The sequence below is a fragment of the Lithobates pipiens genome, unplaced genomic scaffold (assembly GCF_037356315.1).
Source record: "Lithobates pipiens isolate NorthernLeopardFrog02 unplaced genomic scaffold, aLitPip1_a1.2 Scaffold_8, whole genome shotgun sequence".
NCBI classification, from domain to species: Eukaryota; Metazoa; Chordata; class Amphibia; order Anura; family Ranidae; genus Lithobates; species Lithobates pipiens.
The window spans coordinates 523,924,018-523,996,106 of record NW_027507903.1 but is presented as its reverse complement, the minus strand read 5'-3'; the positions used below and the strand labels follow the sequence as shown (position 1 = coordinate 523,996,106).

Genomic DNA, 72,089 nt, shown 5'->3' with positions numbered 1-72,089 from the left:
GATCATTTAATGCCTGTGCTTGGCTGGCTGAGCTCCAAAAGGAGTTGAACCTGCCCAAGAACCGCCTTATATGTGACATACCCACCAGGTGGAACTCAACATTGGCCATGCTGCAGCGGCTGCACATGCAGCAGAGGGCCATCAATGAGTACCTGTGCAACTACGGCACCAGGACAGGGTCAGGGGAGCTCGGTTTTTTCTCACCACACCAGTGGGGCATGATCAGGGATGCATGCACTGTCCTGTCACCATTTGAGGAGGCCACAAGTATGGTGAGCAGTGACAGTGCATGCATCAGTGACACTGTACCTCTTGTCCACCCATTGGAGCATACGCTGCGTGGGATAATGGACAAGGCACTTGAGGAAGAACAGAGGCAGGAAGAGGAGAACTTCCTTGCCTCTCAAGGCCCCCTTTATCCAGACATTGTTCCTGCTGTCCCACCTATCACACAGAAAGAGGACGAGGAGGAGGATGATTGTGTCAGCATGGAGGTGGAGGCTGGCACTCAGCATCAGCAGCAGCAGCAGTCTTGTAGGAATGATTTACAGTCCCAAGAAACCCGTGGACTTGTACGTGGCTGGGAGAAGGTAGCTGCGGATCATGTTGTCCTTAGCGACCCAGAGGACTCCGGACCGAATGCCTCAGCTAACCAGCTAACCTACGCTGCATGGCCTCCCTGATCCTGCAATGCCTGCGGAAGGATCCTCGTATTCTTCGGATCAAGGAGAGGGACCATTACTGGCTGGCCACTCTCCTTGATCCATGGTACAAGGGTAAGGTTGCCGACCTTATCTTGCCATCGCAGAGGGAGCAGAGGATGATACATCTCGAGGAGGCCTTGCAGAAAGGTCTGTGTAACGCGTTCCCAGAGACTGGGAGGTTACAAACTCCTGGTCCTGGACAACGTGTTGCTGAGGCATCGGTCAGAAGGTGGAGAAGGTGGAGAAGGTAGCCGTCTGACCGATGCGTTCAGACAATTTTTTTGGTCCGCAGCCCCAAAGTATGATCGGTTCCAGCAACCATCACCAGCGTCTGATTTACATGGTGCAGGAATACCTATGGGCAAGGTCAGACTTGGACACCTTTCCCACTGAAAATCCTCTGGCTTACTGGGTCTTGAGGATGGATCACTTTCCAGAGCTTGCACAGTATGAAATTGAGCTACTGGCCTGTCCTGCATTCAGCATTCTTTCGGGAACGCACCTTCAGTGCTGCTGGTGGCTTTGTTACCGATCACAGGGTGCGCCTGTCCACCGACTTGGTTGATCGACTGACCTTCATAAAGATGAATTAGTCTTGGATCACTACCAGCTACCAAGCACCTAAAGCTGATGTAACCGAATCATTTTTTTTTAAATATCACATCACTTCAAGACTGCCTATGCTGATGCTGAGTGACTGTCCTGTTATGTTGATTGTCTATCCTCTTCCTCCTCCAATGATATCTTGGAAGAACATTTTTTGGTTCTGGGTGATGCCACCAGCCTAATTTTTCTGCCTCAATTTTTCTGCCTTTTGCCACAACTAGGGTATATGGGAGAGGTTGCAGTGCCTAAGGCCCAATTTTTTAGCCCCTGTTTAACAGTGGCATGTAATTACAATTTTTGATGCAATGCTTTGCAGCAGGGCTCATTCCTGCACTACAGCTAGAGTATATGGGAGAGGTTGCAGTGTCGTGGCAACAGCACCAGTGCCTAAGGCCCAATTTTTCAGCCCCTGTTTAACAGGGGCATGTAATTACAATTCTTGATATAATATTTCACAGCAGGACCCATTCCTGTGCCCACCCAGAGTAACTGTGAGGACTAGTAGTGTTGTGGCACCAGCACCACCACCACCACCACAACCACCAAAGGCCCAATTTTTCTACCACTGTTCAACAATGGCATGTAATTACAATTCTTGATCTAATCGTATACAGCAGGGCGCTCCAGCGCCCACCAAGAGTCACATTGAGGGCTTACAATGTTGTGGCAACACCAACACCTTGTTCCGCCATTTCTGCAGAGCATACAGGGAAGGCCCCTACTTTCAAACATCCAACTTACAAACGTCTTCTACAACAGGAAGTGAGATGAAAAAAGACGAACGGCAAAAAAAGTTATACAGGGGTGATAACCCTTCCCTATGTTTTCCAAAAAGCTTAAAAATAGATTTTTTGACTGGAGCTACACTTTAAAAATGTACCAGTTCAAAATTACAAACAGATTCTACTTAACACAACAAACCTACACAGACCCTGTCTTGTTTGCACCACCTGTATACTGGTGTTCTGAGTATATAGGGCCTGGGGGCCGCACGTCTTTCCTTTTTTTAATATGGGTACGGGGTTCCCCTTAATATCCGTACAAGACCCAAAAGGGGCTGGTAATGGGCAGGGGGGGCTACCCATGCCATTTTTCTCAATGATTTTTATCCATATTGCCGGAACCAGATATTACATTAAAACCGCAAGCAGTTTTAAATGACTTTTTTTCCGTTAGATATCATTTTGTGCAGGGACTGTTCGAAACAGGGGAAACACATGGCACTTCACAGGCATACTATAGACACCCCCCAGGCATGATATTTAAAGGAATATTTCACTTTTTTTCACTTTAATCGTCATTAAAATCAGTGCTCCCGAAAAAATGTCCGCTTTTAAAAACATTTTAGGCATTGACCCATGACCCCTGGGGCAGGTGCCAGGGCCCAAACCCTTTTTAGGACAACATCTTGCATATTAGCCATTAAAATTAGCACTTTTTATTTCGAACGTTCGAGTCCCATAGTCTTCAATGGGGTTCTAAAGTTTGCACGAATTTGCGGTCCTTTCGAAAGTTCTGGTGCGAACCGAACCGGGGGGGTGTTCGGCTCATCCCTAGCCCCTGTTAATCAGGGGCAGAAAAATTGGGTCTTAGGCAGCGGTGGTGGTGGTGGTGGCACAGCACTGTAAAGCCTCACATATACTCTAGTTGAGTGCAGGAATGGGCCCTGCTGTGAAATATTAGAGCAAATATTGTAATTACATGCCCCTGTTAAACAGGAGCAGAAATATTGGGCCTTAGGCACTGGTGGTGGTGCCACAACACTGCAGCTCCTCACAGATACTTTAGTTGAGCACAAGAACGAGCCCTGCTGCGAAATATTACAGCGAAAATTATAATTATATCCCCCTGCTAAACAGGGGCAGAAAAATTGGGCCTTAGGCACTGGTGGTGCCCTGAAACAAACATTTTCTTAGAAGCCATCAACATGAACATTGAGGAGAAATAGGATAGTTACACAGCATAGGCAGTAGGCATGTGCACGCTGAAATATTTTGTTTCAGAATGTTGATTTCGTCCGAAAAATACATATATTTAGTTACTCCTGAAATTAATTTTTATTTATTTTGTTTTTCATTAAAAAAAATGCATTCGTCCAAAAATCCAAATTAATTAAGGTCGAATCTGTCATTGAAGGCTTATGGTGTCTGTCGAATCTTCTTAGAACTTTTGGCAGACACCATAAGCCAAAGATTCAACGTTTGTATGTTTTTCGCTGCTTTGTCGAATCTTTGTCGTTCATGTTGAATGTATATAGTTCAAACAGAAAATGGACTGGTGATAGTGATCACTGATCAGACAGGTAACAAGATATAGGTATATAGAATCTATATAGAATCTCAATCTATAATATAGAATCTATAATAATAAATCCCCCCCCCCCCCACAAACAACACAGGTAGCCGCTGAGGCTAACACAACACTAGTAACACTAGAATCAGTATCAAGTTCACAACACTAACACAATAGCAGCAGATTATTATGAAAAAGTTAAGTTGAACTGTAGCTTGTTTCACTATTGTTCTGCTGCTGTGCTTATACTTTTTATACTAATTGCTAAATAATTGCTAAATAATTCAGGTTATCTGACAAACAGACCAGCTAAGATTGACTGTCTTCTGAAATGATTCAGTGTGTGTCTCTCTCCCCCACTCAATTCCAGCAGCGATCTTTTCTATGTCAAATCTTTTCTCTCTATGTTAAATCATTTCTTTCTATGTACAATAATCCTGGACTAAAACCTAAGGTTAGGCACATTCGACCACAGGTTCGATAGACACAGATTGTTATTGTCAGCCTCATGTCGAATCTCCTATCTATATTGAACTGTTTTCACAACGAAAATGAAAATAAAGCATTTGTTTATGTTGGATCTTTCATTTTTCGGATTCTGCACTTACATACCTGAAATTCGGACGAAAATTTATTCGGACGAAAACGACTGCACATGTCTAATAGGCAGTCTTCAAAGGATTTCACATTCATAGAAAAAGTAATCGGTTACATCAGCATCAGGTGCTTGGTAGCTGGTGATCCAAGACTAATTCATTTTTATGAAGGTAAGCCGATCAACTGAGTCTGTGGACAGGCGCACTCTGTGGTCAGTTACAAAACCTCCAGCAGCACTGAATGTGCGTTAAGAAAGAATGCTGGATGTGGGACAGGCCAGTAGTTCAATTGTATAGTGATCAATCCTCAAGACCCACTAACCCATTTTCAGTTGGAAAGGTCTCCAAGTCTGATCTTGTCCCTAGGTATTCCTGCGCCATATATATATCAGATGCTGGCGATGGTTCCTGGAACCGATCAGACCTTGGGGCTGCAGACTAAAGAATTGTCTGAACCCATCGGTCAGACGGCCACCTTCTCCACCGCTCCTTCTGTGACTGACCGAAGCCTCAGCAACGCATTATCCAGGAGGACCAGGAAATTGTAACCTCCCAGGCTCTGGAAACGCATTGCACAAACCTTTCTGCAAGGCCTCCCGAAGATGTTTCATCCTCTGCTCCCTCTGCGATGGCAAGATAAGGTCTGCAACCTTACCCTTGTAATGTGGATCAAGGAGGGTTGCCAGCCAGTAATGATCCCTCTCTTTGATATCACAAATCTGAGGGTCCTTTCACAAGATTAGCAGGATCAGGTAGGCCATGCAGCGAAGGTTTGCTGAGGCAATTAATCCGGAGTCCTCTGGGTCACTAAGGATGACATGATCCACAGCCATCTCCTCCCAGCCACGTACAAGTCCATGGGTTTCTGGGGACTGAAAACGATCCCTTGAAGACTTCTGCTGAGGCTGAGTGCTAGGCTCCACCTCCATGCTGACACAATCCTTATCCTCCTCCTATTCCTGTGTGATTGGCGGGAATACTGACTGGATAAAGGGGGGCCTTGAGAGGTAAGGAAATCCTCCTCTTCCTCCCTCTGTTCTTCCTCAAGTGCCCTGTCCATTATTCCATGAAGACAAGAGGGACAGCATCACTGATGCATGTGCTGTCACTGCTCACTATCCTCATGGCTTCCTCAAATGGTGACAGGACAGTGCATGCATCCTTGATCAGTAGCCACAGGCATGGTGAAAAAAAACCAAGGTCCTCTGACCCTGTCCGGGTGCCATACTCCCACAGGTATTCATTTATGGCCCTCTGCTGCATGTGCAGCCACTGCAGCATTGCCAATATTGAGTTCCACCTGGTAGGCATGTCACAAATGAGGCGGTTCTTGGGCAGGTTGCATTCCTTTTGAAGGTCAGCCAGCCGAGCACTGGCATTATATGACCGGCAGAAATTCCCACAGACTTTCCTGGCCTGCCTCAGGAGATCCTGTAAGCCCTGGTAGCTGCACAAGAACCGCTGCACCACCAAATTAAGGATGGGAGCCAAACAGGGAACAGGGGTCAAGGGTCCCTTTTGGAGGGCAGAGAGGAGGTTGGTGCCATCGTCGCAAACCACCATTCCTGGCTGAAGCTGGTGTAGCGTCAATCACCTCTGAGTCTGCCCCTGCAGAGCTGACAGAATCTCTGTCTCAGTGTGGTTCCTGTCCCCTAAGCACATCAACTCAAGCACCGTATGGCATCTTTTTGCTTGAGTGCTTGCATAGCCCCTTGAATGCCTATGGAGCATCGCTGGTTCCGAGGAAAAATCTGCAGAGTAAGAGGCCATAGAGGAAGAAGAAGAGGAGGGGGTGGAGGAGAGAGATGGGGCAGAATCACCTCTACTAGCATTTTGGAGGTGTGGTGGCAGAACAAGCTCCAACAATACCCAGTGCACCATGAAAGAAAGGTAATGTCCCTGTCCATGCCTGCTGGACCATGAGTCAGCAGTAATATGCACCTTACCGCTGACCGCCCTGTCCATCAAGGCCCAGACATTGCCTTCCATATGCTGGTAGAGAGCTGGAATGGCCTTCCGTGAAAAGAAATGGCATTTGGGAACCTGCCACTGAGGTACCGCACATTCCACAAATTCACGAAAGGGGACAGAGTCTACCAGCTGAAAAGGCAACAGTTGGAGTGCTAGCAATTTAGCCAAGCTAGCATTCAGCCGCTGATCATGTGGGTGGCTAGGACCAAATTTCTTTTGACGGTTTAGCAACTGGGGTAGGGAAATTTGCCTGCTGCAATTGAATGTTGGTGTAGCAATAGCACATTGCCCGCAAGTACTTGGCACACCTAATTCTACACCTTCATTCCTCTCAGTGCAGGTTTTCCAACACAGGCATTACGCAAGTGACAGCCATGTAAGCTCCGCCTTCAGAGGCATTTCTTTTTCTCTAAACGGTGTTGCTGATGACATATCCATTGGAGCTCCATAGATTGGGATTTGGCCATTTACCTACATTGGGGCATCTGGATTCAGGAGTCTAGATTGAAGTTTCAATCTCTCTGCTTCAAATTAAACATCATTAAGGCCATAATCGTTTATTCATCTGGTAAGCACATCACTTATCTGGTGACGGGCACAGAATTTTCGGAGTTTGTGTGTGATCACGGTGGTGATATGCTGATCGCTTGGAATATCAGAACACCCTAATGGACTTTAATTTATAATTATTGTTTATGTCTATGCTAATTTTATTTGCTGTATGGTCCCTATCTCTCATAGATTAGTGATGCATATATCTTTCTGTGAACACTATGCGTATGTGTAGTGACCACTTTTGACAATAGACACCTATGCCATATGTTTTTATATATATATATATAGTCATTTATTTAGTGCTATTGGCGCAGTTCTTTCTATTTATCTTTAGGTTTCTGAGAGGTCTGAAGGTATAGTGAGGTTGGAGATCCCAACTGATGAGGAGCAAGGAGAGCTCCGCCTTGTTCTTTGGTGTTGGCCTTTCAAGTACTGTTGCCAAGGGACTGCAATGTTAGGTCGACATATGTCTGGTCAAGCATGTGATGCCCAAGCGGCTGCTGTTTTGGCCACACTTGATATGCTTCAGACATATGTTGCCAACAGCAATGTTCCAATTTGCTGCACATGTATAAAAAATGCCCACACCAAAGAACTTTTCAAAATACGTGGGGAGCCAGCAGTGCCCTGCACATGTGGAGCTCTGTGGTATGATGCAGTCGGGTGGCTGCCCTTAAGCTGGCCCCTGGAGAGCATCCTGCCTCGTTGGAGATGTGCCTCCTCCTCCTCTCTTCTATCAGGCACCCACATAGAGTCATAGACTTCATCATCCCCTCCCTCCTCGTCACTGGAGCAAACCTGGTAGTATGCTGCAGCTTAGGGAACATGACTGCCAGTTTCTTGTCTTTCTTGGGCACCACCTCTCTGTAGGCTCATGTTACTGCCTTCCTCAACCTGGTTACTATCATCAGAGCCTTCAAAATGCTGCACTTCCTCCTGCAGCATGTACCCGACAATGTGGTCAAACAGTTCCGGGGACTCCTCCATGCATGATGGTGGGGCTAGGGAAGGAGTGACTGATGACATTGAGCCAATAGAATAGGCTGATTTGACAGCTGCATTGGCAGGTAAACTACTCTGAGCCTGGGTGACAGAGGATGAGGAGGATGAGGAAGGCTTACTTATCCACTCTAGCAACTATTCTGCATGTTGTGGATCAACATGAGCAGCTGCAGAAAAAAAGGATAAGTGTGCCCACAGCCACATGCTGATGATACACCGTGTCCATGACCAGCACTGTTGGCTGTAGACATAGAGCCTGCTTGTCCTCTTTTAGTGGCCTGGGAGCATCTGCCTCTCCTTGGTGGCCTTCCAGACATGCTGTAAAATTTTATTAGCAAAAAACTCCTGAAATTTACTAGAAAAAGTAAACCAGGAATGGCCTGCAGTCAGATATAGGCTTGGCTAGTCTGGAATGCAGTGGATATAATATATATATATATATATATATATATATATATATATGCAATGCACTGCAGACCACTGAATCATCTGCCTACCTGTTTGAAAGTGTATTTGAAAACATATACCAGGAATGGCTTGCAGTCATATATAGGCTTGGCTAGACTAGAATGCAGTGGACATATTGTATAAATGTAGGAGACTGTATATATATTTAATGCACTGCAGATCACTGAATCGCCTGCCTGAAAGTGTATTTGAAAATGTACACCAGGAATGGCCTGCAGTCAGATATAGGCTTGGCTAGACTAGAATGCAATAGATATATATGTAGGAGACTGTGTATATATATATATATATATATATATATATATATATATATATATATATATATATATATATATATATATTATATATTATATATATATATATATATATATATATATATATATATAATTATGCACTGCAGATCACTGAATCACTTGCCTGCCTGAAAGTATATTTGAAAACGTACACCAAGAATTATCTATTTTCCTGGAAAAATAAGTGAGTATATTCCAACGTATGTTTCTTTCTGCTTTCTCACTTCTGCACCATGGTGAAACCCTTTCCTTTTGCACCTTTAGACAAATATCAATTCTAAACTTCACTGTAAATATCTACAGGTTAATTAGGGGTGAATCACACGTAGTGTTAAGATGCTTTGCCAATTTATTAGAAATTAGGTAGCCAACACAAAGCAGATGATAAAAATAACACATTACACTTTTTGCTCTACAAATAAAACATAAATTGCGGCGCTATGTAAACAATAATAAAATAGTGAAAACAAATTCAATATCAAACACGAGTCAATAAAGTGTTGTCCATATGTGGATAAGTGGTAAATGCAGTGTATGGAAACATTTCTTGGAAATGTGACCAAAAGAAAATGAATAAACATTCATCAGAGTGCGCCTTCATCGTGGTTGTATAAGATGTTCGCTTACCAGATCCCTAGATTCCACATTATAGGAGTCTAGATGAGCATGGAATTATGAATCATGGCAAATCCATCTATTTGAATAAGGTGGAGGAAGTGTCATGGCAGACTGTGCAGATTTACTTTTTAATCTATGTAGCACACCCACAACGCAGGATGTGTGTATTGTGTGCTGCTGCGCAACATACGTTGCACTCTACTGTGCAGAGTTTTCGGCTGCCATTCATAACAAATGTGCTGTGCTTTGTGAAAACATACAGTGATTCACACATTTTACCACACATTGCTGCAATGTACAAGCACAAAAAGAATCAATGTGAGAAGCCTCAGTTCAAACCTGCTATTCTGTGATGTCAGTAAGAAGGGTGCAAACACATCTTAAAGATGCAATGCATCACATTAACATGTTATTTATTGCAATGCTTAATTGTATTGTGCTTACATTCATTTTGAATGACACCCTAATGCACCAAAGCAATGTACCAGTGTACCACAATGCAGGGTACCGCACTGTTACTCGTTGTGGTGTAGTTCATTGGAAAAAATGCTGCATATCCTGTTTGTTGGTTAATTTATGTACATTGGCAGCCCATTCAAAATAAATGGGTTGCTTTAACGCTATGCACATTAACACATGACACTTTTTTTTTTTCCTAGTGTGTATTTTCAATGTATTTTTTTTATTCTGGCTTAAATATTATGTATTATTGATATTTTTCTTTTCCTGTTTTTGTCTTGCACCCTGTGTGGTGGCCTGTATTAACGGTGTAAATGTATAAAATTTTCTTTAAATAAAATTTGATTAAAAAAATAATACAACTCAAGGCAAATGAACACATATGCTTTAATGCAACACACGGGAGTGAAATTGGCTCTAGATGTTTTTTCTAAGGCCGCGTACACACGGGCGGACTGTTCGCCCAACTTTGTTCGCTGAACAGTGTTTCAGCGGACAGTCCGCTCGTGTGTGGGCTTCAGCGGACAGTTTCAGCGGACAGTCTGACGAACAAAGTTTTTCGGAATTTCCGTAAGACAGTCCGCTGAAACTTGGTTTCAGCGGACAGTCCGCTCGTGTGTAGGCTTGTTCGACAAACTAAGTTTCGCGCATGCTCAGAAAGGATTTACACGGCGAAGGTTGCATTGCAGTGTATTGGACGTCGTATTTCTCCTCCCGTCGTACGTGCCGTTCACGTCATCGTGCACGCTTTCAGTGGACTGTTCGTTCATCGTGTGTGGTCAAGTCCGCTCATGCAAATTTTGAGCGGACTGTTTGTCGGATTGTTTGACAAACTAAGTTGGGCGAACAGTCCACCCGTGTGTACGCGGCCTCAGACATAGAAATTGCTTGCTAAAAAGCTGAGTAGATTCAACGTACACTATATGTCTGGGCCAAAAAAAAACATATTCAGTACAGTTTTGATATGCATGAACCATTTCCTCTGTCATGTTCCTTTAAAGTGAAAGTAAAGTTGTTTTTTTAATCTAATGGCTGGCAGGCAGGGTATTTATGACAGAATAGGCCCAATTGGTCTCTTCTGCCATAAATGAATACTTCTGCCTGTCATCTGTCATGTTCATTGAGCCACGCATGCGCAGCGAATATTTACAGCCCTGACCGGCCCTGATCTGTGCTGCAGCAATGCGACTCCTGTGCGCATGCACAGGAGCAGTGTCATCACAGCCTATCCTATCAAGTGACCAAAGGGATGGGACCCAATAGAATTCCGGGCGAAGATGGAAGCACTGTGGGACTTTCCGGAATGGTCCCAGCGCTGTGCTGGGGGACACCATATGACAGGTAAGTATGCCATAATGTACTAATATGCTGTGCATACTAGTATATTATAGCATAACCCACCCGAGAGGCCATAAAACGTTTTTTTTCATGGCAGGCTTTATTTCAGCTTTAAAAAATGCTGCATGTAACAAAAAATACCTGCTGATCTGCCAGAAATTAAGTGATCTCCTTATTTTCTATTAGAGCTGACAATGTTGCTTTTACTCCACTGAAATACAAAGTAGTGTTGTCCACCTAGCCTAGTTCTCCCTGTTGAACTAGGCAAGTGTTTTCAGGTTCCTTTTCTGGGTATTTCAGAGATCTAAGTTAAGACTTTTTAATTTGTAAGTTCTGATGAAAAAAAAAAAGAGGGAATAGTTAAAACTGCCATCCACCAAATCGGAGCAGATAGCAATCTACCCTGCTAGGGGTGGATCAAAAGCATAAAATACCCCCCAACATTAAACAACGTTCTTTGGGACTCCAATGTGAGCAAGAGCCTTGCATCCCAATCAGCAACCCACAATCTATGTACTGTGGAGACGTGGAGGTTTATGTGGAGTGTCTCAGGGAAAAACTGCATAAGAAACCCAGTACCCAGTACCAAAACTACCTACTTTTTCCTTAGATTCGTGAATGAGATCACATTCTGCTGACTTTTATCATCTATTTATGTGTAAGTAAAAATACTGATTTAAAAAAAAATCCTGCACATTATTGAGTATTGTTTGCAAACTTAATGTTTCCCAAATGTACTAAACTAGTACACTAGTTGTGCACTGCAGAAAATTCCCTTGCAAAGAGAACAGCCTATATATCTTTAATTAACCCCAGTAGCACAAGCTGAATTTATGCTTACACGTGAATGACTCATCAGCAGCATCTCATTTCTCTTGACAATTTAGTCAGAAAGTTCCAGTCAAATTAGATAAAAGACAGGCAGCTACTACTGAGCTGTCTCTTTAGCTAACCCCTAGAGCACTGGGAATTATTTGTCAAATATGTAATGTTTATTTGTAAAACACAGGTTGTATATAAATCAAACAGATACAAATAATAATACAACCTATAAAATTGACAAAAGCAAATATTTATATTATAAATGTATTTTATTAAATACATTTTAATAAATAATTATAAATGTGCTTTATGGTTTGTAAGTGTACCAGTACATATTGCTACAAACAAACCCAAGGATTAACCGAGGACAAAAACATGCAGTAAGAAGCTTGGCAAATGTGTGCAGACTAAACCCCTGTTTTTAACGCATACTGTTAGACAGGTTATCTGGTTGTCTGTGGGCTGGTGGTAAGTAAAGCTTTGGTTTTTCCTTGGTTTATCCTTGGGTTTGTTTGTATCTGTTGTTAGCCTTCCAAGCTTCTTACTGCGATAGCCAGCTATAGGTGTGATCGGGTGGCGTCTTTTTATGTCACAGGTTGTGTTTTTTGGTCAGGCGTCCCACTGACACCTGTGTTGCCATTGTGCTGGGTGTTCAGTGTGCTCATGTACCTTTAAGAAGGGGTGGCTCCCCTTCAGTCCACCTGCTTTCACCTATCCATCAGAATGCATGTGCCTCCACTGTGGGGACACTTATAAGTTAGTGTTAGGTACCACAGATATTGGGGTGCCTTGGCGCGGCTCTGTGGCTTATGCATGCATTTGCAAATGTGTGCAGACTAAACCCCTGTTTTTAACGCATACTGCTAGACAGGTTATCTGGTTGTCTGTGGGCTGGTGGTAAGTAAAGCTTTGGTTTTTCCTTGGTTTATCCTTGGGTTTGTTTGTATCTGTTGTTAGCCTTCCAAGCTTCTTACTGCGATAGCCAGCTATAGGTGTGAGCGGGTGGCATCTTTTTGTGTCACAGTACATATTGCTCCCTGTTACTGTGGGACTTTAGGCCCGAATTAAAGATGGGAAACCAGGCAGGAATTATGATGCACAAGAGACAATACTTACCTTAGAACAAAGCCCTGCAGCGGCGCCCGCACACCGCTCACACGGCCAACCTCTTTTCTGGGTTTGCGGGTTTGTGATTGGCCTGAGCCACGATGACGCCTCCCCTGTGCAATCAATCACGGCACAGGCCCTGGAGAAAAGGCCCAGTCAGCCGTTTCTTCAGAACGCATGCGCCAATGATGTCTACGGGCTCGGTATACAGTAAATATCTCCTAAACGGTGCAAAAACACCAGGGCAGTTTACGTCCTCTGCTGGGCACTCATGGGCACTGATATGCGCCATTGATAGGCATTACTGATTCCACTGGCACTGGCAGGCATTGGGGATGGGCACTAATTGGCAACTGCCTGGACACTGATTGCAATTTTCCTGGTGGTCTAGGGAGGCATACCTGGTGGTCCAGTGTGGGGTGGGCTGCGCTGATAAACAATCAATACAGATTCCCCCCCATCAGGAGAGCAGCCGATCGGCTCTCCTCTATATTTACGTCTGTGAGGAAAAGCCAATCAATGGCTCTTCCTGTTTACATCGTGATCAGCCATGATTGGACACAGCTGATCATGTGGTAAAGAGTCTCCGTCGGAGACTCTTTACCGAGATCATAGTTGCGGGGTGTCAGACTCCCCGCAACAACGATCGCCGCGATGCGCGCCCTCGGAGGCGCGCATCGGCTTAATATCCTGAGGACGTCATATGACGTCCAGTCAGGATTTTGAAACCACTTTGCTGCCATCATTCAGCTATATGGCGGGCGGCAAGTGGTTAAAGGGAAACAATAAAAATCAAATATTCCCTGAAATAGGCCCTTCAGGTCTGGTATGGATATTAAGGGGAACCCTGTGCCAAATTTTAAATGGGAGGCTCTTTACTAAGATCAGTATAGCGGTGTGTTAGACTGACACACCGCACCACTGATCGCTGCGATGCATGCCCCCATGGGTGTGGGAGAGCGGTCGTTCTGGAGGGCCATCATATGATGTCCACCCAGAACAGGAACTACACCGCCCAGCCGTCATTTGACGGCCAGCGGGTGGGAAGCAGTTAAACTATCCTTATTTATGTATAATTTGTGCATTGCATAGTATGAGTCAAGTGATGTTTTTGTTAGCCACTGAAGTTTACTATAATAATGTGTCTATTAAGGTTTTTAAATAGCTGGTCTAGTTATTGTACTTATATACTGAAAGCAAGTTACAGAAAACATCTGCCTTGACATCATTTTAAATAATAAGCCTTGTTAACCTACAGCATTGCTCATTCAGCTTGCCATCATTTCATTACTATTGTCCTTATTTACTTACTTTCTGCTCTCGTAGTTTATAGTGAGTACATTACTTGGAACTGCATTAGCTCTGTTGTTATACCAAAATGAGTGCTACTTGACCTAAAGAATGTATGATTTCTTGAAAACATGTTCTGAAGGAACAGGAGTTTTTGAACATAAATTACTGCCAAGATAAAATAGGTAGAGATGAAAAAATTGAACACAAGAATACTCATTATGCTGGTCAGCCAATTATGGGCTAAAAATATTTACCATATTTCCTTTGACAATGTGTTAGCATTCACAGTAAAAACAGTTTAACTTTATTTACTGAGTGTATCCCACAAACGTCAGTAAACCCCTCACAGTTTTGTAAATATTTTATGTCTTTTCATGTGACAACACTGAAGAAATGACACTTTGCTACAATGTAAAGTAGTGAGTGTACAGCTTGTATAACAGTGTAAATTTGCTGTCCCCTCAAAATGACTCAACACACACCCATTAATATTTGAACCGCTGGCAACATAAGTGAGTACACCCCTAAGTAAAAATGTCCAAATTGGGCCCAAAGTGTCAATATTTTGTGTGGCCATCATTATTTCCCAGCACTACTTTAACCCTCTTGGACACGGAGTACACCAGAGCTTCTCAAGCTGCCACTGGAGTCCTCTTCCATGATGACATCACAAAGCTGGTGGATTTTAGAGACCTTGTGCTCCTCCTCCTTCTTCTGTTTAAGGATGCCCACAGATGCTCAATAGGGTTTAGGTATGGAGATATAATTGGCCAGTCCATCACCTTTACCCTCAGCTTCTTTAGCAGGGCAGTGCTTGTCTTGGAGGTGTGTTTGGGGTCATTATCATGTTGGAATACTGCCCTGCGACCCAGTCTCCGAAGGGAGGGGATCATGCTCTGCTTCCATATGTCATAGTACATGTTGGCATTGATGGTTCCCTCAATTAACTGTAGCTCTCCAGTGGTGGCAGCACTCATGCAGGCCCCGATTATGACACTCTTTATGTAGAGCTTTATGTAGAACTTCCAGTGACCAGTATGAGAGAGTGAGAGCGATAAGAGATCCTCAGAGAGTTCTTTGCCATGAGGTGCCATGTTGAACTTCCAGTGACCAGTATGAGAGAGTGAGAGCGATAACACCAAATTGAACACACCTGCTCTCTATTCACACCTGAGACCGTGTAACACTAACAAGTCACATGACACTAGGTAGGGAAAATGGGTAATTGGGCCCAATTTGGACAGTTTCACTCACTGTTATTGTCAATGATTTAGACATTAATGGCTGTGTATTGAGTTATTTTGAGGGGACAGCAAATTTACACTGTTCTACAAGCTGTACACTCACTACTTTTTGTAGCAAAATGTAATTTATTCAGTGTTGTCATATGAAAAGATATAAGACAATATTTACAAAAATGTGAGGGGTGTACTCACTTTTGTGAGATACTGTAATTGAATAGGGATGAGCTTTCTGTTCGGATCGAACATGAGTTTGACTCGAACCTTGGCTGTTCGCCGTTTGTCAAAAACCAAACATTATGGGCCGTTCACACCAAATTTGAGAGTATAACGACCCATAATGCACTGCGGAAGCGCATTGCATTGCTGTATGAACATTGGCCAAAGCATGCACCATGACCTGCATGCTTTGGCCAATCCCATCACCCTCAGCTAAGAGAGCCATAATTCATAATTGGCAAAAGGCAGGGTGCCTTTTGCCAATCATGGGTCAGGGGGACTAAGTCCACACCCTATACTAGGGATGAGCTGGGTGTTCGAGACGAAAGCATGTTCGACGTGAACACCTGCTGTTCGCCCATTTGGTGAAACCAGAACATTATGGGCTGTTCTCGCCAAATTCAAGTGGCGCTCACGGACCATAATGCACTAAGGTATCGCAGTGCATTGCTGGCTGATGATTGGCCAAGCATGCACTATGGCCGCCATGCTTGGCCAATCACAGCGCCGTCAGCAAGGAGAGCCATAATTGGCCACAGGCAGGATGCCTGTGGTCAATTATGGCTCACGGGGTTTAGTACATGCCTCACACTATATAAGGCCAACTGTGCGGCGGCCTTGCGTAGTCTGTTGGGGGCAGCTCATAGAGACAGATAGGCAGAGACAGTGTCTTCATTTCCTTTGAACCTAGTGCAATTACAGTTGGTGTATTGGGCCCCCTGCAAAGTGTACACCTGAAGTTACCCCAATTGCTGGTGTTGTTCTGGTCCTATACCACAGGCAGCTTCAGCAGTTACAGTCGGTGTATTGTGCCCCCTGCACAGTGTACACCTGAAGCTACCCCAATTGCTGGTGTTGTTCTGGTCCTATACCACAGGCAGCTGCAGCAGTTACAGTCGGTATATTGTGCCCCCTGCACCATGTACACCTGAAGCTACCCCAATTGCTGGTGTTGTTCTGGTCCTATACCACAGGCAGCTGTAGCAGTTACAGTCAGTGTATTGTGCCACATGCACAGTGTACACTGGAAGCTACCCCAATTGCTGGTGTTGTTCTGGTCCTATACCACAGGCAGCTGCAGTAGTTACACTTGGTGTATTGTGCCACCTGCACAGTGTACACCTGAAGCTATCCAAATTGCTAGTGTTGTTCTAGTCCTATACCACAGGCAGCTGTAGCAGTTACAGTCGGTGTATTGTGCCACCTGCACAGTGTACACCTGAAGCTACCCAAATTGCTGGTGTTGTTCTAGTCCTATACCACAGGCAGCTGTTGCAGTTACAGTGGGTGTATTGTGCCACCTGCACAGTGTACACCTGAAGCTACCCCAATTGCTGGTGTTGTTCTGGTCCTATACCATAGGCAGCTGCAGCAGTTACAGTCAGTGTATTGTGCCCCCTGCACAGTGTACACCTGAAGCTACCCAAATTGCTTGTGGTGTTCTAGTCCTATACCACAGGCAGCTGTAGCAGTTACAGTTGGTGTATTGTGCCACATGCACAGTGTACACTGGAAGCTACCCCAATTGCTTGTGTTGTTCTAGTCCTATACCACAGGCAGCTGCAGTAGTTACAGTCTGTGTATTGTGCCACCTACACAGTGTACACCTGAAGCTAACCCAATTGCTGGTGTTGCTCTGGTCCTATACCATAGGCAGCTGCTGCAGTTACAGTTGGTGTATTGTGCCACCTGCGCAGTGTACACTCGAAGCCACCCTCAATTGCTTGTGTTGTTCTAGTCCTATACCACAGGCAGCTGTAACAGTTACAGTCGGTGTATTGTGCCACCTGCACAGTGTACACCTGAAGCTACCCAAATTGCTGGTGTTGTTCTAGTCCTATACCACAGGCAGCTGTTGCAGTTACAGTGGGTGTATTGTGCCACCTGCACAGTGTACACCTGAAGCTACCCCAATTGCTGGTGTTGTTCTGGTCCTATACCACAGGCAGCTTCAGCAGTTACAGTCGGTGTATTGTGCCCCCTGCACAGTGTACACCTGAAGCTACCCCAATTTCTGGTGTTGTTCTGGTCCTATACCACAGGCAGCTGCAGCAGTTACAGTCGGTATATTGTGCCCCCTGCACCATGTACACCTGAAGCTACCCCAATTGCTGGTGTTGTTCTGGTCCTATACCACAGGCAGCTGTAGCAGTTACAGTCAGTGTATTGTGCCACATGCACAGTGTACACTGGAAGCTACCCCAATTGCTGGTGTTGTTCTGGTCCTATACCACAGGCAGCTGCAGTAGCTACACTTGGTGTATTGTGCCACCTGCACAGTGTACACCTGAAGCTACCCAAATTGCTAGTGTTGTTCTAGTCCTATACCACAGGCAGCTGTAGCAGTTACAGTCGGTGTATTGTGCCACCTGTGCAGTGTACACTCGAAGCCACCCTCAATTGCTTGTGTTGTTCTAGTCCTATACCACAGGCAGCTGTAACAGTTACAGTCGGTGTATTGTGCCACCTGCACAGTGTACACCTGAAGCTACCCAAATTGCTGGTGTTGTTCTAGTCCTATACCACAGGCAGCTGTTGCAGTTACAGTCGGTGTATTGTGCCACCTGCACAGTGTACACCTGAAGCTACCCCAATTGCTGGTGTTGTTCTGGTCCTATACAACAGGCAGCTTCAGCAGTTACAGTCGGTGTATTGTGCCCCCTGCACAGTGTACACCTGAAGCTACCCCAAATGCTGGTGTTGTTCTGGTCCTATACCATAGGCAGCTGCAGCAGTTACAGTCGGTGTATTGTGCCCCCTGCACAGTTTACACCTGAAGCTACCCAAATTGCTTGTGGTGTTCTAGTCCTATACCACAGGCAGCTGTAGCAGTTACAGTTGGTGTATTGTGCCACATGCACAGTGTACACTGGAAGCTACCCCAATTGCTTGTGTTGTTCTAGTCCTATACCACAGGCAGCTGCAGTAGTTACAGTCTGTGTATTGTGCCACCTACACAGTGTACACCTGAAGCTAACCCAATTGCTGGTGTTGCTCTAGTCCTATACCATAGGCAGCTGCTGCAGTTACAGTCGGTGTATTGTGCCATCTGCACAGTGTACACCTGAAGCTACCCCAATTGCTTATGTTGTTCTGTTCCTATACTACAGGCAGCGGCAGCAGTTACAGTTGGTGTATTGCTGTGCCACATGCACAGTGTACACCTGAAGCTAACCCAATTGCTGGTGTTGCTCTAGTCCTATACCATAGGCAGCTGCTGCAGTTACAGTCGGTGTATTGTGCCATCTGCACAGTGTACACCTGAAGCTACCCCAATTGCTTATGTTGTTCTGTTCCTATACTACAGGCAGCGGCAGCAGTTACAGTTGATGTATTGCTGTGCCACGTGCACAGTGTACACCTGAAGCTACCCCAATTGTTGGTGTTGTTCTGGTCCTATACCACAGGCATCTTCAGCAGTTACAGTTGGTGTATTGCTGTGCCACATGCACAGTGTACACCTGAAGCTACCCCAATTGCTCGTGTTGTTCTGGTCCTATACCATAGGCAGCTGCAGCAGTTACAGTCGGTGTATTGTGCCACATGCACAGTGTACACTGGAAGCTACCCCAATTGCTTGTGTTGTTCTAGTCCTATACCACAGGCAGCTGTAGCAGTTACAGTTGGTGTATTATGCCACCTGCACAGTGTACCACTGAAGCTAACCCAATTGCTGGTGTTGTTCTGGTCCTATACCACAGGCAGCTGCAGTAGTTACACTTGGTGTATTGTGCCACCTGCACAGTGTACACCTGAAGCTACCCAAATTTCTTGTGGTGTTCTAGTCCTATACCACAGGCAGCTGTAGCAGTTACAGTTGGTGTATTGTGCCACCTGCACAGTGTACACCTGAAGCTAACCCAATTGCTGGTGTTGTTCTGGTCCTATACCACAGGCAGCTGCAGTAGTTACACTTGGTGTATTGTGCCACCTGCACAGTGTACACCTGAAGCTACCCAAATTTCTTGTGTTGTTCTAGTCCTATACCACAGGCAGCTGTAGCAGTTACAGTCGGTGCATTGTGCAACCTGCGCAGTGTACACTGGAAGCCACCCTCAATTGCTTCTGTTGTTCAAGTCCTATACCGTAGGCAGCTGTAACAGTTACAGTTGGTGTATTGTGCCACATGCACAGTGTACACTGGAAGGTACCCCAATTGCTGGTGTTGTTCTAGTCTTATACCACAGGCAGCTGTTGCAGTTACAGTGGGTGTATTGTGCCACCTGCACAGTGTACACCCGAAGCTACCCCAATTGCTGGTGTTGTTCTGGTCCTATACCACAGGCAGCTGTAGCAGTTACAGTCGGTGTATTGCTGTGCCACGTGCACAGTGTACACCTGAAACTACCCCAATTGTTGGTGTTGTTCTAGTCCTATACCACAGGCATCTTCAGCAGTTACAGTTGGTGTATTGCTGTGCCACATGCACAGTGTACACCTGAAGCTACCCCAATTGTTGGTGTTGTTCTGGTCCTATACCACAGGCAGCTGCAGCAGTTACAGTCTGTGTATTGTGCCACCTACACAGTGTACACCTGAAGCTACCCCAATTGCTCATGTTGTTCTGGTCCTATACCACAGGCAGCTGCAGCAGTTACAGTCGGTGTATTGTGGCATCTGCACAGTGTACACCTGAAGCTACCCCAATTGCTTGTGTTGTTCTAGTCCTATACCACAGGCAGCTGTCACAGTTACTGTCTGTGTATTGTGCCACCTGCACAGTGTACACCTGAAGCTACCCCAATTGCTCATGTTGTTCTAGTCCTATACCACAGGCAGCTGTTGCAATTACAGTCGGTGTATTGTGCCACCTGCACAGTTTAAACCTTAAGCTACCCCAATTGCTGGTATTGTTCTGGTCCTATACCACAGGCAGCTGCAGCAGTTACAGTCTGTGTATTGTGCCACCTACACAGTGTACACCTGAAGCTAACCCAATTTCTGGTGTTGCTCTGGTCCTATACCATAGGCAGCTGCAGCAGTTACAGTCTGTGTATTGTGCCACCTACACAGTGTACACCTGAAGCTACCCCAATTGTTCGTGTTGCTCTGGTCCTATACCACAGGCAGCTGCAGCAGTTACAGTCGGTGTATTGTGGCACCTGCACAGTGTACACCTGAAGCTACCCCAATTGCTTGTGTTGTTCTAGTCCTACTCCACAGGCAGCTGTGGCAATTACTGTCGTTGTATTGTGACTCCTGCACAGTGTACACCTGAAGCTACCCCTATTGCTCGTGTTCTTCAGATCCTATACCACAGGCAGGCAACTGCAGTAATTACAGTCGGTGTACTGTGTCCTCTGCCCAGTGTGCACCTAAAGCTACCCCAATAACTGGTGTTCTCATCTCCCTGCAGGCCATTTGTATGTCTGGAAGACCAACAAGGAGACGCAGACAGTCACGAGCCAATAAAAGAGGGCAAGCAGGCCCTGTGTCTAGAGGCAACAGTGCTGGTTGTGGACACTGTGCATCATCATCGGCACGTGGTCATGGGACACGCATATCCTTATTTATGGCAGCTGGACGTGTTGAGCCGCAACATGCCGAAGACTTGGTAGAGTGGATGACCAAGCCCTCCTCATCTTCCTCATCCTCTCTCACCCAGGCTCAGGGTACTGGCAAAGCAGCTGCCAACGTGGCCTCTTCCCCCATTTCAATGGCATCAGTCACTCCTTCCCTAGACCCACCATGTCCTCCTGAGGAGTCCCCCGAACTTTTTGAGCACAGTGTTGGGTACATGCTCCAGGAGGATGCCCAGTGTTTTGAAGGCTCTGATGATGATAACCAGCTAGAGGAAGGCAGTAGCGTGAGCCCAGAGAGAGGGAATGCCCAGGAAGGACAACAATCTGGCAGTCATTATACACCAGCTGCAGCATACTGCCAGGTTTGCTCCAGTGATAAGAAGGGAGGGGATGATGAGGTCACTGACTCCACATGGGTCCCTGATAGGAGATAGGAGGAAGAGGAGGAGGCACATCTCCAATGAGGCAGGATGCTCTCCAGGGGCCAGCTTAAGGGCAGCACACTGATTGAATCACACCGAAGAGCTCCGCCTGTGCAGGGTGCTGCCTCTGCAGGTTATTCCAAAAGTTTTGGTGTGGGCCTTTTTTTGAGAAGAGTGCATCAGATTGCACCGCTGCTATTTGCAATATATTGCAGCTATATGTCTCAAGCCCATCTCGCGTGGCCAAAACATCAGCAGCTTGGGCACCGCATGCTTGACCAGACATATGTTGACCTGCCATGTAGTTCATTGGCAAGCGTACCTTAAAGACCCACACCAAAGAATAAAGTGGACCTCTCCTTGCAGGGACGTTACCTATCTTTCACGGCGCATTGGTGGACTCTCTAGGCAGCTGGGAAGGATGCAGGACAAGGTGCAGTATTGTTGGAGGTTGTTCTGCCACCGCGCCTCCAAAATGCTACTACTGGTTGTGACACACCTCTCTCCTCTTCTTCTTCCTCCATGGCCTCTTCCTGTGCTTTGTCCTCAGAAACAGTGGTGCTCCGTAGGCGTTCAAGGGGCTACGCAAGTACACAGGCAAAAAGATGCCACGCCATGCTTGCGCTGGTGTGCTTGGGGGACAGGAGCCACACTGGGGCAGATATTCTGTCAGCTCTGCAGGGGCAGGCTGAGAGATGGTTGACACCATGCCAGCTTAAGCCAGGAATGGTGGTTTGTGACAATGGCGCCAACATCCTTTCTGCCCTCCGACAGGGACAACTGACCCATGTGCCCTGTGTGGCTCATGTCCTTAACTTGGTGGTGCAGCGGTACTTGGGCAGGTACCCGGTGTTGCCTTATGAGGAGTTTATGAGTAATCTCCATTAGCAACTGGGAATATTTGTATTATAGATGTAGATATTAGTAGTAGTTTAGCTTAACCGGCACAGATGGTTTGATGTACAGGAACAGACGTCTGGTCAGCGTATATAATTCAATTAACAATACCTTTGTCTCACAGGTATGCCAAGTGTGGGTGTGAGGGAGATGTCCTGCTGTTTACCTAATGTAATAATCAAAACCCACGAACAGATACCATTTGGGGTGTGTAGTCGGTACGGAGCCGAATTCATTTGCTAGATAAAGGCTTGTGTATTCTTCCGTGCTAATCCACCATTTATCCATTTCAAAGGGTGGTTGATATGCTTAAAATATTTCTTTGATCTGTTCAGGAATGGACAATTTACCCCGGCTGGGACTATGCATAGTTAAGTGTCCTATTCAAGAGCAAACTTCCTCTTTAATTAAGTGGGCTTCAGACTAATTATCGCTAACCAATCAGTGTGGTCCTATGCAAGTCAATGAGAGAGGGCCCTTTTTAAGGGAACCCAACCCTAGGGTAATGGCAGATGAGAACTGACCAGAGCTATGGACCAATATTAGGTAACATATCAGATCATCTCCCAGCACTTACAAGGTATACCGAATTGTCATATGTCCTGTTTTGTATTGTAATGAATGTATTGTACTCTTGTTGTATTTTAAACTAATATTTTACTCCCTCACTTAGACTATAGATATTTTCTGTGTATTAGATAAACCTGTAACGTACTCTAATAAATGGTGTTATGTTAAACCTCCCTTTCCTTTGTCAATAAGAATTCTCTTTTCAACCCATATCATATCTTCTGATTAATAAATCAGAAATATAGATTTTGAAGATTAACAGTGGCGACCACGAAGTTGAGTACAGGACTGAAAGTATTTAATATAATACCACAATTTGTTTATTAGAGATTAAGGTTATTAGGGGGAATTTAAGCTGAGTCAGCTTATCCAATCTATACAGGGAAAAATATAGGTAAATGTTTTTTTTTTATTATATGTTTTTATTATTAAGTGAGTATTAGATTAACTCTAAGGAGAGAATATACACCACAAGTTATTATTATTGTTTTTTTTATGTTTTGGATTTTTTTTTTAATAATTTTTTTTATTATTATTTTTTTATTTTTTTTAATATCCCAAAATTATAATTGAAAAAGTTCTTTGGATGTACCCTTATATACCGGTCGATGTAAGGGGGAGGAAGTAACTTTGCGGGAAAAGTGTTATTAATTTTTTTTTTTTTATTGCATTCTTTGGTGCTCACCAAGCTTCATTGCTGTCTCTAACAATTGCTTGAGAGTCCTGCATGGTGAGTACATTTATTTTATTGAAAAGACGCCAATTGAGTGTGATCTTGGTTTTGTTGAAAAGGTTCAACAAATGTTTGTTTTAATTGAAATGGTCTATCCACTAAATGCATAACATAGCTTTAAGAAAGTAGTTTGTTTGTTTTTACGGTGGAATTTTATAAGCAGTAATATTCTCATTGTTGTCAGTTAAAGTACAGAGCTGTGGAAGTGTTGTTGCTGAATACTGAAGCTAATCTTTGAGAAAGATTATTAGTAGTGTATTAGTGTGAAATAAGGTGCACTGAGCATAGTATAATAGACCTTCCAAAAGTTTTTGTTGTTGGTTTTTGTTTGTATTACTGAATTGAGTTACAAATACTAGTGTAAACACGGCTGCGTTTACATTACTATTGTCAGCATATAGATCCTTGGGGGCTTACAGTACACATTCTCAAAGCTCTTGGTTCTATTGTCCCCTGGGTCAATTGTTGTATTGAAGGCTCAATGTTATGGTGAGCATAATTAGTGTTCCCCCACTAATATAAAAGAGGGTTTTATTGTGAGCTGAAATATTGTTTTATTTTTACTGTATTTTCTGCATTTTTATTTGAGTCTGTTTATGTTTTTTTTTTAATTATTATTTTTAAAGTGTTTTCCTTCCCTCCTTCTATACGGTAATCTCAAAGTGGCTGTATAGTACAGGGGAAGTTAACATAATTTAGCTTACAAATTTTGCATTGTATAGATTGGTAATGGCTACCATGTCCGGTCTAGAAAGTTTTGTAGCAACGTATACTCGTAAACATAAGAACAATGAATTTGCCTGTGATGCCAAGTTAAAAGTATCTCCTTGGACTTATGTCCAGGAGTTATTTGAGAAAGAAGTTAAAACAACCAAAAAAAATCAGCATAAAAGTCTAGCCTTAGCAGGTATGTATGCAGCTTGCATGGCTATGAATACTAAAATGCAGAAATTAGAAGATATAGTCTATAATAAAAATATTACAATTTCTGAGAAGGAAAAAGAGAATACAGCTTTACAGAACCAGGTACAAACATTAACTACCCTTAATCAATTAGTTAATGCCTCACAGGAGGAAAATGTTAAAAGTGTAAATTTGGCCCAGAAAGAAGTGGTACAATATAAAAGCATGCTAACTAAAGTTGAGACTGAGCTGGACCACATAACTACTGCATACAAAGTAGTCCAAAATCAGTTACATGAAGCTAAGAAAGGAACATTTATAGATCACACACACTGCACGCAAACCGAGTCACAGTTGCTACAAACAATTTCTATCCTTAAAGGACAGGCGGCTGTGGCCAACAGATGCGAACAAGGTAATGCTACGGCACCTACTTGTGCCTATGAAATTGGGGACACAGAGGAATATGAAGAGTATTGGGGAGAGGAAGATATGGGTTCCGATTCCACATTTCCTGTAGCGATGGGAGAAATCGCAGAGCCACAGGAAAATCGAGAATGCACCATTGTCATAGACCCAACAGACAACGGGGACCAGCTATCTACAAATGAGGAGCATGACAAGTTCCCCATCATGGGTAGGACCCAGATTTCCTCCTCTACTGAAGGAAATCAAACATTTTTGGGCTTTGATAGTGAAGGAAATGAGGTGATTTCCAATGTATATCCAATTCAACCTGTAAAAACCCTTATGAGTGTAGCGGATTTCATTGGCAAAATTAAAACGAATGAACACATTACTTCACATGCAACCAATGTACAACAGAGGTGTGAGCTCTTAGGTGTGCGAAATCCTAGTGACCAAGTTAAGGTGTTACAATTAACCCTTGACGCCCACACCTGGAATGCACTCCCAGATCAAATTAAGGAAGGCAAAGGGAGCTACAAAGTAACCGTGGCCGAATTGCAAAAAGTCATAAACCCCTCAGCTATAGGTTTGATGGTGGCCTATCAAATCAAACAAAGTAATGAGGAAAATCCTTTAGTTTATGCCAATAGATTGTGGGCAGCATATAACACTAACAATGGTAAAACCACTAGAGAGGACATGGAATATAAGAACCTACTGATACACAATGCCCATCCCGCTATTCGAATAAAATGTGAGCATTTAATAGATCCTAGAAAACATAGCTATGAGGAGGTGATTGGATTAATACATAGATCATTCCATGCCATCCAAGCCTATAAACAGCACAGGCTTAAGGAAAGAGAAGAGAAACAGCTGTTTAGGAAGGTGGCTGCAGTACAATGCAGGACTACCACCGTAGAAGGCCCCCATGCCCCAGGAGAAGCCAATCCTCCATACAACCCTAACTGGGACAAAAGTTTACAAGGGAGGGGGAGGGGATATAGGGGGAAATCAGGTTATAGAGGCAGAGGCAGAGGAAGAGAAAACTCTCATAGCCACCTATCACAGGGCAAGCATGTCAGTGACACAGAAAGAGCTCCTACTTATGCAGAGTTGCGACAACAATTACAGGCCTTTCAAGTAGGCCCTGGAAAGGAAGTACAGGTAGCTTCCCAGACAGAGGCTAACCGTCATCAATGGTGACAACTACAAGGCCCCAAAATCTTAGCACCTATTTCTCTGGATAGGTGTGGGCGCCCTGTAGTGTCAGCGTTGATTAGGGGCCGTCAATGTGCCATGTTAATCGACACAGGGGCGGCGATATCAATTATGCATGACAAAGATCCCTTAAACTCAACACTATCTTCAGGAAAGCCACTGAAGCTCCAGAGCTTTGCTGGACATAATGTTGAGTCTGCCTTGTCCAAGCCCCTAACAATCCAAATTGGTGAGTTAACCCTAAAACAGCCATTAGCATTAATGTGTTTGCCAAATGAAACCAGCCTGCTGGGTTCAGACTTCTTAATTCCCAATGGATGTATGTTGGATCTGACCAACCTGTTATTATTGCAAGGGGTTCCAACTGATCAGAATAGCACCATTGTGATACCTGATTCTCACACAATTGCAGCCATCAAACGCAATGATTTAAAATATGACATACTGGAGATCATTACAGATCACCCAGAACATCAGCTTCTGCACCCTGTGATAGAAAGACATCAGGAATCCTTTGCAAAACACAAACATGACTGTGGAAAGGTAAATACGGTAATACACATCAGTGGGCCAGACCCAGTTCCGCAGAAACAATACCCCTTTCCAAAGGAAGCTATCAGCTACATACAGGAAACCATAGAGTCACTGCTTGACCAAAAGGTCATCAGACCATGTGTATCAACAACAAATGCGCCAATATGGCCGATTCGCAAAAGTACTGACAATTCGTGGAGATTAACAATCGATTACCGCAAATTGAACAGTATTACAAACAATTGCGCCCCCACCGTTGCATCTGTCCCGGATGTGTTGAGCATGTTAAATCCCAAACACAAATATTTCACAGTGCTGGACATATCAAATGGTTTTTGGTCATTACCGTTGTCAGAAGAATGTCAATACAAATTTGCATTTACATTTCTCGGAAAACAGTATACTTTCAATTCTGTCCCTCAAGGATTTCATAACTCTCCTACGTTATTTCATGCAACCATGAGAGATATTTTAATTGATTTTTCTTCTCCAAAGAATCTTTTCCAGTACGTGGACGATTTGTTGCTAGCCACATGCGACAAAGAAGAACATTTGCGGCTATTGGAGGAACTTCTGCAGATCCTAGGAAAGGCGGGACTGAAGTGTAATCCCATTAAGGCACAATTGTTGAAGGAATCTGTGTCTTTTCTTGGGATTACAGTGACAGCAAACGGACGTAAGATAGCAACGGAAAAGGTAAAAGCCATTCTACAATTACCGCTGCCAGTGAGCATCCCGACTCTGAGATCTTTTTTAGGATTGGTAAATTATTCACGGGCTTTCATCCCTGAATTTGCACAAAAATCTGCACCACTGTATGATTTGTTGAAAAAGGATACCCAATGGCAATGGACTGAGCAACACACCAAGGCAGTGCAGGAGCTTAAAGAAGCTTTAGCGCAAGCACCAGCATTAGCCAACCCAGAGTACCAACTGCCCTTTCACATTGAGACTGCCATATCAGAGACAGCCATGTCAGCTGTTCTGTCACAGGAAATCCATGGGCAACAGAGACCCATTTCATATGCGTCTAAATTATTATCTCCTGTGGAAATGAAGTACTCTCTATGTGAAAAACACCTCCTAGTTACGTTTTGGGCAGTGAAATACTTCACATACATCATAGGACTTAACCCAGTCATCCTGCACACAACGCACACTCCCACTAAATTTTTACTCACAGACCGAGTGAAGGATGGCAATGTATCCAATGCCAGATTGGCCCATTGGGCTTTGTTGCTTCAAGACAGAGACATTAAAGTTCAACACACAAATAATCCGTCCACTAGAGCCCATGGCCTCCTTTACCAGGGAGTACCACATGAATGTGATATCACCCCACAATCATCGGCACAACAATTCTTTAGACCTTTGTCAGTAAAGGAAACAGTCCCTGAAAACGCAGGCCAAATTTTCACAGATGGATCATGTTTTTACGTGGAGGGTTCTCCATGTGCAGGATTTGGAATATACTATATCAATCCACAAGCAAAGACCCAAACATCAATCTTTCGGTCATGTAAAGTCAAATCAGCACAATTTGCGGAAATGGCTGCAATCGCTCATGCCCTAGAACTGATGAAAGGGGACCAAGAAATTGTTTTATACTCAGATTCTGCGTGGGTCTGTAATGCTCTTACAGAATTTCTGCCCTTCTGGCACACCCACCAGTACATGTCCTCAGATGGGTCTCCACTTAAACATGCATCCCTGTTGAAATATATTGTATCATTGGTGCAAAAGTTGCCAGTCAAACCATGGGTGTGCAAAGTTAAAGGTCATTCAGGTACTGCCCCATACTGGGAACAAAATGAGGCGGCGGATTGCTTGGCCAAACAAGGAGCACAGGGAGGGGAGATCTGGGAAATTCCGTCGAATTTACCGGACCTAGTCTTGTGCCCCAGTGTTTGTGCCCTCACAAAATCCTGCATAGTAGTTCCGGATATTTCGGACATACAATGCCAGGATGACAACATTAAGGAAATAATGCAAAAACTGCAAAATGAGACTGGAGAACTCTCTGAGGGGAATACTTTGGCAAAATATATAAAACACCTCACATTGTCAGAAGATAAAAAGGTATTGTTACATCATGGAGATGAAGTAACTTGGGTGGTTCCTGAAAAATACCAAAATGAAATGATTTACATAGTGCATGACCTACCTACTGGGGGTCATCAAGGGTCAGAGAAAACAGGTGAGCGGCTCAAGAACATAGGTTGGTGGCCTTCCATGATGGCAGATGTGAAGCAGTATTGTGACAATTGTATTGTCTGTGCACAGGTTAACCCCGCACCAAGGAAGATCAATGCCCCTTTACGAATTAGACTGAAAGAAGGGCCATGGAATGCCTTACAAATGGATTACATGGGACCCTTGCCAGTCACTTCTAGAAACAACAGATTCATCTTCGTAGTCACAGATTTATTTTCTAAATGGGCAGAGATCTTCCCAACCAAAAGTAACACTGCACAAAATACGGCTAAGATTTTAGTGGAACAGGTGTTCAGTAGATGGGGGCTCCCAGGATCAATAGAGTCAGATCAGGGGACCCATTTTACTGGAAAGGTGGTAAAAACCTGCCTACAGATGTTAGGGGTGGAGCAAAAATTTCACATTCCATATCACCCAGAATCTTCAGGTCAGGTTGAAAGAGCCAATCGGCAGATTAAGACAATGCTAAAAAAATTTGTACACATCAATGGTAAGAACTGGGATAATCTGCTGCCATTACTGGCCATGGCCATCCGAGCAACCCCCTCATATGCTACCCGGCTGACACCCTTTGAAGTGCTGACAGGTAGACAGATGAGACTCCCTGAACATCTCTGGCTAGAGATGCATACACCTACCATAGACAGACTGTCAATGGACCAATACCTCCTTAAACTCCAAAAAGCGGTAAAAGAGATCCATGTATTTGCCGCAGCACAAATGGGTAAAAGTCAAAAGAAAGCCAAGGCGTATTTTGACAAAGGGGTTCGAGAATGCACTTGGGCCATAGGAGACCGAGTTATGTTCTTGGAACTACGTCCCCTGGATCACAGTCTAAGTCAAAAATGGAGAGGTCCATTTTCTATTATTGATAAATTAAGTCCTTCTGTATATAAAATCAGAATAGAGGCGGGCAAAAAGACACAAGATAAATGGGTTCATGCGAACCAACTGAAACAGTTCCATGGAGCCAAAGAAATCAACTAAAATGTGCTGCTTTCTTTCCTTTTAGAGCCATGAAGTCGATGTGGATCGTTATCCTGCTCCAGCTGATCACAACTACCAAGGAAGAGGAGACTGGACCACTCATCAGCGTGATCGTTGACAAGAATCCTGTCTACTGCCTAGAGGGGGAATCCATTTTATTACCTGTGGCCATTGTAGGGACTGTGGGGAAGCAAGTATATTGGTGGAGTCCCATTGATAATCATCTCGTCTGGGGTAACGGCGTCGCAGGGAATATCACTGACTACCGGGATAGAGTCATGAGTTTTCAGAATGGATCCTTGTTGATTCAAGAGACACGGTTGAGTGATGCCGGAGAGTGGAAATATTCTTTTGTTATCTCCATCCCCTTGTCCAGCAACACACAGGCATCCACTCTTCAGTACGTCCCAGGAAAAGTCACCTTGCACGTGTCCCCAAAGACTAACACCCCTGCTCCTACCATTTTGCCCAAAAATACAGCTGCAATCCCCTACTATGAACCAACATCCTTGGAATGCCCATCACTGCAAGAGGGACCACCTAGTGGCCTAACGGCAACATCAATCCCTGGAATTCTGTTCAATAACGTTAAGTTCATTCATGTACCCGTGGTACTTAATTTGTCCCAGTGGAACATGGCTGAATTCGGCTCATGTGCCCGGACAAATGTGTCTCTGTTTTACTCCTCCTTGCTGGTAGATTTGATTGCCTCCCATGCAAGCCGAACTCAGGACCCATTTGCAGAACCAAACCTCACTCCCCATAGGGGCATTTTCAGATCCAGAAAGTTAAAGGGGTTGGACAGCATACTTGGGTCCATCCCAGGACTTTTTGGATCTGGCATGTCAATTTGGAACCGAGCCGATTTGTCAGCGATTCGCAGGCATATCGGAAATTTTGAACAAAAAGAGGGTCGGCAAGTGCTGAAACCAGTTCTGCAGGGTGTTGAGGGGCTTGCAGAGGAGGAAAGGTTTACGGTGTATAACATGAAAGATATTGCCCAGTTGTTTGAAAAGACACAACAGAAAATCAACGAAATCATAAACATAAATAATCAGAAAGCTAGAGAGGATGGTATGGGGAAAGAGGTAATATGCACTGCGTATGGAAATTTTGTTTTAACCAAGGTCACTAATATCATCCGAGATATCCAAGCAGGTAAAATCCCTGATATATTAAGAGATACCGACCTTACCCAATGGTATTGTACTCACACTAATAATAGTGGTGGAATGAATGTACATTCTGGAGACAAGTGCAAACCTCTGCCAGTTTCCACAATTCGAAATATAGGGATAGTAACACCACACCCAAATAGAGGGCCATTTGCTTGCAAGAAGAGCCCGTCCCTGTGCGCCTACCGGGACCTAATGTATGTTTCCTTCACCATGTCGCTGCCAGTGTTCCATCCACAAGATGACTACTTTAACACGATGGCGTCCATACACTCCCTCGGGTACCTTGAAAACGACGTGTACAAGGAAAGGTTGCACCTCCCCGAAATGCTCATTCAAGTTCAAGGGCGATGGAAAGCACCACACACTGCCTGCTGCACTGTCAAAGACAATAGGTACTTATGCCGTTGTGATGTGTTTGAAATTGACACTCCAGTCTGTGGTCTAAGCAATGACCCGGATCCCACCGCCAAAGTAGCGAGGGACCCCCAACTGGAAAGTCCACGCCACCCACCTCAAGAAACCAGCACAAGTGAGATGGAAGCTAACTGCCCAGTGAAGCTGTCAAAATGGAGAACACCTAGCACAAAGGTCACCTACCACATGGATGGACTGTACTGTGTCGTTACAAATCACCAGACATTTCTCTATGGGGGTCAGTCGTGTCCCATACCCTATCCAAATTTTTGCTTCATTCCACACGAGTACACTATTATTGGGCAAACTGTAGTAGCCCCCATACCAGTGTTAACAGAAGACTATATCATTGAGAGTCCCCCTGATGTCCCAGATCCTATAACCTATCTACCCCATTTTGATGTAAAAATTGATACTCTGTCAGTAAACCTTCACAATCTGCTCGCAAGGAAGGATACCCATATAATTCAAATTAGTAATGATATGGAGAAAACAGGGAAAAGGTTGAATGAACTTTTACATGATGGGGATTTCAGTTTGGTCACCACCAGGACCTGGGTAGAAATGGGAATAAAAGGTCTTCTCATATTGCAGTGTGGGGTACTGTTATTTATGACGGGTATGGTGATATATCTCGGCCGACTTCTAAGATGGCAGAGAGAGAAACTGAACTCACTAATGGAGATTAGACATAAACAATTACTCACTTAAGTGTGGCGTCGTTTCATTGGACTCAACTTGCCACAAGGGGTCATCTGTTGCCTTATGAGGAGTTTATGAGTAATCTCCATTAGCAACTGGGAATATTTGTATTATAGATGTAGATATTAGTAGTAGTTTAGCTTAACCGGCACAGATGGTTTGATGTACAGGAACAGACGTCTGGTCAGCGTATATAATTCAATTAACAATACCTTTGTCTCACAGGTATGCCAAGTGTGGGTGTGAGGGAGATGTCCTGCTGTTTACCTAATGTAATAATCAAAACCCACGAACAGATACCATTTGGGGTGTGTAGTCGGTACGGAGCCGAATTCATTTGCTAGATAAAGGCTTGTGTATTCTTCCGTGCTAATCCACCATTTATCCATTTCAAAGGGTGGTTGATATGCTTAAAATATTTCTTTGATCTGTTCAGGAATGGACAATTTACCCCGGCTGGGACTATGCATAGTTAAGTGTCCTATTCAAGAGCAAACTTCCTCTTTAATTAAGTGGGCTTCAGACTAATTATCGCTAACCAATCAGTGTGGTCCTATGCAAGTCAATGAGAGAGGGCCCTTTTTAAGGGAACCCAACCCTAGGGTAATGGCAGATGAGAACTGACCAGAGCTATGGACCAATATTAGGTAACATATCAGATCATCTCCCAGCACTTACAAGGTATACCGAATTGTCATATGTCCTGTTTTGTATTGTAATGAATGTATTGTACTCTTGTTGTATTTTAAACTAATATTTTACTCCCTCACTTAGACTATAGATATTTTCTGTGTATTAGATAAACCTGTAACGTACTCTAATAAATGGTGTTATGTTAAACCTCCCTTTCCTTTGTCAATAAGAATTCTCTTTTCAACCCATATCATATCTTCTGATTAATAAATCAGAAATATAGATTTTGAAGGTTAACACCGGGCTCACAGGATGTCCTAAGCCAGGCCAGGAAAGTCTGTGTGCATTTACACCAGTCATATAATACCAGTGCCCGGCTGGCTGAGCTCCAAAAGGAATTGAACCTGCCCAAGAACTGCCTTATCTGTGACATGCCCACCAGGTTGAACTCAACATTGGCCATGCTGCAGCGGCTGCACACGCAGCAGAGGGCCATCAATGAGTACCTGTGTGCCTACGGCACCAGGACAGGGTCAGGGGGGCTATTTTCTTCCCCATGCCAGTGGGCTATGATCCGAGATGCATGCACTGTCCTGTCACCATTTGAGGAAACCATCAAACCACGAGAATAATGAGCAGTGACAGTGCATGCATCAGTGACACTGTACCTCTTGTCCACCTCTTGGAGCATACGCTACATGGAATAATGGACAGGGCACTTGAGGCAAAACAGAGGCAGGAAGAGGAGGACATCCTTGCCTCTCAAGGCCCCCTTTATCCAGACAGTGTTCCTGCTGTTCCACCAATCACACAGGAAGAGGAGGAGGAGGAGGAGGAGGAGGAGGATTGTGTCAGCATGGAGGTGGTGCCTGGCACTCAGCATCAGCAGCAGTCTTTTAGGGATGATTTACAGTCCCAGTACATGGCTGGGAGGAGGTGGCTGCGGATCATGTCGTCCTTAGTGACCCAGAGGACTCCGGACCGAATGCCTCAGCTAACCTATGCTGCATGGCCTCCCTGATCCTGCAAAGCCTGCGGAATGATCCTCGTATTCAGCGGATCAAGGAGAGGGATCATTACTCGCTGGAAACTCTCCTTGATCCACGGTAGAAGGGTAAGGTTGCGGACTTTATCTTGCCATCGCAGAGGGAGCAGAGGATGAGACATCTCAGGGAGGCCTTACAGAAAGGTCTGTGCAACGTGTTTCCAGAGACTGGGAGGTTACAAATTCCTGGTCCTGGACAACGTGTTGTTCAGGCTTCCGTCAGTCACAGAAGGATCGTGGAGAAAGTGGCCATCTGACCGATGCGTTCAGACAATTTTTTAGTCTGCAGTCCCAAGGTATGATCGGTTCCAGCAACCATTGCCAGCATCTGATTTACGTGGTGCAGGAATACCTAGGGGCAAGATCAGACTTGGACACCTTTCCCACCGAAAATCCTCTGGGTTACTGGGTCTTGAGGATGGATCACTGGCCAGAGCATGCACAGTATGCAATTGAGCTACTGGCCTGTCCTGCATTCAGAGTTCTTTCGGAAAGCAAATTCAGTGCTGCTGGAGACTTTGTAACCAATCAGAGGGTGCGCCTATCCACTGACTCGATTAATCGACTGACCTTTATAAAGATGAATCAGTCTTGGATCACTACCAACTACCAAGCACCTGAAGTTGATGTAACCAAAAAAATTTTTTTGAAATGTCACATCCCTTCAAGACTGCCTATGCTGATGCTGAGTGACTATCCTGTTATGCTGACTGACTATCCTCTTCCTCCTCAATGATCCTGCTGATAGCTTGGAAGAACATTTTTGGTTCTTGGCGCTGCCACCAGTGGCCAAGGCCCAGTTTTTCAGCTACAGGGGCATGTAATTACAATTTTTGATTCAATACTTTGCAGCAGGGCTCATTCCTGCACTCAAACTAGAGTATCTATGAGGAGTTGCAGTGTCGTGGCACCAGCACCAGTGCCTAAGGTCCAATTTTGCAGCCCCTGTTTAATAGGGCGTGTAATTCCAATTTTTGATGCAATATTTTGTAGGAGTGTTCGTCGCTGCGCTCAACTACAATATTTGTGAGTGGTTGCAGTGTCGGGGCACCAGCACCAGTGGCTAAGGCCCAATTTTTCAGCCCCTGTTTAACAGGAGCATGTAATTACAATTTTTGATGCAATACTTTGCAGCAGGGCTTATTCTTGCTCTCCAACTAGAGTGTCTGTGAGGTGCTGCAGTGTTGTGGCACCAGTGCCCAAGGCCCAATTTTTCGGCCCCTGTTTAACAGGTGCATGTAATTACAATTCTTGATATAATATTTCACAGCAGGGCCCATTCCAGCGCCCACCAAGAGTAACTGTGAGGACTTACAGTGTTGTGGCACCAGCACCACCACCACAACCACCAAAGGCCCAATTTTTCTACCACTGTTCAACAACGGCATGTAATTACAATTCTTGGTATATTAGTTCACAGCAGGGCGCTTCAGCGCCCACCAAGAGTCACTTTGAGGGCTTACAGTGTTAACTTGTGAAAACACCAACACCTTAGGCCCAAATTTCTGCAGAGCATATAGGGCAGGCCCCTACTTTCAAACATCCAACTTACAAAAGTCTTCTACTTGCAAACGGAAGGAGACAACAGGAAGTGAGATGAAATCTACCCCTAGGAAGGGAAATTCTCTCCTTTAAGAGTCGATATGGGAAAAACGTGTCTCCTCTCCACTGATGCTTTATCCCAATCCTTGTTTTACTAAAAACACCAAATTTTCAAAAAACATTGGTCATTGGGACAGAAAGTGAGGTAAAATCTTCTGAAGAGGTGCACAAAATGTTACAGGGGTGATAACCCTTCCCTATGTTTTCAAAAAAGCTTAAAAATATATTTTTTGACTGGAGCTACACTTTAAAATGTACCAGTTCAAAATTACAAACAGATTCTACTTAACAACAAACCTACAGAGTCCCTGTGTTGTTTGCACTGCCTGTATACTGCTGTTCTGAGTATATAGGGCCTGGGGGTCCCACGCCTTTCCTTTTTTAAATTTGGGTACGGGGTTCCCCTTAATATCCGTACAAGACCCAAAGGGGCTGGTAATGGGCAGGGGGCAACCCATGCCATTTTTCTCAATGATTTTCATCCATATTGCCGGAACCAGACATTACATTAAAACGGCAAACAGTTTTAAATGACTTTTTTTCCCTTAGAAATTTCATTTTTTACAGGGACTGTTCTAAACACGGGAAACATGTGCCACTTCACAGGCATACTTTTTTTTTCACTTTAAGCATTATTAACCACTTAACAACCGTCCCATAGCCGAATGACGGCTACAGGGCGGTTGTTTAACTCTGGGAGGCCGTCATATGACGTCCTCCCAAAATTCCGCTCTGGCGCGGCCCCTGGGGCGCGCACTCGAGAGCATCTGTGACCGCCGGGTCCACAGGGCCCGGCGCATCACGGATCACGGCTCATCGCGGCCGTTTACCACATGATCGCTCCATCAAATTACGGAGTGATCACTTGTAAACAAAAATGTTAAAAATGTTATGACGCCGGTTCCTCCCTCCCCCTCTCTGTACCGATCAGCACAGCGGAGGGGGAAGAGATCGGTGTCAGCAGCGATGTGGGCTGCACCTGCAGTGCCCACATCGCTGCGCACTGAAATTTAACCCCTCAATTCCCTGCCAATACTCTGCAACACCCGCAAATACTCTGCAACACCCGCAAATACTCTGCAATGCCCACAAATACTCTGCAACACCAGACAATACTCTGCAACACAACACTCTGGCAATACCCGCAAATACTCTGCAACACCCGCCAATACTCTGCAACACCCGCCAATACTCTGCAACACCAGCTAATACTCTGCAATACCAGCTAATACTCTGCACTACCCTCCAATACTCTGCAGTACCCGCCAATACTCTGCAGTACAATTCCAGCCAATACTCTGCAATACCCTGCCATAAATTGCCATACCCGGAGATATACAGCCATACTCGGAGATACCCAGCCATACTCGGAGATACCCTGCAATACCCAGCCATAGTTGGTGATACCCAGCCATAGACACACCCCCCCCTCCAGCCGCCCTCCGGTGCTTCTACCGACTCGCCAATACGATCAAAGCCAGAATCTTTTTTTATTTTTTATTTCAGGCTTCCCAGCTTAGAGGTGAGATGCGGGGTCTTATTGACCCCATATCTCACTGTAAAGAGGACCTGTCATGCCATATTCCTATTACAAGGGATGTTTACATTCCTTGTAATAGGAATAAAAGTGATCAAAAAATGTATTTTTGGGGAAAAAAATGTCAAACTAAAATAAATAAAGTAAAATGAACAATACATTTTTTTTTTTTTAAAGCGCCCCTGTCCACATGTGCTCGCATGCAGAAGCGAACGCATATGTAAGTCCCGTCCACATATGAAAACGGTGTTCAAACCACACATGTGAGGTATCACTGCGAACTTTAGAGCGAGAGCAATAATTCTAGCCCTAGACCTCCTCTGTAACTCAAAACATATAACCAGTAAAAAAAAATTAAAGCGTCGTCTATGGGGATTTTTAAGTAGCGACGTTTGGCGCCATTCCACGAGCGTGTGCAATTTTGAAGAGTGACATGTTAGGTACCTATTTACTCAGCATAACTTCATCTTTCACATTATGCAAAAATTGTGTTTTTTTTTTAAGCACAAAACTGTTTTTTTTTCGAAAAAAAGGTGCAACGACCACCATTGTATTCTCCAGAGTGTTTGCTAAAAAACATATATAATGTTTTTGGGGTTCTATGTAATTTTCTAGCAAATAAATGATGATTTTTACATGTAGGAGAGAAATCAGAAGTCAGAATTGTCCTGGGTGCTCCAGAACGCCTGATGGCGCTCTCTGCATGTTGGGCCTCTGTATGTGGCCACAATGTGTAAAAGTCTCACACATGTGGTATCGCCGTACTTGGGAGTAATAGCAGAATGTGTTTTGGGGTGTAATTTGTGGTATGCATATGCTGTGTGTGAGAAATAAACTGATAATATGACAATTTTGTGAAAAAAAAAAAGTAAAAAAAATCTTGATTTTGCAAAGAATTGTGGGAAAAAATGACAACTTCAAAAAACTCATCATACCTCTTACTAAATACCTTGGAATGTCTTCTTTCCAAAAAGGTGTCATTTGGGGGGTATTTGTACTTTTCTGGCATGTTAGGATCTCAAGAATTGAAATAGGCCGTCAGTACTTCAGGTGTGATCAATTTTCAGATATTGGCACCATAGCTTGTGGACTCTATAACTTTCACAAAGACCAAATAATATCCACCAATTTGTACTTATTTTTACCAAAGATATGTAGTAGTATAAATTTTGGCCAAAATTTATGAAGAAAAAATTACTAATCTGCTAAATTTTATAACAGAAACAAAGAAAAATTCATTTTTTTACAGAATTTTCGGTCTTTTTTCTTTTATAGCACAAAAAATAAAAAACCGAGCGGTGATTAAATACTACCAAAAGAAAGCTCCATTTGTGTGAAAAATAGGACAAAAATTTCATATAGGTCCAGTGTTGCATGACTGAGTAATTGTCATTCAAAATGTGAGAGCACCGAAAGCTGAAAATTGGTCTGGTTATTAAGGGTTAAAATCAGTGCTCCCAAAAAAACTGCAGTTTTTAAAACTTTTTTTTGCATTGGTATATGTCCCTTGGGGCAGGACCCGGTCCCCAACCCTTTTTAGACAATAACTTGCATATTAGCCTTTAAAATTAGCACTTTTGATTTTGAACGTTTGAGTCCCATAGACTTTAATGGGGTTCTAAAGTTCATGCAAATTTTTTGTCCGTTTGCAGGTTCTGGCACGAACCAAACTGGGGGGTGTTCGGCTCACCTCTACCCTATCCCTAACCTACACTATATTAGGCTGCCTGCAAGTCGGCACCTTTGTAGTGTGTTGTTGGTGTGGACGGAGAGAGAGTGTCATCTAAATTAATAAATAGCATGAAATTAATGCAATGATGTAAAATGTAATAATTGAGTAGACTACAACCGGAGAGCATGTGCAATGTATACCCACTGTGGGTGAATATGAGGCAAACCTACCATATGGTGGTAAACTAAAAGATGTAAATAAATCTAAGTTACCTTGTGTATAGTTCTATAGCTGTAGACATGCCCTGAGTCCTGCTTGTGTAGATGGTCCATCTGAAATGGTCAGCTGGCTAACCCAGACAGCTTGTATCCCCAGAAAAGGGCGGATCCCCACCAACGTCATGAAGCTCCAATTGGTGGAAAAAAAAAAAGGAAAAACAGCTCCATGCTCAGGTGTGTGAACACACTGAGCAGAGCAAACAATCATGACGCCGATGCACAGGAGGCAGGACCCCACCCCTATGCAAGGGGATGGTGAGGGAAGGGAAGAGACTGCTGTGCATCGCAGCCCCAGAGTCAGAGAAATTACCCTTCACTCCCCCCATCCCCCCAGCGACAAATGGGCCCACCCAGGGCCAATGGAATTGCAATAATAAATTACATCCCATATACTATGTCTAATAAACCTATATATCAGCAATAAATGCCAGGGTATGAGATTATAGAGGTATATAATGATTCAAAAGTTCTAAAAACAAATGGCTCATTGTAAAAGGAAAAAATGGATACAGTTTAGCTATATCTGGCTGCAAGCCATTCCTGGTGTACTTTTTCTAATATACTTCACACAGGCAGGTTATTCAGTTAGATATTAGTAAAAAGGAAGGGGTGGATGGCGCTACCTGTATCTAAAGAGTGACCTGTCAGATTTAATTATTATATGACTTATAGAGAGAAATTGAAATAGGTCCCAATTTCACTACCTGTATCTGTCATATATACTATAAAAAGAAAATTAGTGGCACACATAAAAATTATAAATATATAAAATATTCAGGTGACTTTATAATGTGTTTGGAGCACATTATAATTACAAAGTAACAGTGGAGGTTGGACATTATAGTCATTAGTTATACAGCTGGTGGCTTCTTAATACATTTATGGTTACTTTTCTGATATATTGAATATTTTATATATTTATAATTTATAATGTTTCATTAATCATAGTGGGAAAAAAATTCTCTTTTTATAGTATATATGACAGATACAAGTAGTGACATTGGGACCTATTTCAATTTTTCTACCCCTATATATAATTCATTAGGTTATTCAGTTAGCTGCAGTGTATTATATATATATATATATATATATATATATATATATATATATATATATATATATATATATATATATATATATATATATATATATATATATTTTTTTTTTATTTATTTATTTTTTTTTTTTTAAATACACTGCAGCTAACTGAATAACCTACCTGCCAGAAGTATATTAGAAAAAGTACACACATATATATATATTTATACAGACAGTCCCGTATATATATCTGACTGCAGGCCGTTCCTGGTGTACTTTTTCTAATATACTTCAGGGAGGCAGGTTATTCAGTTAGCTGCAGTGTATTTAATATATATATATACAGACCTACAGCAATGTCTCCTCTCTACTTACTCCCGACTCACCTCTCCCAGGAGGAAGTAGAGAGGAGACATTGCTGAAAGTGGAGGAGTCTTTTTTCTTTTCAAGCAATTATTGGAGAAATTGCCCTGTGGAACATTTGAAAACCGGTCTTAGTGCAAGATTCCGATCCAGTGTGCTACAAGGTCCATGAATACATGCTTCAGGCTACTGATGGATCAGGTTATATGCTCATTACGCTTTGCCATCTGATAAGCGCATTATTATCCTGGTGGTCGGGCATGTTTCTTCACTCTACAAAGCATATGTGAAGTCACCGTGGTGTTTTTTATCAGGACCCTTGTTTGGATTCCTTTTTTTGCTTTCTATAAACACCATTTTCTTATCTTTGCTAATGAACACTCTCATGACATTGTCATTATTTGCAATTGAGGATTAATGGATATGGACTTATAGATGTGGTTGAACTGGTCGAATATTTCAACCATTCCTTATGTATTGATAATTTCTGTTTTATGGTTATTTTGATTATTTTATTTAGTGTAAATTGGCGCAGCTGTTCAATCGTTTTTTCGAATGCCTGTGTGTGTATCCCACCTGAGCTGCGGCCTATAGAGTTTTTAAGGATTCTTTTGTTAATAAATTTTTTAATTTTGTCAAGCACGGTTTATTTTTTCCACATGCACTTTATTAGCTTTATTGCCCTTCTTTGTACTCTCTCCATTTCCAGTACATCCTTCAAGAGGACTGGTGCCCAGAACTGGACAGCATACTCTAGGTGTGGCCGTACCAGAGTCTTGTAGAGCGGGAGAATTATCATGTTATCTCTGGAGTTGATCCCCTATTTAATGCATGCTAATATTCTATTTGCTTTGTTAGCAGCAACTTAGAGTATGGTATGTATGGTAGAAATAACCCCACATTTAGTTTTTTACATTTTGGGGTCCCCTATAAACTTCTATATCAAACCCTCATCTAGGATAAGGTTCTGGTATAAATAATAGACATGTGCAGGGTAAAATATTTCGTTTCAGAATTTCGTATTCGTCTGAAAAATTAATTTATTTAGTTACTCCCGAAATTCGTTTTTATTTATTTAGTTTTTTGTTCAAAAATTGCATTCGTCCGAAAATCCACATGAATTACGGTCAAATCTGTCTTTGAAGGCTTATGGGGTCTGTCGAATGTATAAAGAAGATTAGACGGAGCCAGTATATAGCATACTTCGTGTGAACTTTAGAACCCTGTTAAAGTCTATGGGACTCCAACGTTCAAAATCTAAAGTGCTAATTTTAAAGGCTAATATGCAAGTTACTGTCCTAAAAAGTGTTTGGGGATCTGGGTCCTGCCCCAGGGGACATGTATCAATGCAAAAAAAAGTTTTAAAAATGGCCGTTTTTTTGGGGAGCAGTGATTTTAATAATGATTAAAGTGAAACAATAAAAGTGTAATATTCCTTTAAATTTCGTACCTGTGGGGTGTCTATAGTATGCCTGTGAAGGGGCGCATGTTTCTGGTGCTTAGAACTGTCCCTCCACAAAGTGTCATTTATGCAGGAAAAAAAGTCCTTTAAAATCACTTGCAGCTATTATGAATTGTTGGCTCCGTAATACAGAGAACACTCATTGAAAGTCATTAATAAAAAAATTAAATACATTTTTAAAAAAAAGTGTGGGGGTCCCCCAAATTCAATTACCAGGCCCTTCAGGTCTGGTATGGATATTAAGGGGAACCCCGCGTCAAGTTAAAAAAAAATTGACATGGGGTCCCCCTAAAGAGCCATACCAGACCCTTTATTCGTGCACGCAACCTGGCAGGCCACAGGAAAAGAGGGGGAGACGAGAGAGCACCCCCTCTCCCTCCTGAACCATACCAGGCCACATTCCCTAAACATTGAGAGGATGCTTTGGGGGTCTCTGACCCCTCAAAGCACCTTGTCCCCATGTTGATGAGGACAAGGGTCTCATCCCCACAACCCTGGCCGGTGGTTGTGGGGGTCTGCGGGCGGGGCTTATCAGAATCTGGAAGCCCCTTTTAACAAGGGGACCCCCAGATCCCGGCCCCCCTCTGTTTGAAATGGTAAGGGGGTACAAAAGTACCCCTACCATTTCACAAAGAAAGTGTAAATTGTTAAATAAGACACTTTTGAAAAATTCCTTTATTAAAAATAAAAAAAAAGATTCCAGCTGTGGTAATCCACTCTTGCTATCCAGCGACGGATGATCATCTCTCCGGGGTCCAGTGATGGCTGATCTGATCCAGCGCAGCGAATCCATCCATCTTCTGTCTCCACGGAGGAGACGCTGCGGGGATCCTGGTGGCCTGACGTTTGTTATATGTGGAGGGCGGGGCCACCCATCACCTGACCCCGCCCCCTCTGACGCAAGGGTAAACCCGGGCTTCCCCAGTGAGGTAGGGGTGACCCCGCCCCCCTCTGATGTAACGGAAACCTGCCTGTGTCACATCAGAGGGGGGCGGGGTCACCCATACATCACGGGGAAGCCCGGATTTCCCCTTGCGTCAGAGGGGGGCGTGGTCAGGTGATGGGTGGCCCCGCCCTCCGCATATAACAAACGTCAGGCCGCCGGGATCCCCACAGTGTCTTCTCCGTGGACACAGAAGATGGATGGATTCGCTGCGCTGGATCAGATCAGCCATCGCTGGACCCCGGAGAGATGATCATCCGTCGCTGGATAGCAAAAGTGGATTACCACCGCTGGAATCTTTTTTTATTTTTTTTTATTTTTAATAAAGGAATTTTTCAAAATTGTGTTTGTCTTATTTAACTATTTTTTACACTTTCTTTGTGAAATGGTAGGGGTGATTTTGTACCCCCTTACCACTTCAAACAGAGGGGGGCCGGAATCTGGGGGTCCCCTTGTTAAAAGGGGCTTCCAGATTCTGATAAGCCCCCCGCCCGCAGACCCCCACAACCACCGGCCAGGGTTGTGGGGATGAGGCCCTTGTCCTCATCAACATGGGGACAAGGTGCTTTGAGGGGTCACAGACCCCCAAAGCATCCTCCCAATGTTAAGAGCATGTGGCCTGGAATGGTTCAGGACGGAGGGGGCCGCTCTCTCATCCCCCCCTCTTTTCCTGCTGCCTGCCAGGTTGCGTGCTTGGATAAAGGGTCTGATATGGATTTTTAGGGGGAATGACACTTTGTGCAGGGACAGTTCTAAGCACCAGAAACATGCACCCCTTCACAGGCATACTATAGACACCCCCCAGCTACGAAATTTAAAGGAATATTACACTTTTATTGTTTCACTTTAATCATTATTAAAATCACTGCTCCCGAAAAAAATGCAGTTTTTAAAACTTTTTTTTGCATTGATACATGTCCCCTGGGGCAGGACCCAGGTCCCCAAACACTTTTTAGGACAGTAACTTGCAGAATCTTTTCTCTCTGTCAAATCTTTTTTCTCTGTCGAATATTTTCTCTATATAATCTTGGACTAATAGAGGTAAGGTTAGGCACATTCGACCACAGGTTCTATAGACACAGATTGTTATTGTCAGAGTCTATATCGAACTGTTGTAACAACGAAAACTAAAATAAAGCATTTATTTATGTCGGATCTTTCGTTTTTCGGATTCTGTGCTTTCGTTATCGTTTTTCAAAACGAAAACGAAAATACCTGAAATTCGGACGAAAATGCATTCGGACTTAAACGAATGCACATGTCTAATAAATAAAAATTAAATGTGACCAGCACACCAACATGTTGGTTTCAAAGTGCTGAGCTCTTTATTCTTGTATGATCACATAACATTTTGGGACCACTCAGGGACTCCTCCTCAGGCATGTCATCATTTCCATAGGCAGCCCATACCTAAGGAAGGGTCCCTGCCTAGTCCCAAAACTTGGCTTTTCTATGTGATCAGGCAAGAAAAAAGGAGTAAAGAGCTTTGCATTTTGGAATAAGTTGGTTGGTGTGCTGACGACATATTTCTTCTATGTTGTACACTGTGACCAGACAGGAGTCATTACAGCATCCTTTTAACCCCCCTGACGGTATTCCTGAGTCTGGTTCGGGGTGGAATTTTTATACCAAAAACGGTAACCCCGAGCCAGACTCGGGACCGCATCGCTGGATCCAGGAGTAGGTTTACTTACCTTTTCCCTCGGATCCAGCGTTGTCTCCCCGCTGTACGAGCGAGCCGTGTCTCGCTCGATCTATCACGGAGCCGATATCCGTGCCCTGCGAGCATTGTGATGCACGGGGACGGAGATCGGCGCCAAATTCAAAAAGTGAAATACACAGTATACATACAGTGTAATGTAATCTTACAGATTACATTGCTGTATGTAATTTTTTCACATCCCCTTTGTCCCTAGTGGTCTGCCCAGTGTCCTGCATGCAGTTTTATATAATAAAAACTGTTCTTTCTGCCTAGAAACTGGAGATTATCCATAGCAACCAAAACTGTCCCTTTACATCAAAAATGATTTTAGACCAGCTAGAAAACAGCGATAATAAATTGGAATCACTTGCAGAATTGAGGGATAGCGATTTGTAGGGAGATCCGTCATCAAATACTGAAAAGTAATGACAGTGACAATTCTGCAACTGAGAAAATTTCAGTGTTTTTGATTTGATTACATTATTGAATAATTTTTATTATTGTTATATTATTATTTGGTACAATTATTTATAATTATTTATTATATTATAATTTATGATTTCATTTTTCAAACTTTATTATACCCGGGATGTCTGCTAGACTCTGGTTTGGACAGATTTAAGAGAGTTATTCCTAAGAATTACAGGACTACAATATAAAACGCCAAATTTTCATGCAAAATAATGGTACCGCTTTTAGCACCTAAAATCCAAAATAATCGTACCGCCAGGGAGGTTAATAATATGGTTGATTACGGTATGGTACGAGGTTTCAAAATGTAGTCGAAAATTCAAGATATAATTCAGTAACATAGAAGTAAAGACATACCACCCTTTGACCCATAAAGGAGTTCAAAGATAATTGTCTACCTTAAACCGACCACATGTTGAAGCGTTCCATAACAGGTTATGTCCATGTTTAAACCAGTAAACTAGGTGACAAGTAGGTAAAATAGGAATGGATATGCAGGCGTTATCTCATGAAAGATGACTAGAGACTATCGCAAGGTGATAAGATGAATCAAGGGTGGACAAAAGCCATTAAGAAAAGTTAGCGAAGTAAAGAAAGACAGAGGAAGGGGGACATAAAAAGGATGGGTGAGTGTTGAGGCTAGGGATAAGGTTAAAGTATAACTAAAGGCAAAACCTTTTTTTCCTTTTGGATAGAGTGGAGAGGGATTAGAACACCTGTCTTTTTATTGCTGTCTGTTACCCAATTAGGGAGATTCACCCTCATTTATCCTGTTTACCATTATTATTGAAAGTGAAAGCAAAACAAAATTGCAAATTGTGGGTTGTCCCCAGAAAAGTAATAGAGGGGAAATCTTCCAATGGGAACACTAGTTTCGGTGACCTGGGGATTCCCCAAGGAATTCTCTTAATATGCAGGGATTTCCCCACACTTCCTGTTTGGCTATGGGATAGGAAGTGAAGGGAAATTCTGAAATGGTTAAAAAAAATCTGACAGGGATTTTAACCTTTCCTTTCTTTATCCAATATGAAAAAAAAAAAGTGTTGCCTTTAGTTCTACTTCAAGGATGCCATTAGTTTAGATGAGAATTAGGAAAATGTGAAGGTATGTCTCTTAGGACCTTATGGGCGGAATTATAATACAGAAGAGACATGCTTTGTCTCTTCTGCATTAAAGTTACCTACCTGCCTGCCCACCCTGTAAAGTGAGCTGCGCCCTGTACAGCGAGTTGAGAGATACATGCCAGCTGCCCGATGATGTCAGCGGCCTGGCTGGGAGCTCGGGGGTGCCACATTGCTGGAGCCAAGGCGAGTATAGTTCCACTGTAAAGAGGTTGTAAACCTCCAAAAAAACAAACAAAAAACTACCTGCAAGATAAAAGCATAATGAGCTAGTATGCATTGTATACTAGATACTAGCTCATTATGAATTATTTACCTTAGAACAAAGCCCTGCAGTGGTGCCCGCACACCGCTGACATGGCCAAGGTCTTTTCTGGGTTTGCAGGCTCTAGCACTGTGATTGGCCTGAGCCGTGACAATGTCACTCCCGCGCATGTGCGCAGGAGCCGCTGATCATGGCACAGGCCCTGAAGAAACAATACAGGCAGATGTTTCTTCAGAGCACATGCACCAATTATGTATATGGGCTTGGTATACAGTAAATATCTCCTAAGAGGTGCAAGTCTAGGATGTATTTACAGTACTTATAGGTAAACCTTATTATAGGCTTACCTATAGGTACAAAAACACCAGGGTAGTTTACGTCCTCTTTAATTCATTCAGAATTTTATGAAATTCTTCATTTAACTGTACTTCACGAATTGTTTGATATCTGTGATCCATGATAGATGACAGCCCAGGACATGGCTAGTGAGCAGAGTACAATTTGTTATTGGGATTGTACATGGTCTGTAATGCATAAGCAAAACAGCATAATTTTCCAATGGCAGAGAGTGAAACTTGTGGCATGAATTTGACTAAAGTAAATCAGACTCATGAGAAATACGTACATTCATATATTGTGTGTTTTAGCTTAAACTATCCCTATTTATTTATTTTTTATGCATTGCATGTATGAGTCATGTGATGTTTTTGTTAGCGACTAAAGTTTACTATAATGATTTGTCTATTAAGGATTTTAAATAGCTCTGGTCTAGTTATTGTAATTATTTTATATACTAAAAGCATGCTACAGAAAACATCTGCCTTCACATCATTTTAAATAATAAGCCTTGTCAACCTACAACATTGCTTATTCAGCTTGCCATCATTTCATTACCATTGTCCTTATTTACTTACTTTCTGCTCTCGTAGTTTATAGTGAGTACATTACTTGGAACTGCATTAGCTCTGTTGTTATACCAAAATGAGTGCTACTTGACCTAAAGAATGTATGATTTCTTGAAAACATGTTCTGAACAGGGATGGGCGAATGGTCCGGCCCGAGAATAAGTTCAGTGAACACCGAACAATATGCAGTGTTTGCAGCAAATTCGAAAGCCGCGGAACACCATTAAAGTCTATGGGACACCAACATGAAAAACCAAAAGTGCTAATTTTAAAGGCTTATATGCAAGTTATTTTCATAAAAAGTGTTTGGGGACCCGGGTCCTGCCCCAGGGGACATGTATCAATGCAAAAATTTTTTTTTAAAACGTCTGTTTAGTTCCTTGTTGGGGTGCCTGGGCAGGGGGCGGTGTTCCTCGCTCTTGATCCAGCAAGTTATATATTATATATCACACTTTTTACCTTGGTTATCATGTCTGTTGTATACAGACTTTATTATGGAATAATCCTCAAGACTGTGTCATAAACTGAGGAAATGCATGGCTCAGCGAATATTTTTCCACATGTTTTTTCACTTATGTTCTGTGAAATATTCATTACAAACGTATTGATTTAAAAAAAAAAAAACAGTTTTTTCAGGAGCAGCGATTTTAATAATGCTGAAAGTGAAACAATAAAAATTAAATATTCCTTTAAATATCGTGTCTGGGGGGTGTCTATAATATGCCTGTAAAGTGGCACAGTTTTCCCGTGTTTAGAACAGTACCACAGCAAAATTACATTTCTAAAGAAAAAAAGTAATTTAAAATGGATCTCGGCTGTAACGAATTGTCGGATCTCGGCAATTTAGATAAAACTCATTGAAAAAAACTGCATGGGTTCCCCCCCCCCTCCCCCCCACAGCCCATTACCAAGCCCTTTGGGTCTGGTATGAATATTAACCGCTTACCGCACGCCGGCCGTCAAATGACGGGCAGGCGGCGCGGCTCTTGTTCTAGGTGGGCGTCATATGACGTCCGTCCATTTAAACAAGGCATGCGTGCGAGTGTTTGCGTACAGCCCTGTACCTTCGGTGGCAAAGTGTCACAGAGACCACTCTCGCCACCAAGGGTGGTGAACTGCCATTGGGCATGGCTGTTTACCACGTGATCACAGATGGTACGGCCCCATTTTGCATGGCGCATTCGCGCGTTCGCAAGCGCGCTGCGTGTGCACGTCGGTGGCAGCGTGTTCCCGGGAACATGGCTCATCACCAACTATGGTAAACAGCCATTGGCTGGCGGCTGTTTACCATGTGATCGACTGTGATCCTTGCACAACCGATTACTAAGTGTAAACATAGAGCGGTAACAAGATGTTACTGGGTTCTCCTCCTCACACACGGATTGTGTATGAGAAGGAGATTGCGGTAACATCTCATTACCGCTTACAGTACACCAACACACACTGATTGCCCCCCCCCCAATAAAGAGGACTTGTTACCACCCATCAAAGTACCAGTCACAGTTCATCTGAGTACCCGAGTACCTGTCACAGTCCATCTGAGCACCCGAGTACCTGTCACAGTCCATCTGAGTACCCAAGTACCTGTCCCAGTTCATCTGAGTACCTGTCACAGTCCATATGAGTACCTGAGTACCTGTCACGGTTCATTTAAGTACCCGAGTACCTGTCACAGTCCATCTGAGCACCCGAGTACCTGTCACAGTCCATCTGAGTACCCAAGTACCTGTCCCAGTTCATCTGAGTACCTGAGTACCTGTCACGGTTCATCTGAGTACCCGAGTACCTGTCACGGTTCATCTGAGTACCCGAGTACCTGTCACAGTCCATCTGAGCACCCGAGTACCTGTCACAGTCCATCTGAGTACCTGAGTACCTGTCACAGTCCATATGAGTACCTGAGTACCTGTCACGGTTCATTTAAGTACCCGAGTACCTGTCACAATCCATCTGAGCACCCGAGTACCTGTCACAGTCCATCTGAGTACCTGAGTACCTGTCACAGTCCATATGAGTACCTGAGTACCTGTCACGGTTCATTTAAGTACCCGAGTACCTGTCACAGTCCATCTGAGCACCTTTCCCCCACAGATGTCTTTCAACTTGCCCCCGAACTCGCACTGAAATGCGGGTTTGAAATTGTGCAAGTTCAGCTGAACTCGCACAATATCAAACGCGTCCTCAGTGTGAACGGGGCCTAAAGAATATATCTTTAATGAGAGGCTCACATTAAATCGGAATAAAATGGCATTGCTCCTAGTAAACAATCTTCTGCTTAATCCATCTTGTTCCAGAATTTTTTCCAAATTTGCACACAGAATGTGCACCGCAACAAGCAACTTGCGCTGTGGTGCGCTGTGTCGGGAGAAAAAAATCTCTAAATCAATGCTCTGCACATTGCTATACACCCTTTCCATTTCAAACAAACTTTGCATAAAAAGAGGGATTTTTGGTTCACATCTATTACAATACATGTTTAGGCTGGCCAACTGCGTCAAAGTAATCCCTCTCTGGCCAGTTTTTTTTTTTTTTTTTTCCCTATACATACAGAGCAAAGCATAGCGGTTCCAGTATAAAAACACTGCAGCTACAGGGAAGAAATTCTTGGTGGTGTCATCTTGTCTTTTGACACAGGGTACAAAGCTTGATGGTTTCTATCAAAAGAGAGACGCTATAGGTGCAGGACACAAGTCCTTGGTGGTTTCTTCTGTATGTATAGGAATTGATGATGGCATGTTTTGCAGGTAAATTCTATAACTCCCAGTTGATCGAATTATTCTGTGGAACAACCATCTGTGGTGAGCTGTCAGTGGGCACATTGCCTGTGTAGTAGCTTTCAAATCCCCACTCTTCTATTCTATATGGCATTTGCAGGATAGATCAATGACATTCTGACTGGTCATCGCCAGCACTGAACATCGAGTGCTGCAGATATAAGACGGGAGCAAGGATTTCAAATCCCTGGACTACTACACGTGGGCACTAACAGTTCATCACCCTGGGAGGTAAGTACAGCTGATGGTACAGTATGGAACTCACCTGTTGATCCAGAGGAAGGCAAAAAACCCTTATGAAGCATGGTATAATTTGCTCCAACAGGGAAAAAATCCCTTCCTGACCCCCGAAGGCAATCAGATTACTCCCTGGATCTGCCATCTGTGGTGTAAAGAATGGTGGTAAAAATTCTGTGATGTTAAGAAATTGTCAGAATTCATAGAATTGTTTTTTCTGAATCTTCGCTAGACGATGTCATTGTCTAATGCAAATTCACATACGTGCCCACATGCCGTTTATATATGTGAACTTAGGTAAGTATATCTCCTCTCCTGGATTCTTTGATGGTTTTGGCATTATATCCGATGGAGAAAGTTGGTCGTCCGTTTCCATGTCCATGGGCTGTAAAAAGAATGAAACACAATGCGTCATATTCAATGTTTATAGATCTCTGGACTTATTGTTTAATAATTATCAGCTCTCCCAATACAGACTAGAGCCAATCTCTTCTTCCTCATTTCCCTGTAGTGAGAGAAAAGATAGGACATAAATCTAGAAGCAGACTATGGGGTTGATTTACTAAAATTGAGAGTGCAAAATCTGGTGCAGCTGTGCATGGTAGCCAATCAGCTACTAACTTTAGCTTGTCCAATTAAGCTTTTACAATAAAACCTGGAAGCTTATTAGTTTCTATGCAGAGCTGCACCAGATTTTGCACTCTCCAGTTTTAGTAAATCAACCCCTATGTGTCTATGACCATCACTTCCACCACATGGTGATGGGTGACATCACATCTCAAAGACCCCATAGAGATTGTATCATTTACCATTGTACCATCTCTATTCCACTCATAACTGTGCACCATTGTGTCTGGCGCCTAGAAAGTTATGTTCTTATCTTCTCTCATGGAAAAGGGAACAATTGACTGGTTAGTCTGTAAGGTTTTCCTGCAGGCTGGATTACCTACATGTTCCCTACATTATCTGTAAGGACACAACATTGCTCCAATCTATCAGATATATAGTAATATCATCCCATTAGGATTTGGGTACTTACCATGTCCACTTGGAAAGGGGGCGATGCTTTCCCTTCTTCTAGTTCTTCCCAGTTGATGGATTCCATGAAAATGTGGGATTGGATGTCTTCACTGATCCCCAGTCTCTCCTCCGGATATTTGCAAAGCAGCTATAAAATAATGAACAGTTATCAGAGGACTTGTATACATGAGTAATAAAAGTTACATCACTTGGCTCTGTATACATTAGGAAAGAACTCTGACTACTGTGCGTCTCCTTCTGGGCGGTTCTTTTCAACACAATAGAGCATCTTAGCGCGTGAAGACATACATATAGGCTAGTACAGGTGCTGGATGCAAAAATAAATGTGTTTCTGATTTGATAGAATTATGAAATGTGCATATCAGTGATTTACCCATGTGACATCTTCTGCCCCCTCAGTCCCATGATAAAGTGTTTCCATGATTGTATAACTGAACCTTTACCGGGGGGACCAAGAAGCCAAACTACCCAACAGTCAATGACCAGACTTGTCAGCAAATATACAATAAACCCCTGTTGCTATTTAGAGTTTAAAAAAGGTCTTCTCCTACTTACTCCTTTTATGAAGTCCGCCAGGTCCGGGTCCATGTCAGGGGGGTAATAGGGATGGCTGAAGTTCACCTCTCTTCTGTATTCATCAAAGGTCATGCTCCTAAATGGCATATGATTTGTGGCCAAGATGTAGATGATGACTCCTAATGAAAACCAGTCAGGTTCAAACTGGTAAAAGTCATTGTTGACAACCTGCCAATCCAAAGAAAATACATCAATAAGTACATTGGTCAGTACAGAAAAACAGAATACATCAAAGAAGCCCATAGGCTGACACCATTATCTTGTAGGAAGCACAAGCCCCCCACCCCCCCAACTTAGTCTTTTATATACAATCCCTTTTATAATGTATATTTATCAAACACATATGCTAAGGGAAGTATTTATAAAACTGCTGTGTGTTCTTTAAATGGCCATACTGCTGCTTTACAAAAATACATCTTTATAAAGCAAAGTGGAGTGTGTTACAAAGGTGGCTGGCTTCTCCTGGACTTTGAACATTAATAAAAGGAATGGGTGAAAAGAAAAATCAGAGTGGTATTTGATGAATTTGGATATACTGAATAGATAACTTATGAGTATGGAGAAATATCCAAACCTCTGGAGCCATGAATCCTCTGGTTCCAGCCACACCGATGGTTCTTTCATCGTCCCATAGACCTTCTACTGCCAGTCCATAATCGGCAACGCTGACATGTCCTTCTTCATCCATTAGGATATTGTCAGGCTTGAGGTCCCTGCAAAGAGAAAGACTGTAAGGCCGCGTACACACGGGCGGATTGTCTGCCCAACTAAGTTCGCCAGACAATCCGACAGACAGTCCGTTCAAAATTTGAATGAACGGACTTGACCACACATGATGAGCAGACAGTCCGCTGAAAGCGTGCGCGATGACGTGTACAGCACGTACGACAGGACTAGAAAAACGACGTCCTATACACTGCAACGCAACCTTCGGCCGTGTATATCCTTTCTGAGCATGCGCCATACTTAGTCCGTCCAACTTGCCTACACACGAGCGGACTGTCCGCTGAAACCAAGTTTGGACGGACAAAACCAAGTTTGAACGGACAAAATTACGGAAATTCCTTAAGACTTTGTTCGTCAGACAGTCCGCTGAAAAAGTCCGCTGAAGCCCACACACGAGCGGATTGTCCGCTGAAACACGGTTCAGCGGACTAAGTTGGACAGACAATCCGCCCGTGTGTACGCGGCCTTAGTGTCATTTTCGGGCATGAGTCATCTAAAACAGATTTGGAGGATCACTTTACCACCAACTGATATTTCAATTATAGGGGGCTGCTAGTAAGGATGAGCTGAACACCCCCCCTGTTCGGTTCGCACCAGAACCTGCGAACAGACCTAAACTTCGTGTGAACTTTAGAACCCTATTAAAGTCTATGGGACTCGAACGTTCACAATCTAAAGTGCTAATTTTAAAAGCTAATATGCAAGTTACTGTCCTAAAAAGTGTTTTTTCAGGAGCAGTGATTTCAATAATGATTAAAGTGAAACAATAAAAGTGTAATATTCCTTTAACCACTTGCCGACCGCCGCACGACGATGTACGTCCTATTTTTGAAGAGGGATATCTCGGTAACGGGAGCAGCTGCTGCCACAACCGAGATATCCATCTCTTCAGGCGGCGGTCGGCTGTACGATAACGGTGGTCTCTGTGGCGGATTCATCGCGAGATCACCGCTATCGGCGGCGGGAGAGGTGCCACCCCCCCTCCCACCACCCTCCCGCACCTTCCGCCGCTTACCGGAGCCGTCGGTAGCGGCGGAGGCGATCGGGTCCTTTCATCTGCTGGGAATAGAGACAAGTGAGGCTAAGATGGCCCCCCACTCGTCTCTATACCATAGGAGGGCGGAAGCGACGTCAAAACGTCACTTCCGCCCATACCTCTTAAAGGTATATATTTTTTTAAATGTCAGATTTTTTTTTTTTTTTTTTTTTTGCATTTTAGCCCAAATATCCGATCTGAGCACTTTTTGACCCCAGATCTCATATTTAAGAGGACCTGTCATGCTTTTTTCTATTACAAGGGATGTTTACATTCCTTGTAATAGGAATAAAATTGATCCATTTTTTTTAAACAGTGTAGAAATAAATAAAATCAATTAAAATAAATAAGAAAATTTTTTTTTTTTAAAAAACACCCCGTCACGACGAGCTTGCGCACAGAAGCGAGCACATACGTGAGTAGCGCCCGCATAGGAAAACGGTGGTCAAACCACACATGTGAGGTATCGCCGCGATCGGTAGAGCGAGAGCAATAATTCTAGCCCTAGACCTCCTCTGTAACGCAAAAAATCCAACCTGTCGAATTTTTTAAATGTCGCTTATGGAGATTTTTGAGGTTAAAAGTTTGACGCCATTCCACGAGCGGGCGCAATTTTGAAGCGTGACATGTTGGGTATCAATTTACTCGGCGTACCATTATCTTTCACAATATAAAAAAAATTGCGCTAATTTTACTGGTGTCTTATTTTTTTATTCAAAAAAGTGAATTTTTTCCAAAAAATGTGCGCTTGTAAGACCACTGCGCAAATACGGTGTGAAAAAAAGTATTTCAATGACCGTCATTTTATTCTCTAGGGTGTTAGAAAAAAAACAATATAAAATGTTTGGGGGTTCTAAGTAATTTTCTAGCAAAAAAAACTGTTTTAAACATGTAAACACCAAGTCTGAAAAAGAGGCCTGGTCCTTAAGTGGTTAAATTTCATACCTGGGGGGTGTCTATAGTATGCCTGTGAAGGGGCGCATGTTTCCCGTGCTTAGAACTGTCCCTGCACAAAGTGTCATTTTGCAAGGAAAAAAAGTCTTTTAAAATCACTTTCCATTGTCGGCTCCGTAATACAGAGAACACTCAATGAGTGTTCTCTGTATTAGCCGACAATTCATTCATTGATAAAAAATAAAAAAATAAAAAGCGTGGGGGTTCCCCTAAATTCTGATCTGGTATGGATATTAAAGGGAACCCCGCATCAAATTAAAAAAAAAATCAATACCAGACCCTTTATCCGACCTTGCAACCTGGCAGGTCGCATGAAAAAAGGGGGGGACGAGAAAGCGCCCCCTCCTGAACCGTACCAGGCCACATGCCCTCAACATTGGGAGGATGCTTTGGGGGTCTGTGACCCCTCAAAGCACCATGTCCCCATGTTGATGTGGAGAAGGGCCTCATCCCCACAACCCTGAGCGGTGGTTGTGGGGGTCTGCGGGCGGGGGACTTATCAGAATCTGGAAGCCCCCTTTAACAAGGGGACCCCCAGATCCCAGCCCCCCCCCCCCCGTTTGAAATGGTAAGGGGGTACAAAAGTACCCCTACCATTTCACAAAGAAAGTGTAAAAATGGTTAAATAAGACAAACACACTTTTGAAAAATTCCTTTATTAAAAATAAAAAAAAATAAAAAAAAGATTCCAGCGGTGCTAATCCACTCTTGCTATCCAGCGATGGATGGTCATCTCTCCAGGGTCCAGCGATGGCTGATCTGATCCAGCGACGGGGGATCTCTCAGTCCAGCGCTGTCCATACATGCATCCGTCTTCTGTCTCCACTGCGGAGACACTGCGGGGATCCCAGCGCTGACGTTTCTTATATTAGGAGGGCGGGGCCACCCATTACCTGCCCCTGCCCCCTCTGAACGCTGATGAGGGAAGCCATGGGCTTCCCCAGTGACGTATGGGTGACCCCGCCCCCTCTGATGTAACACGGGTTTTCCGTTACCCCCTTACCATTTCAAACAAGGGGGGCCGGGATCTGGGGGTCCCCTTGTTAAAGGGGGCTTCCATATTCTGATAAGCCCCCCACCCGCAGACCCCCACAACCACCGCTGAGGGTTGTGGGGATGAGGCCCTTCTCCACATCAACATGGGGACATGGTGCTTTGAGGGGTCACAGACCCCCAAAGCATCCTCCCAATGTTGAGGGCATGTGGCCTGGTACGGTTCAGGGGGGGCGCTCTCTCGTCCCCCCTCTTTTCCTGCGGCCTACCAGGTTGCGTGCTCGGATAAAGGGTCTGGTATGGATTTTTAGGGGGACCCCCACATTAATTTTGTTTTTTAATTTGATGCGGGGTTCCCATTAATATCCATACCAGACCTGAAGGGCCTGGTAATTGAATTTAGTGGAACCCCCGCGTTTTTTTTTTTTTATCAATGAATGAATTGTCGGCTAATACAGAGAACACTCATTGAGTGTTCTCTGTATTACGAGAGCCGACAATGGAAAGTGATTTTAAAAGACTTTTTTTCCTTGCAAAATGACACTTTGTGCAGGGACAGTTCTAAGCATGGGAAACATGCGCCCCTTCACAGACATACTATAGACACCTCCCAGGTATGAAATTTAAAGGAATATTACACTTTTATTGTTTCACTTTAATCATTATTAAAATCACTACTCCTGAAAAAATTGCCTTTTTAAAAACTTTTTTTTGCATTGATCCATGTCCCCTGGGGCAGGACCCAGGTCCCCAAACACTTTTTAGGACAGTAACTTGCATATTAGCCTTTAAAATTAGCACTTTAGATTTCTCCCATAGACTTGTATAGGGTGTTCCGGCTTTTTGAATTTGCCGCGAACAGCCCAACTTGTTCACTGTTCGCTGAACAGGCGAACAGGCAATGTTCGACTCAAACTCGAAGCTCATCCCTAGCTGCTAGTGACAGAAGTTTTCCATTAGCTTCTTATATCAGTTGGTTGGGAAAGTGGGAAGACATAAAGACATAAAGTACCCATGTACAGGCATACCTAACTTTTAAGTACACAATGGGGTTTATTTACTAAAGCTGGAAAGTGCAAAATCAGGCTCACTTCTGCATAGAAACCAATGAGCTTCTAACCCCAGCTTGTTCAATTAAGCTTTGGTAATAATGAAGCTCATTGGTTTCTATGCAGAAGTGAGCCTGATTTTGCACTTTCCAGCTTTAGTAAATAAACCCCATTGTGCACTTAGAAGTGGGGTACGCAGTGCACTATAATATGCTTTCTATAGTTGAAAGAAAGTATATTATACGTGTACAACTCTAAATAATGTACACCTATAACAGTCCTTAAAAGGACCTGTGTGGACCTAATAGTAATAGCTAGTGATTAAACTGACTGTCCCTGCTCCACACAGCGTCCTATCCCTACACTGACAAAAGACAGCTGCAGAATCGGTCAGCAGTGCACTCAGCAGCACAGCAGTCAGCAGCAGTGCACCAGAATATACTTTGCATATTTGAAAGAAAGTATACCGTATATACTCGAGTATAAGCCGAGATTTTCAGCCTCTTTTTTGAGGCTGAAAGTGCCCCCCTCGGCTTATACTCGAGTCATCGCCGTCTGACTGCTCGATCAGCGTATCGAGCAGACAGACGGCGGACATACTACAATTCGAAAGCCGCGCCTCCGCCTCCGCCTGTGATAGGCGGAACACTGAATTTCCCAGCAGCCTGTGTTCCGCCTATCACGGACATCGTCTCATCCTCGTCCGTAGTACGAGGATGAGACGATGTCCGTGATAGGCGGAACACAGGCTGCTGGGAAATTCAGTGTTCCGCCTATCACAGGCGAAGGCGGAGGCGCGGCTTTTGAATTTTAGAATGGCCGCCGAGGCGCCGACGAAGAGCGGCGATCCTGGCAAGGCACGGGACGGAGGCAAGGCAAGGCACGGCACGGGACGGGACGGAGGTAAGGCACGACACGGGACGGAGGCAAGGAGGCAAGGCACGGCACGGGACGGAGGCAAGGAGGCAAGGCACGGCACGGGACGGAGGCAAGGAGGCAAGGCACGGGACGGAGGCTCGGGACACAGGTAGGCTGGACACACACACACACACACACACACACACACACACACATGGACACACACACACAGGGATGGATGGATGGAGACACACACACACAGGGATGGATGGAGACACACACACACAGGGATGGATGGATGGATGGAGACACACACACACAGGGATGGATGGATGGATGGATGGACACACACAGGGATGGATGGATGGATGGACACACACACACACAGGGATGGATGGATGGATGGACACACACACACACAGGGATGGACGGACACACAGGGATGGACGGACACACAGGGACGGACACACACACAGGGATGGACAGGCATGTCTCACCCTCGGCTTATACACGAGTCAATAAGTTTGCCAGTTTTTTTGGGGGTAAATTGGGGGCCTCGGCTTATATTCGGGTCGGCCTATACTCGAGTATATACGGTATTCTAAGTGTATCACAACCCTATATACTGTACAGGACATTTACACCTCCTTCCTGCCCAGACCAATTTTCAGCTTTCAGCTCTCTCACATTTTGAATGACAATTACACAGTCATGCAACACTGTACACATATGAAATTTGTGTCCTTTTTACACACAAATAGAGTTTTCTTTTGGTGGTATTTAATCACAAGTGTTTTTTTTTTTTTGTGCTATATATAACATTTTTTGTGAAAAAATGCCTTTTTCTTTGTTTCTGTCATAACATTTTGCAAATTAGTAATATTTCTTCATACATTTTAGCCAAAATGCATACTGCTACATATCTTTGGTAAAAAAAATAACCCAAATAAGTGTATATTATTTGGTATTTGTGAAAGATATAAAGTCTACAAACTCTGGTGCCAATCACTGAAAATTGATCACATCTGATCAGCCTTCAGTACATCAGGTGTATCTCATTTCTTGAGACACAAAGGGCTCCTTCACATGGAAGTGTCTTTGTATGGAGCTTGCTCTGCTCAGCGGGTGATCACTCCATCAATCCTTGCTAAGCAAGAAGATGACAGGTCCATCTCTGCACACTGTGCAGGGATGGACCTGTCAGAGCTCCGCTCTCCCCTAGGGGGGATCAGATGAGGATGGACCGTAGAGTCAGCGGACATGTCACTGCTGACATCCGACACTCCATAGAGGTCTATGGAGGTCTATGGAGGCCTATGGAGCGTCCGTTCAACTGCCTGTGCTGCTGACCGAGTCTGAGGCTGTCGTTTCTCAGTGTAAGGAGGGATAGTTTGGTGTTTGGAGCAGGGACAGTCTGCAATTCACTAGTTACTAGCTAGCTACTATTAGGTCCGCAAAGGTTCTTTTAAGGACTGGTATAGATGTACTATTTGGTGTGCAGTATATAGGGGTGTAATACACTTATAAAATACTTTCAAATATAGAAAGCATAGTATAGTGCATTTCCACTGTGCAGCATTGTGACTGCTGAGCGGTTCTACAGCGATACTACAAAGAGTGACAAGCGCAATTTAAAAAAAAGTATTATAACTGGTGTGATAGACCAGTGGCCCCCCAAATCGACTGATTGAAGCGGGGTATTATATACCTTCTTCCACATACATACTGAACTTCTCTAGAGACTTTTGTCAGAGGGTCATTTAAAAAATGACAGGCAAAGGAAGAGGCAGGCCCTTCCGCAGGGGTGGTAGGGGTAGGGCAGGAACAACAGGCTTGAGCCAAAGTGGGAAATTGCAGAAGGTGCATTCGATTACATCAAAGGACACACCAGACTTGGTTGAGTGGCTCACTCAGCCTTACTCTTCTGCACCCTCCCCATCCTCTCGATCTGCACCCTCTTCTTCACTCTCTGCTGTGTGCACCCCCAAAGACACTACCACCAACACCACCACCACCACCACCACCATATACCCTCCGCTTGAGTCACAGGAATTTTTTTCCGATCCATCACAAGACATTGCCGATGCGCAGCTACTCTTGGCATTGGATCAGGAAGAGGAGGTAGCAACAACCGCCACTGTCTGACGACAGTACCCAAATCAGCCCAAGGAGGAGGTTGGTCCCCGTGTTGCTGCCTACTCCAAGATCTCTAATTATAGCGGTGGGGAAGGTGACGTCGATGATGACGTGTCTAGTGATGTCACATGGGTGCCCACAAGAGAGGAAGAGGAGGGGAGTTCAGAGGGAGATATGGACCAGCAGATAGGGAGGAGAAGCAGGCGGAATTTAGATTGCGCAGGAGGGACAAAGCAGACAGCTAATGTAGCAGGAGCGAGGCACCAACCATGTACGGTCACATCTGGTGCTCCCAGGATGCCGGCACATGGCTCCGCAGTGTGTGTTTTTTTAAAGTTTCCGCTGCTGACAATAGTGTTGCCATCTGCAATCTTTGCAGTCAATGCATGAGTCGCGGTAAGCCAAACACTCACACACGACCGCCTTAAGAAGGCACATGAGCTGCCATCACCGAGCCCAGTGGGAGCAACGGAACCCACAAAGCCACACTCCAGGCTCTCACCGTCCAGCCTCATCTTCTGCTTCTCCTTCTCCTCACAATTGTCCTCCACTCCACCTTCCATCATGCCGTCTTCACGTTTTTCTGGAAAAAGGCAGGCTTCCGTGGGCCAAATGTTCGAGCATAAAAAAACCTCAATGGAAGGTCCCAGGAAGGAAGTATTTCTCACAGAAGGGCTTCGCAGAGCTATATGGCCATGTTCAGCTGCAAGTGAATGTATCTCTGGCACACATTGTCAAGCCAAGATACATCTGACCACTGACACATGGTCTAGCAAACACGGGCAGGGAAGGTATATAACTTTTACTGCCCACCGGGTGAACCTTCTGACGGCCGTCAAGCATGTAACCCGTGGCACCCGTGTAGATTTGGTTTGCATGCAGGTTTGGCTCTTCTTCACCTCCTCCTCCTCCCTCTCCTCCTCGGCTGACTCCTCCTTTTCTGCTGCTAGCGTCTCTTCCGCTGCGCCACCCAAGGTCCACAGAACCTATTGGACATGCCAGGTGAGACGTTGCCATGCTGTGCTGCGTCTGTTGTGCCTGGAAGCCAATAGCCACACAGGCCCTGCACTCCTTTCAGCTTTGCGTTCACAGGCAGATCAGTGGCTAACACCGCTCAATTTGACAGACATGGATCTCGGAGGAATTCAACACATGTGACCAGTAGACCATGTATATGCATAACTCTATAAACTATTTATTTAATCTAGCATACTGACCTTTTTTCTACCTTTGGCTCACTTCCTTGTACAAAAAAGCACACTGTACTATATGCCCGTACCCTCCTGTTTGAAGAGGTTGAGCGGTGTCATTCTTTTGGGTCCCCCAGGGCGAGTTGCTGGTATCAGTGCTGGTGTCAGTGCTCTCTATCTTGGTGCTGGTGTGGTGTCAGTGCTCTCTCTATCACGGTGCTGGGGTGGTGTCAGTGCTCTCTATCACGGTGCTGGTGTCAGTGCTCTCTCTCTATCTTGGTGCCGGTGTCAGTGCTCTCTATCACGGTGCTGGTGTCAGTGCTCTCTATCTCAATGCTGGTGTCAGTGCTCTCTATCTTGGGGCTGGTGTCAGTGCTCTCTATCTCGGTGCTGGTGTCAGTGCTCTCTTTCACGGTGCTGGTGTCAGTGCTCTCTATCACGGTGCTGGTGTCAGTGCTCTCTATAACGTTGCTGGTGTCAGTGCTTTCTATCTCACTGCTGGTGTGGTCTCAGTGCTCTCTATCTCAGTGCTGGTGTCAGTGCTCTCTATCTCGGTGCTGGTGTCAGTGCTCTCTATCACGGTGCTGGTGTGGTGTCAGTGCTCTCTATCTCGGTGCTGGTGTCAGTGCTCTCTGTCTCAGTGCTGGTGTCAGTGCTCTCTATCACGGTGCTGGTGTCAGTGCTCTCTATCTCGGTGCTGGTGTCAGTGCTCAGTCTCTATCGCGGTGCTGGTGTCAGTGTTCTATCTTAGTACTGGTGTCAGTGAGGGAGATAGCAGCGGAAAAGCCAATCAGCAGGCAGTGCCATCACCATGGCTGAGGATCAGCACTGGACTGGCACCTCCAGACCACCGCAGTGGAGCCCTGCATAGGTGGGGGTAAGGGCCGGGCAGAGGGAGGGGCTCAAGCACAGGTTGGCACACTGGGATACTGGCACAGGAATGCGCTGCCCTGACTGTGGCACTGATCATCTCCTGCACCCCCTTTATAGCCTGGCCTGACCTTGCCTCTCCTCCATGGCCTTCATGCGCTCCTGAATTGTCAAAATTTCAGAGATAAAAAAAGAATGCTTGTCGTTGTCAATCCCAGATTCACTTAATACTTTTTTTATGTCAGTGTCCATGTTGTGGGACTATGTGTGCACAGCTATTAAGTATTTTCTGGCTGAAAATACGACCTGGAGGTTTTTAAGGTTCGTCTGCCATTAAAGTCAATGGGGTCCGCGCGAACCAATCGCGGTTCGCGTTTGCGAAACGTCCCGTCAGAAGTTCGTCCATCACTACTCATCGGTGCCCATCAGTGCCGCCTTATCAGTGCCCGTCAGTGCAGTCCAATCAGTGCCCATCAGAGAGGAGAAAACTTACTTATTTACAAAAAAAAAAAATCTTTTTTATTTGTTTAGCAAAAAATGTAACACCGTAGAGGTGATCAAATACCACCAAAAGAAAGCTCTATTTGTGGGAACAAAATGATAAAAATTTTGTTTGAGTACAGCATAGCATGACAGCACAATTGTCATTCAAAGTGCGACAGGGCTGAAAGCTGAAAATTGGCCTGGGCAGGAAGGTGTTTAAGTGCCCTGTATTGAAGTGGTTAAGCATTATTAAAATCACTGCTCCCGAAAAAAAGGCCTATTTTAAAAACTTGTTTTCCTTTGCATTGATACATGTCCCCTGGGACAGGGCCCAGGTCCCCAAACACTTTTTATGGCAATAACTTGCATATAAGCTGTTAAAATTAGCACTTTCGATTTTTGCATGTTTGTGTCCCATAGACTTTTATGGTGTTTGGGTGTTCGTCTGAATTATTTGCATGTTCGCAAGTACTGGTGCGAACCGAACCGGGGGGTGTTCGGCTCGTCCTTAGTTCTGAAGGAACCGGAGTTTTTGAACATAAATTGCTGCCAAGATAAAATTTTCTAGTTCAGCGCTTATGGGCTATGGATGGGTGTACTTAGGAGTAAGGCTCAGAACAAGATGAACACGGCGGGATTGATTTACCAAAAGAAAATAAACTTTTCACTTAGCAAAGTAAATGTTCACTTACCTTAGTGAGTAAGGTGAAGGTGTGTTTACTTCTATTTCTAAAATCTATTTTTTTTTTCATTTCATTTGACATGTCTGAGCATTCACAGTACATTAACAGTTTAACTTTATTTACTGAGCTACAGTATCCCACAAAAGTGAGTACACCCTTCACAGTTTTGTAAATATTTTATTATATCTTTTCATGTGACAACACTGAAGAAATCACACTTTGCTAAAATGTAAAGTAGTGAGTGTACAGCTTGTATAACAGTGTAAATTTGCTGTCCCCTCAAAATAATTCAACACACAGCCATTAATGTCTAAACCTCTGGCAACAAAAGTGAGTACACCCCTAAGTGAAAATATCCAAATTGGGCCCAAAGTGTCAATATTTTGTGGGCCACCATTATTTTACAGCACTGCCTTAACCCCCTTGGGCATGGAGTTCACCAGAGCTTCACAGGTTGCCACCGAAGTCCTCTTCCACTCCTCCATGATGACATCATGGAGCTGGTGGATGTTAGAGACCTTTGTGCTCTTCCACCTTCCATTTGAGGGTGCCCCACAGATGCTTAATAGGGTTTAAGTCTGGAGGCATGATTGGCCAGTCCATCACCTTAACCCTCAGCTTCTTTAGCAAGGCAGTGGTTGTCTTGGAGATGTGTTTGGGGTCGTTACCATGTTGAAATACTGTCCTGCGGCCCAGTCTCTGGGAGGGGATCGTGCTCTGCTTCCATATGTCATAGTACATGTTGGAATTCATGGTTCCCTCAATGAACTGTAGCTCCCCAGTGCCGGCAGCACTCATGCAGGTCCAGACCATGACACTCCCACCCCCATGCTTGACTGTAGGCAAGACACACTTGTCTTTGTACTTCTCACCTGGTTGCCGCCACACAGGCTTGACACCACCTGAACCAAATACGTTTATCTTGGTCTCATCAGACCATAGGTCATGGTTCCAGTAATCCATGTCCTTAGTCTGCTTGTCTTCAGCAAACTGTTTGCGGGCTTTCTTGTGCATTATCTTTAGAAGGGGCTTCCTTCTGGGACAACAGCCATACAGACCAATTTATTGCAGTTTGCGGCGTATGGTCTGAGCACTGACAGGCTGACCCCCACCCCTTTAACCTCTGCAGCAATGCTGGCAGCACATCTATTTCCCAAAGACAACCTCTGGTTATGATGCTGTGCATGTGCACTCAACTTCTTTGGTCGACCATGGCGAGACCTGTTCTGAGTGGAACTTGTCCTGTTAAAACATAGTATGGTCTTGGCCACAGTGCTGCAGCTCAGTTTCAGGGTCTTGGCAATCTTTTTATAGCCTAGGCCATCTTTATGTAGATCAACAATTCCTTTTTGAGATCCTTAGAGAGTTCTTTGCCATGAGGTAATATACAGATACTCACGCGCTGATATGAATAAAAATGATATTGTCCCCAACAAAAATCTACTAAATGTACTGAAAGAAGCTGCACCAATGCAAATGATCCCTTAATAAACAATGTAAATGAATAGATATCAGTGCACTAAAATCAATTACGTGGTCAAAAAAAATCACATTACATGTATCAACACAACACTGTGTCTACACTTTACATGGACTCATAATGATCCATCATACAACGATAGCCATATAAAGTGCTCTAATGCATATATATATATGCAAATTAATAAATCAATAAATTGCCCAATGTGCATATAAAGTGCAATCCTCTTATGTGCCAACTTATGAAAACTTCAAAAGTAAAAGTGCTATTGACGGGATGAATTACCCAAATTTTCAGATAAAGTGCTGTAAGTGCTAAAAAAGGGGGGTATACAGAATGCCCCAAACAGCCACTAATCCCACACTAACACTTCATGCAATATATATATATATATATAGGCTTCACACAAAAATACTCAAAGCGGTGAATCTTACTGCCCCAAATATGGAAAATGTGCTTTCAGTGCTACAAAGTAATAAACAAACAATCCTCCTAATTATTAATGACAAGGTGCTATAGTGCATAAAAAGGTGCCATAATATCAGTCAGGGGAAACTCATTAATCTCGTTAGAAAAGCCGCTATTCTCTGCAACCAACTCCTATTTATTTTGTTATACTGCAGTCCCTTTAACACTTCATAACATCATACGTTGGTCTCTTGATCTTTATGCATATTTTTTCTTCCGATTTCTAAGCAGATTGTTCCACCGAATGCAGACATGCAAAAGAAACACAAAGAAACCACAATCGCGTGATACTGCAAACACACAATGTTGCTGTGCTGCTTTAGATGATCCTATTCACAAAACCAGTAGTGTACACAAGCCCCTGATAGAGCCTCAGGTTAGCACTCCTCCTCACAGCCTCCCTGCAGACCGAAGGCTCCACGCCACTTGGCTCCTTCCTTCCGATGCGTTTCGTCACAGATCATGTGACATTCTCAAGGGATGGTAGGTTTCAAAATGTAATAGAAAATTCAAGATAGAATTCAGTAATATAGAAGTAAAGACATACAACCCTTTGACCCATAAAGGAGTACAAAGATAATTGTCTACCTAAAACCGACCACATGTTGTAGCGCTCCATAGTAGGTTATGTCCATATTTAAACCAGTAAACTAGGTGAGACTATCCCAATGTGATATTTATCAAGGGTGGACAAAAGACATTAAGAAAAGTTATAGAAGTAAAGAAAGACAGAAGAAGGGGGACATAAAATGGATGGGTGAGTGTTGAGGCTGGGCAATACTCCTATTGAATGGGATAAGGTTAAAGTATAGCTAAAGGGAAATCCTTTTTTTTAGTTTTGGATAGAGTGGAGAAAAATTAGAACACCTGTCTTTTATTGCTGTCTGTTACCCAATTAGGGAGATTCACCCTCTGTATTTAACCTGTTTACCATTATTATTGAAAGCGAAAGCAAAAGAAAATTCCAAATTGTGGATTGTCCTCAGAAAAGTAATAGAGGGGAAATCTTCCAATGGGGACACTAGTTCTGGTGACCTGGGGGTCCCCAATGAATTCCCTTAATATGCAGGGATTTCTCCTCACTTCCTGCTTGGCTATAGGATAGGAAGTGAAGGGAAATTCTGAAATGGTTAAAAAAAATCTGACAGGGGTTATAACCTTCCCTTGCTCTATCCAATATGAAAAAAACGTGTTGCCTCTATTTCTACTTTAAAGCGGTAGTAAACCCACACCTTTTTTTAGTAGTAGTGAGTGTACAGCTTGTATAACAGTGTAAATGTGTTGTCCCCTCAAAATAACTCAACACACAGCCTTTAATGTCTAAACCGCTGACAACAAAAGTGAGTACACCCCTAAATGAAAATGTCCGAAATTAGCTATTTTCCCTCCTCGATGTCATGTGATTCATTAGTGTTACAAGGTCCCAGGTGGGAATGGGGAGCGGGTGTGTTAAATTTGGATTTATCACTCTCACTCTCTCATACTGGTAACTGGAAGTTCAACATGGCACCTCATGGCAAAGAACTCTCTGAAGATCTTAAAAAAATAATTGTTGCTCTAAATAAAGATGGTCTAGGCTATACGAAGGTTGGTAAGACCCTGAGACTGAGCTGCAGCATGGTGGCCAAGACCATACAACGGTTTAACAGGACATGTTCCACTCAGAACAGGCCTTGCCATGGTCGACCAAAGAAGTTGTGTGCACATGCTCAGCGTTATATCCAGAGGTTGCCTTTGGGAAATATATGTGTGAGTACTGCCAGCATTGCTGCAGAGGTTGAAGGGGTGGGGGGTCAGCCTGTCAGTGCTCAGACGATATGCAGCACATTGCATCAAATTGGTCTGCATTGCTGTCATCCCAGAAGGAAGCCTCTTCTAAAGATGATGCACAAGAAAGCCCACAAACAGTTTACTGAAGACAAGCAGACTAAGGACATGGATTACTGGAACCATGTCCTGTGATCTGATGAGACCAAGATAAACTTATTTGGTTTAGATGGTGTCAAGCGTGTGTGGCAGCAACCAGGTGAGGAGTACAAAGACAAGTGTGTCTTGCCTACCGTCAAGCATGGTGATGGGAGTGTCATGGTCAGGGGCTGCATGAGTGCTGCCAGCACTGGAGAGCTACAGTTAATTGAGGGAACCATGATTGCCAACATGTACTGTGACTGAAGCAGAGCATGATCCCCTCCCTTCGGAGACTGGGCTGCAGGCCAGTATTTCAACAGGATAACAACCTCAAACCCTCCAAGATGACCACTGCCTTGCTAAAGAAGCTGAGGGTAAAGGTGATGGACTGGCTATGCATGTCTCCAGACTTAAACCCTATTGAGCATCTGTGGGGCATCTTCAAATGAAAGGGGAAGGAGCACAACATCTCTATCATCCACCAGCTCCATGATGTCCTCATGGAGAAGTGGAAGAGGACTCCAGTGGCAACCTGTGAAGCTCTGCTGAAGCTCTGGTGAACTCCATGCCCAAGAAGGTTAAAGCAGTACTGGAAAATAATGGTGGCCACACAAAATATTGACAATTTGGGCCCAATTTGGACATTTCCACTTAAGGGTGTACTCACTTTTGTTGCCAGTGATTTAGACAATAATGACTGTGTGTTGAGTTATTTTGAGGGGACAGCAAATTTACACTGTTATACAAGTTGTACACTCACTACTTTACATTGTAGCAAAGTGTAATTTCTTCAGTGTTGTCACATGAAAAGGTATAATAAAAATATTTACAAAAATGTGTACTCACTTTTGAGGGTTGTACTCACTTTTGTGAGATAATGTATGTTACTTTTAATCCTGACCCCCCCCCCCCCCCCCTATTCCTGTACCATCAGAACTGCTTTTGTAGGGCTGGTTTGTGATAGCAGCAAGGACTGCTGCTCCTCTGGAAAGTAATCCTTGCTCAGATCGCTTTTCAGAGGCATTAAACTGGTGGAAAAGAGGCAATATGTTGCCTCCTCACCTCCTGTTTTAAGCCTGTAAATGCAGCATCACTACACCGCAACCGTGGAAAATGTTTGCCTTTAATGATAATTTAACAAAGTGAAATTAGAGCTGTCACAGAACATCTTCCAAGGGAGCCACACTTCCAAGAGATGCAGGTAGTAATCATTTAATTAGGCTGTCGGTTCCTCCATCCCCATCAGCATATTTAACTCATCAACCCATTCTTTTATAGATGGTGGAGATGTTGATTTCCAGTGACTAAGAATCAAATTTAGTATTTTAATGTTGACCTTAAAGCATTATAAAAATTGCTGCACCTAGGCGCATGCGCGGCGGCTTCATGGACGGTCGCATGTCCTGAGAGCTCCGCTCCGACCCGCTCATCCCGCCGCAGCCAACACTAGCAGGAGATTGACAGGAGATTGAAAGGGAACACGGCCTAACCAAACAACTGGCCAGCGATCCGCCACCTGCGGCCTTCTCCAAGATGGCGACCGCCCGAGCAGCGCGAGGCCTACCTCCGGATCCGGACAAATCCATCGCCGATCCGTCCCCTATGGCTACGCAGCGCGAGGAGGGTCATCTGCCTACTGTGAGTAGCATACAGCTGCCTTTATTATCTCCCTCCTCTACGGAATCTTTGCTGGGCAGAACTATCAATGGTTCCCCACTCACTCCAATGGAAGGACTCATCTCATGCCTCATCCAGCTGCCCCCTCAGACTTTTCATCCCTGATGGAAACCTTCTCTTCCATGCTTTCCAGAGGTCTGGCCCAAAACGCATCGCAGATTACATCCATAATACAGGCGGATCTGCAGCATCTGGGCACCAGAATAGAAGCGATTGAATTAAAAACTGACCAGACGATCGCCATGGCCCAACAAAATACTGACAGGATCCAGGATCTACATGATCAGCTTGAAAACACTTACTCTAAAATTGATGACCTTGAAAACAGGAATCACAGATATAATTTCAGGCTCAGAGGAATTCCTGAAACATTTAAAGATACAGACTCGGTTGTTCGGTCCTTTATCAAAAGCCTGCTCCCTGATATACAAGACCATAGACTGGAACTGGACCGTGCTCACAGAGCACTGCAACCCCCCCGACAAGATGGCCTCCCCAGGGGGGGCGTGGCCAGCGCGTAGCGGAATGGACGCCTGACTCGAGAGCTCCGCTCCTGCATAGAGGGAACCCACACTCCGAGGCGGCATACCTCACTTTAACTACCGAAATCGTATAGCTGAACCACCGCTCAATCTTTGGGGATGCCCCGCAAAAAAAACAACGCTACCCAGCCGCGGAAACTTCGAGATTTTTTCACCGCTATAGGCCGCGATGTCCAAGATGGCGCCGGCGGCGAGCCTCTATCTTCCGCGGGCGGATCTCCTTTACAGGCGCAAAGTCCGAGCTCGGATGGCGGCTCGGTACAGCACTCTCCGACTGCCTCGACTCCTCTCTCTGGGAGCCCGGTGAAATCGAGACCTCGCTTAGAGAATGACCCACTGGAGGACAAGGTTAGTGCTCATCAGAGCTCCCTCGATGACACGAGGGAACTAGCTGACACTATCAACACTTTCCCCACCTCGAATCAGCCTATCTCAGACACTACCCTGAAAGATATGTTAATTTCTCTTCGAGGCTCACTACACACAGACTTAATGGAGTGTATGAGAAACTTTAAATCCGATATGAACGAACTAGGAGGTAGGATGGACCACGTGGAAAAGAAGATGGGGGAATATGCGTCTTCCTACAATACACTAGTGGACTCCCATAATGAGCAAGCGGATGAGGTGGCCTGGCTTAAAACGAAAATTGCTGACCTCGAGGACAGATCTCGAAGGAACAATGTCAAGCTACGGGGTATATCTGAAAGTGTCTTACCTACCCACTTACACCAATATGCAAAAGACCTTATGCTGGCGTTTTTACCCTCAACTCCAGACACTGAACTGATCATAGATCGGATCCACCGTCTGCCAAAGCCATCCCATCTTCCAGACAATACCCCAAGGGATGTCCTGATGAGGGTACACTTTTACCATGTGAAGGAGAGTCTCATGGCGGCTTACCGTAAGAACCCCAATCCTCCAACACAATATGCCACCATTCAGCTATACGCGGACTTATCGCAGTTCACCATGCAAAAACGTAAGTCCCTCTTATCGATTACTAAAGCGCTTAGAAATCACAACATCTTGTACAGATGGGGATACCCAACCAAGCTCATTGTTACAAGAGAGGGCAAAGCTTCTGTGATTTCCACCTTAGCTGAAGGTCTGGAGCTGCTCCGCATGTGGGACATTCTTCCAGTCCCAGATAACACTCCTGCTGCCTCGGAGTTGAATACTAGAGAGGATTGGCAAGTAGTGTCTCGCAAGAGACATAGCAAGAAAAACGACAAATAATTGCTTTGAATATGCCACTTGCTTACACCCGACGAACGACTCAACTAGATCCCTTTGCTGTGGAGCTCTTAGCCTACGGACCTCCCTGTTACCACCATGTGCAGATTATCTGCCACCGGATTCCGGATGGAGTCCACTTTTTTTATCTTTTTGCCATTTGATCGTTGGCTTTTCTTTACTTTTTGTTTCTATTGGGTTCTATACCCCTGTTTCTTTCCCCTACCCTTTGGAGATGGATGAGGATAGTGTATTCGAGACCAAGACCACCCAGTCATCGACACTTCCAAGCGTCGCCTCTTGGACTTCCTGGGATAGGTTTGGATCCCTTACAGATCTATGTTTAGCAATCCTATTTTATACTGACTCATGTCGTTCAAAATAACATCCTTCAATGTCCGCGGCCTAAACCACCCAGCCAAACGTGCTTCGTTGTGGAAAGAAGCTTTGAAATTAGGCTCTGACATATTGTGTGTGCAGGAGACACACTGGGCTTCTCCCTGTGAACCCACTTTTCAACATCACAGCTTTCCTCATATTTTCCGAGCCTCTTTTTCCGCAAAGAAAAGAGGTGTATTAGTTGCTATAAAAGATTTGGTAACTTTCTCCCTTCAGGATGTACACGCTGACCCTGACGGTCGTTACTTGATTATAGTGGGCACCTTCAACCATACATTGTATACCCTAGTTAATGTTTACGCTCCGAACACTCACCAGCTACGCTTCCTGAGAAAAACCCTTCGTAAAGTGGCTCAGCTTAAAAAAGGCGAATTGATCGTCTGTGGAGATTTTAATGTCACACCTGATTTTACGATGGACACTGCCTCGACCTCATGAAGATCCCTGCCTACTCTACAACCTTTACTCCATACAGAGGAATTGTATGATGTCTGGCGCTGTCAACACTCAACGGAGAGGGACTACTCCTACCACTCCTCCAGACAGAACTCATACTCACGAATCGACTTAATTTTGACGGACAAACTACTCCTGCAGAGACTTTCTTCTTCGATCATCCACGACATTACTTGGTCCGATCACGCCCCGGTATCCGTTACAGTGGACGGTCAGAGCCCTCGGACGCGTACGAACACTTGGCGGGCCAACGCCTACCTTTTTCAACAACCACAGCATGTAACCTATTTGTCGAAGCATTTGCATGAATACTTTTCTTTTAACAGCAACTCAGTCTCTGATCCCTTTACTATGTGGCGTGCTCATAAGGCCTATATGAGAGGTATTTTAATTCAATTAAACTCACGGGTTAAAAGGCAGAGGACACATAAAATGGATTCCCTTCTATCGGATATCCAACGACTAGAATCCCACAATAAAACGAACAAAACTACTGTAATGATGAACGCATTAAACAAACTTTGTTCGGATCTCAGGCTCCTATTACTAGAACAATACGACAAACATGTCCAATATTTGAAATTGTCACACTACTCATCTGGCAACAGGGCTGGCAAATTACTTGCCCGGAGATTAAAAGAACATAAAACTAAATCGAATATCCCCTTTTTAATCCGCAGAAGCGACAATAGTAAATTATATAACCCCTTAGACATTGCAAATTCTTTTGCGGATTATTATTCCTCCCTTTACAACCTTAAAAATGACCCGACCACCCCACAGCCCACCGAATCCGACATTCAAAAAATTTTTACGGGTCTTTCCCTTCCTACTCTAACGAAAGATCAATTGGATATCCTCAACTCACCTATCACCGAGCCTGAGATCCAACGGATTACTAGGACCCTTCCGACTGGGAAATCGCCAGGCCCGGATGGCCTGCCCAATTGTTACTATAAAGTTTTCTCTCAAATTCTATCCCCAGCCC

The 72,089-nt window shown here is 44.1% G+C and overlaps 2 protein-coding genes across 2 annotated transcripts; both read left to right on the top strand.

The window, feature by feature from the left end:
• The first annotated feature begins 26,338 nt into the window (after nt 1–26,338).
• On the top strand, nt 26,339–29,995 carry LOC143962243 (protein NYNRIN-like). Its single transcript, XM_077471567.1, has one exon. The coding sequence runs from the start codon at nt 26,339–26,341 to the stop codon at nt 29,993–29,995; it is 3,657 nt and encodes a 1,218-aa protein (XP_077327693.1).
• Nucleotides 27,347–33,134, top strand: LOC143960689 (uncharacterized). The gene is made up of 2 exons (XM_077469490.1): nt 27,347–27,490; nt 30,021–33,134. Exon 2 carries the CDS (start codon nt 30,025–30,027, stop codon nt 32,296–32,298), a length of 2,274 nt encoding a protein of 757 aa, XP_077325616.1. The 5' UTR covers nt 27,347–27,490; nt 30,021–30,024; the 3' UTR covers nt 32,299–33,134.
• Nucleotides 33,135–72,089: the final 38,955 nt, after the last annotated feature.

What these genes read in the sequence shown, in the direction of transcription:
- LOC143962243 (XM_077471567.1), top strand. Translation starts at nt 26,339, where the DNA reads ATGTTAATCGACACAGGGGCGGCGATATCAATTATGCATGACAAAGAT.
- LOC143960689 (XM_077469490.1), top strand. Translation starts at nt 30,025, where the DNA reads ATGAAGTCGATGTGGATCGTTATCCTGCTCCAGCTGATCACAACTACC.